We start from the raw sequence: 72,089 nt of genomic DNA on the forward strand, positions 1-72,089 counted from the left end.
ATGGCTGTCTTTTGCACATGTCCGAAACAGTGATACGATTCAAAATTTTAAGAACAGGTCTCATTTGTGTGGAACTCGCTAATAACAGATTTTCTCACTTCAGAAAATGTGTAGCCTACTTTTCACAACTTAAGCTACATTAACATTACACTCTTCACATAAACCTAACGCATATTATATATCCTTCGAAATGACAAATATAACGCTAGTCGGTCAGCTGCGGTGCACTTTAACCATTTGCTGCAGCTAAGATCTAAAACAAAACTAAAAAAGAGAACAGAAACAGGTTCGCGCAAACGCACCGGATCCCACCACTGTAAGATGGGATTTACATATTTATGCATGTACTTGATAGTTGAAAAATACTTTTTTAGTTTCCAGTTTTCCCCCTAGACTCCCTGTTAGCTTTTAAACGAAAATCAACTTAACTGTTTTTAAACTTTGGTTTGGCGAAAACGGAAGAATTTTCCAAAGGCCGTGTTTTTGTGATATAAAATAAAGTAAACTTTCATTAGAACATAGTCAGATGCTATTTTTAGTGTTTTTGATATTCAAGATGTATTCCTTGTATTCTATGTAAAAAAAATCCTGAAGAAATTAATACTCATTCCAAGTAACTTTTTCACGACTAAAATTAATAAAAAAAAGGTTTTATTTCCTAATTCACAACTATAGTCCAAGCCAATTTCATGAATAGAGGCCCCCATATGTAGTCAGCCATCATTCACCCATTGTACTGTCATTTGCAAAGACGTTTACAATTCAAATATGTCGCGATAGTGTGTCGAAATAACAAATTTCAAACATCGTTATTTGGATGCAGTTGCAGGGTCGTTTCGCCTGGAAACAGAGATATTCACCAAGCAACGAAAACGTCAAGGCTTTCATTTACAGAAAAAACGTCTGTCACCTTCTTTAAACCAATTAATGCTATTTTCCACAGTTTTGGGGCGTAACCAATTAGAAAATAATAATTTAGCCAGGAACAAAATATGTGTTACACACAGTAATTACCACCCACGAGATTTGAACCTGCCCACGCAGGGTAATTACTAATCACGCTTAAACACGATGCGACACACGGGCCAAGTCTAAGTTGGTGGTCAGTCAGGTGATGCGTCGTTGGCCGAGTATATTCCTAGTTGTGAACTAAGTGTTGCTGATCGAGAAAGAGTGAGGTGGCGGTTTATGATTGTTTCATTCGCCCATAGAATGCCATTAGTGATATTATTTCATAGACGAGGCTGCTATGGTGTTTGGAAGTGGTTAAGGCAATGGCTTATTTGTTGCCCAGTGTGGTGGACACCTCGTGTGTCTCTTGCTGATTGGCATCGTTGGTAGCAGTCAGTGGACATATCTGCAGTAGAGATAAGATCGGTCCCAAAAATTAAAATTGCAACCCGACCCCGTGGGTATTAAACCCGACCCAGACTAATTAACTGGATTTGCAGGCATGACCCGGGCCATTAAACCCGACTAAAAATATAAACCAGATAATTCAAATATACTTTTGTCTTGAGTTTTAGTTTAATTGCAGTAATAAAAAATAAGTGTAGAAATAGCTGTGATAGACTACCCTAAAATTCTTTACCGGTACTTTTAAAAACAGATTGTTGTATGCGATAAATTATAATGATGGTTTGAAACAAATACCCCATTTTACTCGAAACCCATTTTAAAATAAAATAAGCCCCGAAAATTTTGCAATGGTAAAGTATAGGAAGAATATATTCGGGGGTCCAAGGTCGGCGAAAAGTCCATTACAGCTTCTTCCGTTTTATTCAATTATTTCTTTTATATCAAGTATTCCTTGGTTTAGTATCCACACATAGTTTTAGTATATATTTTTTATAAACATATATTTATTCTTAAAAAAGAGAATCAGCGATAGAGAAGCCCGACCTGAACGCTATGATTTACATTTCAGGTCCGACCAGAAACTCCGGGTCGTGCTTCAGATCTTAGCTCTAATCTGCAGATTCTTTCACGATAAGGGAAAAACTAATCGTTTTGAAATATCACCTATGTTAGCGATCCCCAGTAGCTAGTATCCTAAATTCAAGAATGAAAATTTGAAACTCTGTACTTGGGGATGGGCAATATATAATACCGAATCCGGAGGATTCAAACCCAAAAATATTCAAATCCAACAGGATTCGGTTTCCGCCTGTCCGGCGCCATGCGTCGATTTTCGCATTTCGGGTGGAAATCTCTCTCGTTTAAATAGACTTGCGTCTGCTCGGAAAGAACCCGTAAAATCGGTAAACTTCAAACACTGTAATCTCAATCGGCGTATTCTGGACAGGAAGTCGGCGAAGTACATCTCATGGCGAAGACTCGTTATTGCACCATTTTTGCATTTTCGCCCTGCGGCAATTTTGTATTTCGGGTTTCTAATTTATCAATTAAAGACGAGCGTTCTTTCTCGCGTGGAAATTTCTCTCGTTTAAATAAAATTGCCTAATCGCAAAGAACCCGTAAAATGGGTAAACATCAAACACTGTAATCTCAATCGGCGTATTCTGGACAAGAAGTCGTGAAGTACACCTTACGCCGGAGCCTCGTTATTGCACCATTTTTTGCGTTTTTCTGTTTTGCTATCTAGCTAGGGTTTAATAATAATAATTATTTGTGCCGACTTACTGGCGATATTCCGACAATCTGATTGCAACAATCTTCAATTAAGCATCATTTTACATTAATGTAAATGATTTTCCGCGACCGGCGAGTTTTCCCCAGAAAATGATGCATGTAAACCAAAAGCCAGGCGTGAAATGTTATGACATTACTTGCGATTAATTTAAATCAAATATTATTTAGGAATAATTTCACTACTTTTATTACACCAGTTTCCGAAATACAAAGTTATATCGCAAAACACGACGATCTGTCGCATTTAAATTTCACTCTCAAAAGATTACATATCTTTCGGTTCGTTTCTATCGTCCGTTTCTATTTGATGGAGTGTCTGTAGTAATTTTATTCGCCGATAAATTTAAAAAAAGATGCAACATCTGGCGAAAATAGTTACGTATTGAGTTTGAGTAGGGCCAAGTCTGGGTAGATAATGATATGTAACGATAATAATAGAAAATGAATTTGTCTTTAGATGATATTAACTAATAACTAACTACGAAATTGCTTTACCGGAACCTTGTTTTGCACGTCTTGATCGCACAGAATAAAAAGTTGATTTTAATTGATAGTGGTTAAATTTAATATTTCACACTGGTCGCATAGGATGCAGTGGCCACACGCTGGTCCTGCATCTAATTAATTCTCAGCGGTTGTGTTTTAGTACACTCGGCACTCTAACATTAATAATGATTTAATGCCCTTTCATATCTATTTTTGTATTTAACCTTACTATTAAAGTGTTTGAATCGTGTCTCAATTTAGCATATCAGTATTTAGAGATTACATACATTTGGAACAATTGAAAGCAAAAATATTGTAATATTCTTAGATGTTATTGTCCTGGGAGATGCCTGTTTAGTATCAAATCAAATGTTAAGGACATTTCCAAATAAATAATACATTTATAGAAATACATTTATAATTTTTTGACATCTAAATCGAGCCATCAAGAAAATTCTCACTATTTGGTATGAAAATAGAATAGGATTCGATTTATCTATTCTAGAATAGTAAATTATTCTACATTGCCCATCCCTATCTGTACTCTACAAACATTTAAATACCCAAATATATACCAATACCCAAAATAAGAGACCAACATTTGCAAGAGAAAAACAACAAACAAATTGAAAAACCTCCAAATTAAATTTGTTGTAAAGTACCAACTTCTTATACAACTATGTTGCAATTGAGTGAAGAAACAAAGCAAAATAGAAGTATAATATTTTTCAATGAATACTTCTTTAGGTACTTCGATTAATGGAGTATATATATATATATGGTTTATGACAACAATTTCAATCAGGATTCAGCTTTATTACTTTAAATAAGTTTCCTGAATCATTACAATCATCTGATATAGGTTCGCTCCTGCATATTACAGACATCCGCCGTCCTTTTGGTATATTAGTTCCACGAAACAAAGATTCCTCATTTTTCAATATTTCATGAGTGTATTCAAATCGGATGCTAGAAAGAGATTCATTTCATTAATGCAATCATTGTACTTATTCAATAATTTTGAAGAAAACAAAAGATTGAATAATTTGAATCTTTTTAATTGTCATATATAAAAAACAACATTCTAGATAAAATTTCTGCAAATAAAGCATCATCAATATCCAAACTTTTGATAAAGATTAGCAGTATATTAAAATACTATGAATAACATACCAACCTGTCACGCATTATGTATAAAGATCTCCTGTTCAATAGGACAGTTATTTGTTTTGATTTATCTTTTTCATTAATCAGTCTCATCACGGATGGTGTTAACAGACTCAAACCAGCTATGACTCGTCCACAAAACTAATAGCAAAAGAAATGTGTCTGAATAGTAAATTGTTTTGGTGTTCCCAGAGTCATTTAAAACTGTGGTCATCTGTGGACAGATTGTCTATGATGGATCTTACATGATGTGACATGGACATTTAAACGAAACTGTGACATTTCAAATTAAGTTCGGGGTGTTATAAATATAGAAATAGTTTTGAGTAGAAAATACAGATTATGAATCCTGTCAAATAATATGAAAATAAAGTATTATGATACATTTGTTGCTTTATATACTGATGAGCACACGCTACAGATTTTTTTAACTTAATGAATTTGAAAAAAAATTGAAATTAGTAAAAGTCATAACCCATTAGACAATTGTTTTTCATTATTATTAATTAGTAGCAACATACGTACATACTATATATATGTGGCCTTCACAGGATTCAAGGACTCAAAAAAATGTCACATAAAACAATAGTTTCAAGTTCTTGGTAATAGAAATATGTTTCACACCTTCACTGAGTCCACATGAGGTTTGATGTATCCATCTTCTGCCAGGTCAAGAACATGTACAAGAGCACGTTGACTGTCTTTCTCAGCAAATGCGGCATTTCTCAACCTATTCAATATATTGGAACTTGTTTCTGACCAATTAGATACTTCTGTTTCACGATATCCCTGAATTGCCTGGATAAAAAGTATGATAAAGACTCGGAAGAATTTTTAGCGGCAACAACGCTTCAACATGAGACCTTTAGGCATCAGATCAGTCATATTTGTGGTGCATGAGTCAGTCCTATTATACAGAATGGTACAGTGTGAAAATCATATTGAATTGTGAAAAAGACTTAGATAATTTAAGTTTTTTTTGGCCTGCGTAAATAGAAGTCAATGAATTTAATCAAAACACTAACCTCAAATCACAAGCATTCATACAAACATAACAAAGTAATATGCTAGTGGAAGGTTAACCATTTTCCCCCAGAACTTCATAAAAGAATATTATACATTTTCATATATTTAGATCTCTAACTCCTACGACCTACTGTATTTAGTCTGACAGTTTAAATTTACAAGTAGTCTGTTACAGTAACTTACATCATCCCAGTGATCAAACTGGTATTTCAGCCTTTTCCACTTTGGCTCAATGTCCTTCATTAAACACTGCTCTTCATCTTCTGTGATAAAGTTGTTAATTAAAACCATTTCTTTTTGTGCCAATGACATCAACTCTGGCATGGAGCAGTTATAACTATGTATTGATTGTGATACTGAGCAAGCATGTGTGCCATTAAAGGTGTGCTTGCTTAAATATCGGGGTGCCACAAGAAATGAGCGTTGTACTCTAGCAAAACAGAGCATGTGGGATGGGTGGTCGTGAACAGTACCGATACGTATTAACAGTTATGACAGTACAATGTGCAGATGTCTGGATGTAGTGTAGGCCTAGTCCTGTAGTCGCACTTTATCACTGCATCCCTTGATTTATTGATGACTAATCACATATTTTTCTAGCTGGTTCTAAAACAGTAGGTTTTTACATTCTGCAAGAACATATGATTCTGAAATTACCACGGTAGCTTAGAAAAATTTTATTAGTTCCGTGGCGCAGCCAGCTCGTTTTGAAATTTTCGAAATACCTGAATAAGTCGCTTATAGCCCCTTATGTACAGACATCTGGACATAGAGCAGAGACAATGCATAACTTTTTTTTTTTTTTCCTATTTCCCTGACTATGTTAACACTTGACCTAAATATAAATGTGACCCATAAAGCTATACAAATCCACACTTAATCAAATATAATCAAACCATTATAGATTTTTGAAGGATTTCATCTATAGTTTCATCAAGAAATAAATTTTCTTGATCACAGCTCGGCTTTAATTTAATGATGCCTATGAGTTTGCATTTGAGAATAGCCCTCATGTTGCACTGCATCTGATAAACTTCATCATATTTAACACTATTTCTGAATTCCCAAATCGTTGACTTTGCACAATTTATAATTAATAGTTCAACTTCACTTTGAATATTATTGAAAAATATTTTATCATAGTTATTTTTATCCCAAAAATCGGAAACCCATTCACAATAACAAAATAAATGCATGCATGTTTCTTCATATTCATTGCAAAATACACACAACCCATTTTCATTGTTAAACCAATATTTCAATTTGTCCCCTGTTGGTAGGCCATTATGCGAAATTTTCCAAGTTAATATTTTGTAGTTGTTAGGAATTTCATCTTGCCAAATCTTTGACCAATCAATTGGCGTATTCAGATTAAATTTTTGTTTAATGTAATTATCATGTGGTGTAGCAATTTCTTTTATTTTTGAATAATGTACTTATTGTTTTGGTAGTTAGGTTTTCCGAATCAATATACCTGTGTATTCCAGGTCTGTTTTCTGTTATATTATGATTATTTGCTAAAATTTCTTTCCAACTTGAAGGCAAATTGTTCCAAACTTGCTGAATTTCAAAAGAACATCTATTTAAATAACAAAGCTTTCTCTGGTCATTTCTGATTATATCAACCGAGTATATTTTATTTGTTAAAGTTTGTAGGGTATTATCTAAAATATCTGCGACAGAGATGGCTTTCGATTGAATCCATTTAGATGAAAAAGTAAAATTTTGATCCTGAATTAATGGATTATACCATAATATTTCCTCTTTTACTTCACTGACATTCAATGGATGACAATGCATAACAAGTTAACAACCTCTAGGCTGCATAGACTATGCATGGCCAAAGAGTGCGTTTCTCTCATTCATGCGGGATAAATTGAAGGCCCTCTCGTTTTGACGATAGAATTCCAACCACTGAACTGGAAATGGAACAATCTTCTCTCTCGTTTTGCGTTGTCTCGGCGCGGGATCCTCTGATCGCCGCCATTTTGACCATGGGCAACTAGGACGCTGGTTTGTCACAAAGAATGTATACCGGAAATCTATTTTGCTACACCGGAAACGCATTGCTGTTCAATATAATGAGAGGCAAAACCAAGCAACGATCTTGTTGATGCCCCGAAGTTGGTGGAATGTCCGCGGAAACGATGGACGACAGAGACTGCAGGAACGTATGAAATAGTTGGAGACTGTGGAGACAGTTTTGAATATCGAACTGTTCAAGAGTTTGTGGATCAATGGAGTTGTTTAAAAAGTCCTTCATATTTATAGTAAGAAAATCTGAAGTTAGATTGAAATGCAAGGAGCATAATTCTTCTGAGATTTCTTCCTCTATTTGCCGAGGGGGCGATATTTGCGGCGCTGGTTTTTGCTTTGCAGCTAGGTGATTCTTGTATAAAGCAGCTGGTGGTTCCACTTCATCATCTTTTGAAAAAATGCGGTTTTCTGACGAGGAAAAAGTTTGGGCCGGTTTGGTAAACCAAAACTGATTTGGTCTACCGACGCCTGCTTTCTTTTTGTAAATAAGGAACACTGTTTTGCCCACGATCATTTAAACGGGCCGAACTACCCTCTATCAAAAGGTTGGAGCAAGTGAGACGTGTGTGCAGAGTGGCATGAAAGTATAATATTCTGCTCCTTTGCCAATTTACTGGTTTTAAAGTCCGTATGTGACGTATGTTCACCACAGAGTAAAACGACATTGGTGCGTTCGTTTTTTGGGGGAAGGCTGGGTATGAACACCAGTTCAAATCAGTCATGAAAAGCGTCTTTAGTCATCCAGCCGGAAGCAAGAGCAAAGTTATGACTTCCGACTGGAAGATCCAGGGCGTATGCGGGGTTCACACTTTTGCTGGGGAATATCACTTACAGTGGTAGAATGAGTTCATCGACTCGAATACATGATAGGGCTGTTATTTGAGATTTGCTAGTTCCGGTGATGTGGTAGCTGCATTTTTCATAGGCACTCATTTCAATTTTTCCTGATATTGTATGCAGAGAAAAACCCGATTCATCACAATTGTATATTGCTGATGATACTGTAATATTATTCTCCCTAATCATATTTTCATCCTCGGTAAACCAATTTTGCACTTTTTACTCTGAACATGCAATTAGGCCGCGAGCCGAGGCCCTGAAAAACGCCTAGAAAGTGAGTTTCGTAGCGCACATCTGGTAACTATATTTATTCTTCAGTTTTGTATCAAAATGAACATACTGAACGCATTACAGCTTGTTCCCACTAACGGAAGTTGCACATTTTCTGTAAATCAGCCTTCAAAAATCGTGATGCAAAAGTTGGATATCAAGGGGATTCCCCGAAAATCAATGATCATAGGCTTAAAACGACAGAGCATGGAACGTCGCTTTCATTTCATATATGCCATCGAACGCATCAATTTTTTATGCGATAAGATCACAAATTATCTCCTTAAGCACAAAAACACAAGTTAATCGGTTAAAACCCTGGTGCTAAATTCGATATAAGGTGGTTCCCAGAAAATCAATAACCATAGGTTTACAATACAGCAAAAAAACTATGCAATTCAAGAGCCCAGCTGCATTTAACACTAATGTATTTCTGCAGCGTTTTGTCTGACCAAAATCAGCCTCCCTCGCACAAGCAACAAAGAACGGTATAAGATGTTGCATTTATTTTATAAAAGCCATCAAGCGCATTTATTTTTATGCAATGAAGTCACAAAAACACTAATAATGAAAAAAGAGAAATTGACACTGAAAAGTCAAGAAAATTGAATGAATGAATGACACTATCACATATCTGAAAGAATCTAATAAATTATAATTTCAATATCTAATTCATTTTCATCTGTCTCGGTTTCGAAAATCGACTTTTCCTCTATTCACACTGGTTTTGGCAGTCAACACAAAAACAAAATTCTGTACAATTGAGGTTGTTTCCATAAAAGGAGGACACGCTATCACAGCCAGTGAATGCATGTGCTCCTACCATAGCCATTGGAGCCGATGGGTGGATTTGGCTCAGATAACAATGTATGGCACCAACATCAATAACCCGTCTACCTTTGGCAACGCCAGTTTCAAACCAAAGAGAACAACCCAAATTGTCATATTTTGCAATGCACAGTATGAGCACGTCCGTGTCTGGTGACTGGATTACTATAGAGTTGCAAGAGTTAGCGGCAAACTTAGCGTGAAGCATTAGACGGGTGTCAGCCTCTTCATGAGAGCATTCCAATTCATCTACTGTTGCAATTGTTGGAGTATGCGATGTACTAGCAAAGCAAATTTTCAGACAAGATTCCGCATAGCCGATAAACAGTGTGAAGTCAAGACTTTGGACATTCTGACTCCAAGATTTAATAAAAAATTCCATCAGAAGCTCCTTGTTTTTTCCGCAGGATAAGTACTTTTTCCACTGGAGTGGTATCCTCTGGCTCTCTGAATAAATTTCATTTTCTCTTGTTTGGCAAACAGCTTGATGCTTAGCCCTCCGATGTCTTTCTGCGTTCTTAATGCTTATTGAGGGGTATCTATCCATTACAAGATGCACAACCTTTGCACAACTTTCCTGGGCAATTTTCACCAACTTCAAAAGGTATAGTGCGGCAAGATCTCCAAATGTTTTGGGAATATTCCTGTGGTTGATGCTTTGTAGAACAGCCATTGCATCTAGTATCCAAACTGATTCGGTTGGTAATCCTTTAGCAATAGAAGATGGTATACTTTCGCAGAGGTAATGCATCAGTTTTGCTTTGGATGTCCTCATTAGGCCTCCGTCTGTGTATGCCAACGACAAGGGCAAAGGGCCAAGAGAGTATTTGAGCAAATCCTCAATCTTGATACCTCTCTCTCTTCCTATGATTGAAAGACGCGCCATCAGATTTCTTTCAGACTTTAAATCCATCTCCTTTTGACTGCATTTGGTCTTAATTATTTTTCCAACACTTGAAAACGATTTTAATTTCAAATTACTTATAGTATCATGAAAACTTTTCTTGTTTGATAAAAGCCGATCTTTGCAGAACTGAGTGAAGCAGAATCTTCCTCTCTCTTCAGCAGTCATAATATCACTGGCAATTACTTTGGGAACTACGACTCCTGAAACAATATGTATAAGATCCTCAGATTCACGTGAAAAGGGGTTTATAAAACCTTCCATACACTCAATAATGCGACAAATGGCTGATTCTTCTCGTACAGAATGAGGTTTATCAAGATCTTTCCTATCACGCCCTTGCGAGTCTCTCCCAGCATACCCGAAGCATGCCTTTGTTATTTGTGCCCTTTCTGGGTGTGATAATATCCACCTCTGAGAAGCACCTTTGTTGAGGGTGAATCCTACCATTCCACCTTTCGTTTTTGTATCTCTGTTGCACGTTTGCTCTATTGCCATATCGCATGCAACTTGTGAAAATCCATAGCGTGCTTGTCTCTGAACCATAAATTCTCCATTTACAAACATGTTATGAACATCTGGGTGGGTCTCTTGAAGAGACATCATCTCAAGATAATATATTGGTAAGTATCGGGCATATTTGTTGCGGTTAGTGATGAACATCCATGGACACATGGCACGGACAGCAGACAAATGCAATGCCCAGTTCCCTTCTTTTGTGGCACGCAGAAAAAGAAGAAGAATTTCAATCATCTCAAGGTAAGAAGACCAGAACCTGAAAGTTGGGCATTTTGATTTTGACTTGATAAATCCAACATATTTCTGGTACACAGTGTTGTACTCAGGTGAGACAGCAACTTCTGCATACATATGCGAAGGGAAATGTTCTTTCAAGTCAGATATGACTTTTTTCACAAGATTGTAATCAGTTTCTGAAATTTCCTCTAGGAAAGACTGCCATCTAAGACGATGAAGAGCTTCATAAATCAGCTTGTGGCACCTTACGCTTCGATTATATTGATGTCCACTTAGCACCCCAGTGAGAGAACCTTCTGCACAAAGTTCTGCTTCGATGATTATATCACGAAGGCCTGCATCGCCAAACCACTTACCTATGCAAGCTAAGTAAGTCATAGCAGTGTGAAATTCACCAAGTCGAAGAACGGTTCTGTTTTTAAATAGTTCCGTCTGCCACCGTATTGTCTGAGCCTTAGAGTAAATAGCCTGATCGAAAACAATTACTATTGTCTGCAACTTGAGTTTATCTGCAATCTGAACACTTCGTTCCAGGACAGTCAAGACTGTGTCCATTTCTGTAGGGCTTGCATCAATTACAGGCAAATATCCTACAGATGATAAAAGGGGAACATTTTGCACCAGCTTTGTATTAAATCCTGTCCATGTAGGAAAAAAAGATTCTTCGCTGTCCCCTGGAATCCTTGTGAGAATATAGGCCTGGTCAAGCTTTCGGGCATATTCCTGTACCACAAAACTGCATCTAGTTGTCACTACGCTCTCATCAATCTGTTGCGGTGCGGCTTTCTTTTGTCCACGATATGCAACTAGACCAGAAGATGAAGGCTGAAATGAGCGTTTTCTATCACGTGAAAGTCCTGCTGTAGGTTCCAAATACCCAGATACTTGTTCACATTCAGGAATAGTTCTCTGTACTATTATACCATTAGTATTATGAGTGGTGCCCTTTCCAGTAGATGTCTCTTCCCCGAAATCGTTATTATCCCACACAAGCGTCAGGCCGATTTGATTTGATACATGATGGAATAGAGATGGGACCCTTCAGCTCTTGTAAGGTGGCCAGAGCAGTGTCGTATTCTAAAACAAGAGTATTGGACACACAGTGCCCCAGACCGTTGAGGAGGGTAATCAACGAGGCTGATCCAGTCAAATGACGGACTGCCATAGCAAGTGACATGTGCTTGGGCATGTGCATTCTTCCGCCCTTGGATAGGTAAACAATATCCTGGCAGATGGAGTAGATTTTTTTTGACATTCTTTCTCCTACTTCTACAAAAAAAGGATCAGAGATTAACCCAGTAATCCAACTAATAAATTGAACCAGCAACTTTGGTACAGATTTTTTCACTGCATTATCATCGAAGTGCTCTGAAGTGGGAGGCCAGTGTTGAAAAGAAGGGTCATGGTCATTAATAACATTTCTGAGATACATCGCAGAAGCAAATATTTGCTGTGGATTAGTTGCAGGAGGCGCGGATGGTTGCGAACATGTTGGTTGCTCATTCTCAGAATCGTCTTCCATTTCTGCCTCCGAAACAGTGTATGTGACAGTATGATCGGCAGTGTTTTCTTTTACTTCAATGACATCAACAACTGAAATGGTATCCAGTGGCGCAACCAGCGGGGGGGGTTACGGGGGTCGTGTCCCCCCCGTTTGAAATTCGTTTTTTTTTTTATTATTGTTCTACGTTCAAACAACGTCGTTCTACGGTCATAACAATCCGGTGAAAACTACTTTTTTCCAGTGCTTTATCACCTCGACGTAATTTAACACCGCCCGACTTCAATCATACCTTTTTGCTGTTAGTTACGTAATAATCGCTATCCCCGCGTATCCCGTTGTATTCGAAAATGAGATATGTTACCTCACAAAAGTAGAAATCGCGCGCTGTCGATGCGAATTGAAAGCGACAATAGCATATTGCTATCTCTCTCTCTCTTGTGACGAATACTCTTGCGCTTCATCATCTTGACGCAATGTAACGCCGCCCGTCTTCATGTTATAATAATGCAGTAAAAACTCTGAAAATCTGGATACGAAAATTATTTTCGGAAAAATATTGCTTCGATTAACCTAAGATTTTCTACATATGAAAGGCCGAAAACCGGAAACGCTGTACACATCCTACCGCCCCCGTCCACATTCTGATTTAAAAACATTTCACAATTATTTCATTTTTTATCGCAATCGAAAGCAGCCATGTGTGGCACGGCAATAACTAACAGTCGTCGTGAAAGGTTTTCAATAAACTCCGACTTGAAGTGATAAGACTTCGAGGACGTTTTTGGTTGAAAATATTTTACATTCGTTATCGTATATTTCAATTTAGTCAAGATATGTTGTGCGCCTCGGCAATAAACTTAAAAGCAAATCCTACCCTAATTAATTGTTTTCATTCTCAGTTTCGATAGTTATCGAACTTAAGAGGGAATTTTTAAATTTCTTGCAATCTATAAAATAGCTTCTAAATATTATTTGGTTTCTATCGGAGATTTTATCGTTATCCCGACGTCGTTGATAACAATATCGTTCATTTTAAGTTGGAGGTATTGATTTATAAGGAGGTATTATTTTAAATTATAACACGTAATATGAAAAATTTAAATCAACGCCGACTCAAAAAGTAAAACACGTTTTTCCATCTTTATTCTTCATTATTGGCGGACGGAAATTTGGGAATCGGGTTTAACTAATTTGATTATGATGACGATGGTAAACAAAAGTACATAAACATATCATACCGTTCTTAGTTTTTAGTCGTTATTTCTCTGTCCTTTCTTCTTCTATGTGCATATTAGGACCATAAAACGTGTTTTATTTTTGAACTCTGCGCTGATTTGAATATTTCATGTCGGCTGTTATGTATTTTTGTCATCAACGCCGGATGCCGACGAAATCCGCGATAGATATTAAATACTATTTAAGAGCTATTTTATACGCGCTAAATTACAAGAAATTTCCTGTAATGTTCGGTCACTATCGAAACTGAGGATGAAAACAACTAATTAAGACACAATTTGCCGAGGACGCCTAAACCATCTCGACTATGTTAAAATACACGATAAGAAAATATTTTCAATCAAAAACGTCCTCAAGGTCTTAGAAGTTCTTCAAGTCGGCGTTTATCGAAATTCTTTCATGTCAGCTGTAATATATTGCCGAACCACACATGGACGACGACGCTAGGATATGTGCGCCATATTCGGGATTAATATAAACGCGAAATATATTTGAAGTTTGCGATATTTGAATTTGAATTCGATTTGGATATCCCTGCATTAAATTAGTCAGTTTTTAGTTTTTTTTTCAAAAATTAGTTGTAAATCAATTATTTTAATTGTCATTATGTCTTCCGGTTTCAGTTTAGTTTAGAATTTTTCTGGGGTTAGGGTCGGGAAAAGGTCCATTCGCAAGAAGTGCATTTTGTTTTTAGTCTTGACGAATTCACCCAACGAGCAAGGCGCGGCACGAGGGAAACACTGGAATTTAATAAAGCCATGTTTCACTATCCACGAGGCGCAAAGCGAGGGAAACGTTGAAAATAATTAACAGCTTTTCGTTAGCAATTCGCTGGAATGTAATGAACGGCGTTTTGCTACCCACGAGGTGCAAGACATAGCGAAGCGGCGTTAATGAACGAGGGCAAGGTAAGCGAAAGGCTGGGATTTAATCGATTGCGTCTCCCTTTTAACCACGAGCAATTTATCGTGTTTCAGCGGGGCGACACCTAGTGGCGTTGCAACTTACGTCGTGGTTGCACTGTGTAAATTCCGGTCGGACCCCCCCCGTTGAAAACTGCCTGGTTGCGCCACTGATGGTATCCACGAACACCAGATCACTGCACGTCTGCTCTTTGGACCGTATAAATGCAAGTTGTGGAAATTTTTTTTTTAAACGCTCTTTCAAGTTGTAGGTACGATAACCAGGAGAATCAAAAAGCTCAAACTGTTCGATGTATCTCTTGAAGAGGGTGTTTAAGAATGTTAACCGAAATATCTCCTTGTTCACAATTATCCTCGGTACAATAAATTCTTCACAAAACATTTTGAATGCAGTAGCATACCGCGTATCCACAGACCCTGACTGTTCTATCTTTCTTCTCATGAAGCGAGTATAGCCTTGGTAGCAACTTGAATGGTACCGGACTTCGGATGCAACCGGATCAACATCCCGTAGTTGGAGTAGTAAAATCTGAAATTGATACAATCAACATGAGCTAACGAGGAATATAAAAGCTTATCAATGAAACATTATCCTGGTGACTAGGGCTGTTCAAAATTGAATACTTTTTTGATTCGAATCAAACCGAATATTTTTCTCGAATCGAACCGAATATTATTGTGCAATCCTAAATTTGTCTCTATTGCACAATAAAAACTTCCTCTTCGATATTGTGATAACGTATGTGCAGTTACATTCAAATTATTGGTAATATATTGCATAACTATGTTTCCAGAGTTATAAAAGGAGATCACAAGCCTCTTTGAACTGGTAAAAAAAATAGGGGTTCGAATACTATCAAGTTTTAAGAGTTTGAAAATTGCACGAACTCTCACCATTACGGTATTTACTCACTTTTAATGGATTCAGTTTCAATAGGGCATGCAAATCCTGTTATCATTGGTATTACTAACTCAAGATTTTTTGTGTAATTTTCAGCAAAATGATAAACAACTAAAAAACGTCATCTTCAAATCTTTGTTTTCGATAACTTTTCATTTATGGCCATGCATGAAATGAATAATTACATGTTACCGGGCAATAGGAGAGACATCTTTTTACAGCAAAGAAAGCGATAGAAATAGGTTTTTGCTTGCTCCGTGAAAAACGCCGTGCAAAGGTGGTCGTGAGGCGCATTATGTACCATATTTTAGTGATTCGCAAATTGGCCGAAGAACGCTTCGAATAGTATGCAATTCTATTCGATTTCGAATAATTGATTCACTTGGACAGCCCTACTGGTGACTACACCACAATCATAACTGATGGATGTAAAGGTTGATATTTCAAACTCACCTCATCTTTTTTTCGCTTTGCTGCTTCGAGAAGGCATCCTGCTTCCAATGTCTGAGACCGAGTCAGTTTCTCTAATACTCTCTTCCCAGTCACCTTATTGCGTTTAAATCTCGTAATTCCACATATAGTACACTTTACGGAAAAAATATGCGGTCGTTCAATCGTTCTCAAACCCTTTGTTGGTATAGAAGAGCGTAGCATCTTTTTAGGCAGTGCGAGTGTGTCAGGATCAAGCTCCTCGGCTAAAACAAATTATTCATTTTCAATTACCAAATTGTCCGCTACTCACGGTCTGTCATCACATTTTAGTGTAAGTATAAGTTTATTTCGACTCCATAATCAGCATGACTGGCAATAAAATGATTTGTAAAAACGAATAAATAAAAACTGGTCTTGAAATCAGGGGAGCAAACAAAACCTCAGACAAGATTTAGCGGTACCGGTAGCTAAACTGATGCAATTGTTATGATTCTCATATACCTTTACGCTTTTCCTTGTGACTTTTTCTTCGACCCATTTTATTTTTACATGTATAGCGCTGATAGCAGCAGCGATGGTAGCCTGCATTAGGTGGAATGGGTGGAACATTGCCACTTTCTTCTGAAGTGAAGTATCTAAAATGAGGAAGAAACGCATATTCTGAACAACATGAGTGTTTTTCGACAAATAAAAATACCACTAAACACTGACTAAAACCACTCATACATAATGCATTTTATCTCATGTACGGTACTACAGTCATGTAGTGTTTGCATAAAAGATTATGTGTATACTGAATCTCGTTAAATCACACAGTCCCTGCCCTGCATACATATATATTTTAAAACATTAACTGTCATTGTATAAGTCAATACAGTGATACATGAATTCTCACCTTTCAATCACTTCCAACGCTACATCTTTTTCAACTCCTGCATGACTTATCTTTGCTGCCCAGGTCTTTGTCGACTCTATAAATTTAGACCAACTGACATCAGTAAAATTGGTCACTTTCCCCTCGTTCTTACAAACATGCATCACACAAACGGCCATTATTTTTCATTCAAATATACTGTAGTCTATATTAAAGGGTCTGCTGAATACTCAAGAATCGTCAATAAATTAATTCTAAACCTTCCATACAAGCATGGAAATATCTTTGTTTGTTTGTGATGCCGTAACTTTATATCTTTCTAGGTCTAGTCCTCCTTCAGTCCTTGAAGTTGCCCTACAAGCCTATTTAACAACTAAAATTGCTATCCATGGTAAGAATCTACGAGTGTATAACACCTTACTTATACTTTTTAACACCGTCTTAGCATAACTCAATTAATAATAACAAAAAAAAAACGATGGAAAGGCAACCGCACCCAACCTAACACAAGACTGAGCGATAAAACTGAGATTCATCCGCACGCGAACAGCTGATTGAAAGTTATGTGTTACGTCACGCAGAAGTCTGCGTTCATTGGCCAATGTTGCCGGAAGAGCAGAGAATATAGGACAGATGATAGCACATATTTCTTGTAGTAAAAGTGTTTTTTCCGTTAAATGTGCAACCTTTGGAAATGGGAACAAGGCATTATTTGTTACTGAATTTCTAAGGAACATTTTAAAATCATTTTCGGTTAGTTACCTTATGTGCGCCACGAAACTGAAAGATAAATGGCCTCGGCTCGCGGCCTAAATGGCTCTGGCTAGTTTCAATTTTGCTGTTTTTTTTTCATTTTATATTATGGTGGCGTAACAAATATCCGTGCCATCAAAAAATATTTTGGTCTATTGTTCTGAAAAGTCCCGACTGCCCTTCCGGATAGGTCCCGCATATCCTTTCACAGCGATAAGAATCTGTAATGGTATGCTTTTAGCTCAAAGATCAGCAGTGGGGTAATTGGGTTTGTACATGGTGCTGAGCATTAGAAATAGGCTAGCAATTGTACCTTTGATAACCATGCGCGGTTTCGCATCCCGTGATAGAAATTTTGTGCGGAAGGATTTCTGAACTTCTTGTCGTTGTAGAGGAGTTCAAGTAACCCCAACACAAAAAGCATGCATCTGAAATCTATAAATGGTTAGCTAGACCAATGAGCATATATACAATGAGTGGAAACTTCCAAATATTTGCTCATGAATCCCATGTGCCCTGCATTTTTACGTCGTCCAGCTAAATGGTTCGTTGCATATGAAGAAAGCACATCGTTCGCTGCAAAAATCCCTTGTTTCAGCTGGGTCGAGTGCAAAATTGGCCGTATTGAAGCTTTTAATTTTTCGATTCGTGTTCGGTTTTGGGTTTCGAAGTATGGTACGTTGAAAGCATACTAACTATAAGCATATGCATATTGGGAATACATATCTATTAGGCAGAAAACGTAGCTACAGAGCAGAATATGATCAATTTTCTTTCGAACACTAGGGCTCATTTTTGGGGGATGTATAGAATAACGAGATTTTTTCAATATACAAAATATGAATACCAAATAATAATATGATATCAATTTAATAGCACGTTTTTATTTAAAATAGCTGATACATATAGATTATTATCCATTTAAAAAGTAGATTTCTTTCTATCGACTAGGACTAGTGGTTTTCGAACTTCATTGTATTGTGACGCCTTCCAGAAATATGCTCAAGTTGCGACTTCCCGTGAAACATACCGTACGTATTGATACATTTCAATATAATACCTTTTTTGCAATGAGTTTTATATAAACGAACAAACAAAACCTAACAACAGTCAGTGAAATCACATTTATTGGACCATGGTAGAAAAGCCTGCTTTATATAAATACGAAATCGCAAATGAAATGGGGTGCACAACGCTTTTTAAACCAAGGAAAAACAATCGTTATCTACAGAAAACCGAATTTTCATAATCAAACTTATTTATTATAACACCATCACAAATTGTGCGACGCCCTAGTACAGGGGTTCTCAACCTGGGGTTCGCGAACCCCTAGGGGTTCACGAGCAGATTATCAGGAGTACTTGGATGAGAGTTGAGTTTTCATGTGTTGCTATTTTTCAATGTACTTTACTATCAGAAGAAAATGCGTTCCGATTGAAAATTAGCGTGGATTTTCCCTGATCTTGCGTTGTGTGACTGAACAATGTGAAATCCACAGCTTTGCAGCCAAACTGGGCAAATCTCAATTGACAATGTGCTGTTTGCTCCTCGAATTGAGAAACCTATTCGCAATAAACAGGGACAGCCTTCACACTGATGTTCTGTATAAATGAAATGAATACTTTTGTTTAATATCATTTAAAACAGTGGTCCCCAACCTTTTTGGCGGACCGGTAAAATTGAATAAAATGTACACGCGGACCGGCAAAAAATTGAAATGAGTGGAATAGTAAAATAATAACAAATATTTCTTAGATCAAACTTTGTCCAGAAGAGGACCTATTCTCCCCGTTCTTATTTAAAAAAAATATACCAAAATGCGCTCATATTAATCCTTCCGCAGTTAATCAGTGCATCAAACAAAATGAATTTACAAAAAAAATGTCAAAGTCTTCTGTAACTTGGCACCAGGTTCACAATCTTGCTGTGAATCCCCTGGAAAAGATCTCTGCGGGCCATGCTTTTGTTGCGCGTCTTGTGACCACATGCAAGGTCGCAACAAGATCATATTATACTATATGTCAAAGCGAAGCCATGGAATATTATATTGTTCATGACTGTTTTTTGGTTTGAACAAAGAAATATTCAAACCTTCAATTGGATGTTCATATTAGGCAGGAAAAGCATGCAGAACAGAAAAAATACACATTTGGCTTTCTGAATCTTGTGGTTGGGATCTACTGCTTTAAATCACAGTTTAAAAATTATCAGTTAATATAACTTTAATATTATTTGGTGTCTGATTACTGGCGGTTCGTGTTGATTATTTCATCACTCGGGGGGTACTTAACAGAAAAAAGGTTGAGAACCCCTGCCCCAGTAGAATTGAAAGTTCCACGGGATTAGGTGAACAAATTGCGCTATCGACGAAGTCTTTTTTCAAGACGGTTGAATTAAAATCATTTTTCAAATTCAGGCTTGGACTTATTTTGGGGGAAACACGGTAGAATCATCGCGCTTGCATAACAATGCATATTATGATCGTTTGACCCGATTTGCGTGCTTGCATAACAATAATGCCGGCTACGCTAAGCTAGCGGTTCCGGAAAGCGATTTGCTCAGTGCGCCTCGAAACATATTACATATTATATTTATTCCAAATGTTTTATTGTTTCTCAATAAAGCAAATGATGTGTATATGAATCAAATTCATTTTACCGTTTTATATTATTTACTTTCTGTTACGTTGTTACGTAACAGGTAAACCCTAATGCTGCAATTTCGTTGGCCGCAGTTTATTCATTTGCTGAACCGAGTTTATCGAACATGAGTTAGGCAGAGTTAGGCCTACATGTTTATAAACGTCAAAAGGCATAAAGTACATATTAACGATGACAAACTTGTGTTTTATTTTGCGGCGACATATTTTTTTAGCGAAGGTGCGCCATTAGTTTTTTCCTTGATGATTTGGTGCCGCTGCAAACCGCTGCTTTATGCTAAGTTTGATCAATAAGAGTAAACAATTCTGGATTAGGACCAGGTCGTCAGTGGGCAGACATCGTAATTTATTATTAGGCCTGCATAAACAAACATTGCGCCACGGCTGAACTTGCTATGCAGCAAGAAGCATTCGCACCCATTACATTGAATAATCTGAGTACAGACAGATGTTTTTGTTATTGAGTACCCTATTAAAAGTTGAGAATTAGCTGTGTCAATAAAATATCAAAAATGCATATTTTGAACTGATTGGCATTGTTAGCATGAACAAGGGCCGCGAAAAATTTTGATATATTTAAAGGGGCCGCGAGCTCCAAAGTTGGGGAAGCCCTGATTTAGAGTACATTTTGTTATCAATTGTGATTTTTGCATGTATATTATTTAATTTTAACGATCCTTCATATAGTCATATATATAGATACTGTTGATTTTGGATGCAATTATACTTTTGTAATCAATAGTGAGATATAGAATTTGAACAAGGGTCGCAGCCAGGATTTTTCCAACGGTGTGGGGGCATACGGTGAAATTGAAACAGTGCGCCAAAAGTTCAATTCACGACGGCGTGAGGCGTGTAATAAATTAAAAATAATGCGTCGTTCACAGCGAAATTCCACAGTCACGTGTAGCTCGCCTTTGTTTTCTTGACGATGTTTAGTGAATATATACAAAAACATGCTCGCGTGTAGCGCCTATCGAATCATGAAATGTGGAAATTTTTACTTGGAATTTAATGCTAACAAAGTTGATTTTTTATTGTCATTTATTGATTATTTACATGCGCCGTGATTAGTGGTGGGCAAACCGTATTTTTTTATATAAAATTATTCGAATATCTTAACGAACATCGGCGAAGATGTTAAAGACAACTATTAAGGAATGTATTCACAACAAAAATTAATTTTATTCTGATTTTTATCTTCTGTGTTGGATTTGTATCACAGTTACGGTCCCAATTTTGAGCAAACAATATTATCATTACCGACCCCGGGGTGCGATATTTGTGAAGCTGATAGTTGACATTTTTATGTTTTAATTTAAATCGGTTCCGTGTTACTTTCATATTAAATAATAATTAAAACTCCGCAAATTGGTAATCTCTAGAATACTCAGTGTTGAGTATTCACATAACTCAGCTTTGGTTTAAAACACTGATACTTAACACGTGAATAAATCAGCAATAATGGAACTTCTACGTGGTCAAAATATTATTTCTCCGCAATATCTCGGAAAAATTTGTATAGAATACATTATTCACATGCCTTGCTTATCTAATTCAACGTTTCTAATTTACAAAAACGATGTTGACGCGATTTACGCAAAATTAGAAATTGAAAAATATGATGGCGCAAAAATGACACAAAATAAAAAATTCTCACATTCATCGTTTCTGTCTGTTGGCGATAGCCGTCGGTAAATTTTACGTAACTCGTTGTAAATTTATGTTAATAAATTCTATTTTGCTTTTCAATGCGCCCTACTTTGTATTAAAATAAAAGAAATCGGGAAGAGAATGTCCTGAAATTAGCTCATAACCCTTCTTTCATTTCGAACGGCCATAACGGCGGTTACATACGCGTTACTGAATAACAATCAACAATCACGCATTCTTATTTGTCATTATCAGCGCCAACTAAAAAAACGAGAATATCGGTCAGAGACCGAAGACTTATCGATCGAAAGTTAGGGGATCCCCAAAACAGAAACTGCGGTTTCGATTCGAAAAATTCTGCAAACCCGAACTGGATTGTTTTGATTAGTTTTCAGCCAATATCAAAAATGTAGGAAACAATAGCCAACTACCCATGTCGTCGTCGAAATACTAATCGAGGAAATACTTTTATGAAGAATTCTGCAAATCCGAACTGGATTGTTTCGATTAGTTTCCAGCCAATAGCCTATTTACCAATGCTATATTTTGAATCAAATACAACGGCGCTAACCCGGGTTGCGACGGCTATTCAAACACAGCCTAGCGATATTTTGGTAAGGAATTCTGCAACCCCGATCCTGCGCATCGCGACGACTTCAAAGTTACCTTCGCTCTGACTCACTAGCGTGAAAACTTGCGCATCGGACACGCACACACACATTCAGCGCGTCTCAGAAATCTCTCGCTTTGTAAAAATTCAGATCTCTTCATCACTAATTAATTAATAACTCGCTAATTATACATATAATCGCATCGCATAATTCATCCAAAATCAATAGGCTTCTGGACCGAGATATGATGAATGCACATGCAAAATTTGGAGCAGATTCAACCACGCCTTCGTGAGATATCGCGTCTAACAGAGATACAGACAAACATACAGACAGACAAATACCTATCAACATACTTACCGATTAAAATCGATAAGTAATAACATATCGTCACGCTAATAACCGAATTGCGTAAGTCATTTTTGGCGGTTTTGAGTTTTTCATAAAATAGGTATTTATGTAATGCTGCGCACCTGTCTGTTAAGTCAGATTTTATATTAAGAATTCCGAAACCCATGAAAATAGAGATTTTGTATGATACGCAAATTTGTTCAATTGTTTCGTCATAATGAATTATCATTGTTAACGCAGGACTATTATGACGTCACAAAAGCAAAATAACCTCGGCGAAGGATTTTCGAGTTTTTGCATCTCAGATTCTAGCTTAGCGCTCATAAATTTCAGTTTAAACTACAGTATCATAGGAAGGTGTGCACTTGTGATATTCACTGCCCGAGTCCAATTCACCTTGGTTGGCTTTTATATAAGGGTACATTGCTGTTTTATTCTTTATATTTAACTTTAGTCTTATTTCGATGGATGTGCAGAGCGTGTTTTTTTGAAATTTATATTTTTAAACATAAAAAATAATGTAATTGAAATAGATTAGCTGTTTTGGGGATCAGACATTGTATATACTAAGAATTACAATCATTTTTGTATTGTTTTGTTTTCAGGACTGGTACATATAGTCAAGTTGCAAAATTGCGTATGTCCCCTAGTCATAGACACATTTCTGCCTAAGTCACAGTGCGCCATTATGACGTCACTCGACTGCGTCATACAAATTAACTTGAATCCGTCTACGATCGAAAAATTGAACTATGGCAAATTATTGATTCTCAATGGCATAGCAATATCATTAGGAAGTTTTTTACGTTTTTCTCAAAACTGCTAAAAATGACTTACGCAATTCGGTTATTAGCGTGACGATATTGTAAAGATAAAAAAGTATGGCGGTGTTAATTGCGCTGCGGTGATAATACGCAGAATAATATCGTTTTGACGAAACCATAACGTGCGACAGTAAAACGACGGTGCTGCTTTTTTGTGGAAGAAGTTTTTTTCGCATGAAATTTTTTTCTCAAACCAAGGGGGGGGGGGGGACTATCTCACGGAATTTAATGAGATCAGCGAATCCGGTCAGCATTACTAAAAAACATGTAACAGAACCGGCCGAAAACTATGACTTTTGTGATGAAACCAGCTGAAGAAAAATTTGAATCCCACCATGTCACTTTTGGGACCCGGAAATGATAAGTCGATTTGCCAGACTCGTTTTATTGAAAGTATTCAAAACGGTTGACTAAAATACAAATGAAATAATTAGCACCAAATAAATCAAAGACAAATGATACAGAATATAAAACTAATACTTACACAAAACAACTCCATATAACAGCATAGTCCCAAAACGACAGATATACAACCAAGGTAAAACAGTAACTATAAATGCAATACCATACGAGCTGTAGACATGCAAATATCATAATGTTATATCGAACGATTCGAAATACAGTATAAAAGAAGACTATTGAATGAATTCAAACTTCAACGTTATAAAGGCGATGTAATCTTAAACTGCCATAACAAGAAATGAAATCCTAAACTGCTACCACCAGAAATGCAATCTTAAACATCTTGCTGAGCTTAGGGGACGATAATAAAATAAATACGTAACACGATAACACGTGAAAGAGAAAAATGCGACACGTCGAATACGAGAAAACAACACAGTAATGATGACGACGACGAGATAGCGATAATCATCACGATGACGATGTACAACTGAAGGAATCCTAACTAAACTAAACTTTAGGACCACACGGACTGCCGACAAAGCCACCCCATGACTATCCGCAGGAAGTCATTCTTCTAGGAGGCAGATTTTCGATGCGGGTCGAATATGTATGCCATTTATAGTTTTAACCGCGACAGTTCGGACTCGTCCGTCAGAACCAGGGTAAATTTGAATAACACGACCAAGTTGCCAACGTCCTCTCGGTGCAACGGGGTCAGAAACGAGCACCAGATTTCCTTCTTGTAAGTTTCGTTGTTCCTTCCGCCACTTACATCGTGTCATCAAATTCGGTAGGTAATCTTTTCGCCATCTTCTCCAAAACTGATTACAAATAGCTTCGGTTTGCCTCCATCGTTTTCTGTAGCATAATTTCATCACGTCTGAATCCAGTGGAAACACTTCGGCCGAACGCCCTTTCAACAAACAATTTGGTGTAATGGCACTAAAGTCGGTTGGTTCGTCGCTCACTGTTGTAATGGGTCCACTATTCATGATGTCGATAACCCTCGCAAACGCGGTCTTCAAGACTTCGTCGGTTACACGCACATTCCCCAGAACTGCTTTCAAAGCACGCTTTGCGGACTTTACTAATCTTTCCCAAACGCCACCAAAATGGGGAGCGTAAGGTGGAGTGAAATGCCATTCAATATTGTGTTTTAAGCACAGTTCTGCCACGCGAGATTCATCTATCGAGTTAAGGACGGTTTTCAGCTCTCGGGAACCACCAACTATATTTGATCCGTTGTCCGACCATATTTGGGATACAGGTCCTCGTATCGCAATGAAAGACAAAAGTACACATATGAAGGAATCAGTATTCATAGTCCATGCCATCTCAATGTGTACAGCTTTCATTGAAAGACAACAAAACAAACACCCCCATCGTTTTTCTAAAACCCTGCCTCTCTTTGTTTGGATCGGGCCGAAGAAATCCGGGCCGAAGAAATCCAGCCCGACATTTTCGAACGGTCTTGCTTCAGTAACCACGAACTTTGGGCAGATTCGACATCAGTGGGGTTCTGCAACTTGCTCGGCGTCTTTTACATTCCCAACAATTATCAATTATTCGTTTGACAAGTTTTCTCCCTTTTATATGCCAGTAGCGCTGTCTTAAAGCGCTAAGCGTGGCCTCTGGACCGGCATGTGCGAGTCGAATATGAGCAGCTTTCATTATCAACCATGAAATTCGACATGGGCAGTTCGAATCACATTTCAAACTTGAATACGGCAGTATAATAGGATGTTTCGAACGCAGTGGGATATTGGCATTTTCAAGACGGCCCCCGACGCGGATCACTTGTCCATCGAAAAATGGCGTCAGAATAAGTAACGTTGATTTTGATGATAAATCTTCTCGGTTAGTTATGCATTTGCGCTCCACGCGGAAATGCTTGTTTTGAGCAGAAACTATCCAATACCGGCCCGCGAGTTCCAACTGTTTAGGAGTCACAAGTTGAGCTGGCAGCGGGCTATACGTCGGACATTTCACAGAAAGATTTTAAAATACCGAGCTGCCAACAAAACCACGGCAGTTCGTTTGCATAAGGAAAACCACGAATCAAAACGTTCGACATCGACGACCTTTTCGATTTCCGAATCAAGTACTCCATCGCTGTTATCCGTAGTTATAAAACAATCTGCTAGTATGCATGTTTGATATTTAATCTCTTGGTCGTGGTCGTCAACTGCACGTAACGCTATCTGGCTTGGCCAATCACTTTCGGGCATGAGCAAAAACTCTGGTCCATGTAGCCATCGATCAGAATTTTCTAGAAATTTGGAAACCGTCATTCCCCTAGTGCAGTAATCAGCGGGATTCTGTGCGGAGTCGACGTACTTCCATTGGTGTGGCCGAGTGTGATCGAGTATTTCGCGAACGCGATTGGCTACAAATGTTTTAAATCTTCGAGTTTTATTTTTTAAATATCTCAATACACAAGTCGAGTCGGACCACATATGTACGTCGCCTAGTGGAAGGGATAGTTCTTTTCGGAGAAAATTTAACAATCGCACGGCCAAGAGAGCACCTTGCAATTCTAAACGAGGCACGGTCATACCTTTCATAGGTGCGACTCTTGCTTTAGCCGCGATAAGACTACACTGAAAATTCTCCCGGGAATGCTTCGATATTATGTATGCTACCGCGCCATATGCCACTTCTGATGCATCACAGAATATATGAATTTCATACGAGGAACTTTCACATTTAACACCTTTAAATTGACGTGGAATCGAAAAACTCTTTAAACATTTCAGCGAATTTATCCAATTTTCCCAACACTTCAATCTCTTATTATCAAATACTTCGTCCCAAGCTAAGTTGTCACGCCAACATTCCCGCAGTAATAATTTGGCATACAAAATGATTGGTGCTACAAATCCTAATGGATCGAATATTGAACTGGTTACACTAAGGGCCTTTCTTTTCGTGGTAAATTCAGTAAATTTCTGGTGGTCGAATATAAAGCAATCCTTCTCGATGTCCCAATGCAAGCCCAGAGCTTTTCTAACAGGTAATCTGTCCAGATCTAAGTCAACATTAGTGACGACACGTCCACTGGATATTTCACGTAAAACCGATTTAGAATTCGAAACCCACTTGGTCAAGTTGAATCCTTTATCGTGTAACATCTTAATCATATCTTTAGCTGTCGATACCGCGGAATCAACATTCCATTTCGAAGTAAGTAAATCATCGACATAAAAGTCTCTATCGGTAGTTAATATTACGTCTCTAGGAAACTTGTTTCTACTATCGTACGCAGCTCTCTTCAAACAAAAGTTTGCGACATAAGGTGAATCCACAGCTCCAAAAATACGAACTAAGAATTTATACACATCTGGCCGTTTGGTTGAAAAAAGGTCTTCCGACCAGAGAAAACGTGCAGAATCCGTATCATCTTCCGGCAATCGAATCATATGAAACATGGCTTCTATATCGGCGCTTATAGCGATTGGTCTTTCCCGAAAACGTAAAAGCACCCCGACTAGATTATTGATCAAATCGCGCCCGGACATCAATCGACTGTTCAGACTGACGCCGCAGCAAGTAGATGCCGCGTCAAAAACAATTCTTAGTTTATTTGGCTTGTTGGGATTTTCAACGCCATGATGAGGCAGAAACCAAGTTCGAGGACCGCGAAACGCCTTTTCATTTGAAGTTAGCTTACGCACCCAACCCCTTTCAATATTCTTTGCCATTTCTTTACAATATAAGTTTCGCAAACGTTCGTTTCTATGGAGTCGTTTTCTGAGATTTTCGAACCTGTTAAGCGCTACGTGTTCGTTTTGCGGCATTTCGCAATTTTCATTTCTCCACATAAACCCAACCTCGTAATGACCGTCGATAAATCTAATTTTTCTTTCCATCAAATTATCAGTTTGTCTATCTTCAATCGACTCGCTACGGGTCAAATTGTACGCCGTGCCTACAGCTTCAGTGGACCAAAATCGCTCAACTTGTTCTTGCAGCATGTTATACTGGTCACGCAAATCACAACACAGCATATTTGAAACAGTTTCATCTTCATTAGTCGCGCCTGAAGACCCGATCAAAGTCCAACCGAGAGGAGTTTTAATACCCACTGGTTCATGTTGCTGGCCGACTCTACGTTCAAGCTGGAAATGCGCCAAGGGATTATCGGCTCCGATTAAAATCATGGCTTTGTTCGCTTCAATGTCGGTTAACGGAATATCCTGCAGGTGAGTCATATTGTGATCGTTCTTAAGGATTCTAGCTGGATGTGGTATGCGTGACTCGACCACAAACACGTTGCTTAACATCAGAATTTGACCACTCTCGTCGTGAGCAGATCGCACCGACAATTTCACCACCTCCGTATTTTGCGAAACGCCCTTATTGCATAAGGTGTTAATGGTTAGACACCTAGGACTTCCTTTCAAACCAAGTTTTTGTTTTAATTTGGGATGTATTATTGAGATTTGACTGGCAGAATCTAGAACAGCGATAGCATATTCAGAGGATCCCAATGGGCCTTTTACTACGACTGGCAAAAGCTGAAACTGAACACCATTAACGCCTGAAACATGAGAACTGGCAACGCCGCTCATATGAGGAGGGAGATCAGGCTGATTGTTATCACTCAATCTATTAGGAACGACTCTCAAACCATGGATGGCTGAATGATGCTTACCGGGACAAACACGACACATATTGCGGAACCGGCACGAAATAGCTAAATGTCCAGGTTCGAGACAGTTAAAGCACAGGCGTGAATTTAGTAGAAATCTTCTTTTCGTGTCATTGGCACTAAACCTGAAGCTATCGCAGTTACTTAAAGAATGAAAACCATTGCAATAGAAACATTGCATTCGCGGTTGTTCGAGCGGCTGATTTGAATGACCCGATAAAGGGTATACCACATTCTTCTTAGGAAATGCCTGTCTGCGATCGTCACGATCTATTTTAGTACTGAAAAGATTTGGTGAAAAAGGATTTCCTAATTCCTCGCATCGTTCCCACAACCACTGCTCGAAGTCCAGTAAACTCGGCATTTCGTCGGCACGAATCATATCAGTCACAAACTTATTCCAACTCGAGGTCAGTTCTGCCGGAATTCGCATTGCTGTCTTTCTAACATTTTCAATACTATACAAATCTGCAAGCAATCGCATTTTCTTCAAATTTATCACAATGTCGCGAACTTCAGAATGAAAATCGGATATTTTTCGGATACTGAATTCTGTTACTCGTCTACCATCTACAACCTTCTCGAGAAAGGCCCGAGCAATCGTCACCCGTTGGCCGAATATATGTTTCAATTCACTCAACGCGACAATATAATTACTTCCCACCGTGCCTAAGCCATCGACATGTCGTTTAGCCACCCCCGTCAAAGACGCGACTAAGCGAACCATACGCGAACCGTCGTCGTCAAGAGAACTGTGTACATTATCAAAAAATAGCTCAATAAAGTTTGGCCATTCTAGGGGCGTTCCGCTAAAACTAGGAATCGTAATCGGCGATAAATGGTGCTGGGACAATATTCTAGAATTCAACTGTAATGATAACATAGTTTGTTCCTCTACTGACATATTAAAAGAATTAACAGAAAATTTACCAGACTGGTTAGGTTCCAAGTGGTCAATCCACGCGACGACTGCTTCTTGTGGTATGAGCATTCTGTTTGCAGGAGACGGGCGTTTGTAAGTTCGTGCTGTCGGGAAGTGCAATTCTTTGGTCTTTTCTGAATTTGTTGCCACTTGACTCTTCGTCGGAACAAAAAAGTTCGCTGCACTTCGTCTGCGTGTTGACTCTAACGGATATTCAATATTGACGCCACGGAAGTTATCTTTAGGCATCTTTTTGGTAGCCAATTCAGTCTTTTCTTGTTCAATTTCACGCATAAGTTCGTCAGCTTGGCGACGTGTTAGATCTGCCATTCGTTCTTTTTCGTTTATGTCTCGACGTCTGGTATCAAGGCGACGCTCTAGTGCTGATATTTTATTGCGAATGGTATCTTCTTCTGTGAGAAAGTCTCGTTTAGCCATACGTACAAGAGAATCGGCTCTTTCTACCTCTCGTTCTTGCTCAAGTTGCAATCGCTTCAGTGATTCAACACTGCATTTGCTTGTATTGGATTCGACAGACCCGTGATCAGAAACGATCTCCTCGTCAAGGTAAGAATTAATTCTGCTTTCAATTTGATCGATTTTCGATAACATCATTTGCCTTCCAGTTTCATATTTCTTCAAAACATTTGGATTACGGGTAGTCGGAATGAGTTTATCCATCACTTGGTCATAAACAATTCGTTTAACATGAAGTTTAATTTTAAGATCAGTAACGATAGAATTTTGAGCATTTTCAGTAATCGATTTTGAAATTCTGTCGCACAAACCATTTAGTTCAGTGATTCCCAAAGTGGGCGATATCGCCCCCCAGTGGGCGAAAACGATACAGAGGGGGGCGAAAAAGTCTAGGGGGGCGATTTCGCGAAAGCTGTTTTATGTTCGGCGCACTTAATTCTGTACTCTGTGTGCATTCGCAGGCTTGAATCATGTGGGCGATATTCACACGCGAAAGGATTTCTGGTCTCGTCTTTGCAGTAAGGTAAGGTAGTTTGCGTATCCCAGTGGTCGGCAAAATACTGCCGAAGTAAAATAATCTGGTCCGGGACGATTCACTGAATGGACTTTTCCCCGACCTTTGACCGCGGAAAATTCTTTCCATACTTTACCATTTTAAAATTTTCGGTGCTTATTTTAAGAGTGGTTTCGCGAGCTGTGGCCTGTAAAATGGGGTATTTGATTCAAACTATCATTCTAATACACACCATTTAACAATCTGTTATTTAAAAGTAGCGATAAAGAATTTTAGCCTAGTCTATCACAGCTATTTCTACACTAATTTTTGATTGCTGTATTTAAACTGAAACTCATAGAAAGACAAAGTAATCATTGACTTATTTGATTTATATTTAAATTTTCCGAAAAACAACTAAATACTAACGAATATAATTCAAAAACGCGAAAATGAGGTAGTGCTCACGACCACCCCTGAAAAATCTGTCCGAGTGAGAGTGTCTGAGCGCCTGCGAAAGGGGGCATTGTTACGTTTTTTGCATCTTGCTGATTGGCCAATGTCACGAAGTAAACAAGGAAGTCTATGCCCGGGGAAATATCCAAACGGGGGTTTTGACGATGAAATTTTCTTATTTATATTCTACGCTCGAGGAGTAAATTACATTTTTTTACGTAACAGAATTTATCGTGAGACACGTTTAGAATAAATTATACTATATCCTAACAATTTAGTGAACAGCCACTCGTTTAACGAGCCTACAATTTAATTATATTAGACAAATGGAAACGCGCAGAAAAGTTGATGCTGAGTGCAGGGGTTCAATAGCGCAGTAAATATTCGAATATATTGCAAAGCAATAAGGAAATAAAATTCATATTCTATTCAAGAGATTCATCACTGCTTGATTTTTGTAACAATGTATCTTCTTAAAGAAAATATATATTTATCAAAATTTCACAAATCGTGCAAAAATATTCACTTCGATGTTTGGAAGTACATATTTGTGCAAACCATTATTTTCGAAAATGAACATTACAAAGAACAAGCAAAGAAGTGGGTTTGGTGATGCACATTTAGAAAATGTTTCAATCTTGGCGTCGTAAAGCTATCCAGCGCGATGCAGCAACAAGACAGTGTCACATTAAATGTCGTTGTAATATTTTTTTAATAAGACGACTGAGTTGAGTTCACGATTGTCGCAGTTTTCGCGTGTGTTCCGTTTTTAACTCTCAAAAAATAGATCCGACCCGCAAAAGACTAGCAACCCTGAATTTTGACCTGCGAGCGACATAAAATTTGCCGACCCCTGGGCCGTAGCCGATAGTCAGTCACGGCTTCTTCCACATCCGAGTCCATGAATCCAAAAAAATGGCTGGTTAATTGTGGACTGGAGGCCGTGATAGGATGAGAAATCGGGGATGGGTCGGGGAATCGGGGAAGTACGAAAATCATTATTATAAGTTTGGGAAAATTAACTTTGTTCTTATTATTTTAATGTGAAATGGGGTGAATTTAGGAAGTGAAATGCTATAAGGCAAATGTACACGGCGGTTTTTGAGGATGTAGGACCCTGGATTCTTTCATTTCCGACCTATTATATGGTGAAAAAGGGGGTTTCAGCCGTGCTACTATTGCTATTACAACAATGAAATCACCTTTCCATCAGTAAATGGGGTAATTTTAGATATAATAAAAAACTCGCTGAAGAACACCAAGCTCATCTATCTCATTAAAAAACACTATAAACTATGATTTGTCTTCTTATTTGGTCTGTAATAAATTCGTTTCTGACTTTATATTTTTTTGTAGTGCAGGGGGGCGATGAAGTTGTATAAACTACTTTAGGGGGGCGATGGTCAAAAAAGTTTGGGAACCACTGATTTAGTTCATTTTGTAGTCGGACTCTTTCGTGGCATAATACATTGCGTCCAATAGTTTCAGAGTTTCCGTCGTCTGTTTCCGCGAGAGGAACTGCAGGCGAAGAAGAAGCTTCTCGTCTATTCAAATCTTGTGTAATTGATTCATCTGCTTCGTTCATCGTCGTCGCAAGGAGATTTGTTCAACTTTGTCACTTTTGGGACCCGGAAATGATAAGTCGATTTGCCAGACTCGTTTTATTGAAAGTATTCAAAACGGTTGACTAAAATACAAATGAAATAATTAGCACCAAATAAATCAAAGACAAATGATACAGAATATAAAACTAATACTTACACAAAACAACTCCATATAACAGCATAGTCCCAAAACGACAGATATACAACCAAGGTAAAACAGTAACTATAAATGCAATACCATACGAGCTGTAGACATGCAAATATCATAATGTTATATCGAACGATTCGAAATACAGTATAAAAGAAGACTATTGAATGAATTCAAACTTCAACGTTATAAAGGCGATGTAATCTTAAACTGCCATAACAAGAAATGAAATCCTAAACTGCTACCACCAGAAATGCAATCTTAAACATCTTGCTGAGCTTAGGGGACGATACTAAAATAAATACGTAACACGATAACACGTGAAAGAGAAAAATGCGACACGTCGAATACGAGAAAACAACACAGTAATGATGACGACGACGAGATAGCGATAATCATCACGATGACGATGTACAACTGAAGGAATCCTAACTAAACTAAACTTTAGGACCACACGGACTGCCGACACACCACTCGTTACGACCCATGTAAAGGGGGACGTGGGGCTTTGTATTCATTGATATAGAATGGGGTTAACATATTTACGCATGTGGAGAGGAAAGCCGATTCCCTGCTATTCTTCTAATTTTTGTCTTCGTTTTTATTGTCAAGATATCCCAGACTGCCAGAGTGATTTGAAATCGGAGAGCCCTGGGGCTTCGTATGGAGCGCCTCATAAACTATGATTGCGAGAAGCTGTGGTTCTCCATATATTTTAGGACTTCTTATCCCTTTCCTTTCCCATGGATAAATATGTACCTAAATCCCATGCTATAATCAGAAATAACCGCACTTGACTTCATATTCTGTGCTATAGCTAATAAATATGCATTCCCAATAAGCATATGCTTATAGTTAGTATGCTTTCAACGTACCATACTTCGAAATCCAAAACCGAACACGAATCGAAAAATTAAAAGCCTCATTTTGCAACCGGCGCGGCCGAAGCAAGGGATTTTTGCAGCGAGCGACATGCTTTCTCCATATGCAACGAACCATTTAGCTGGACGACGTAAAAATGCAGGTCACAATGGATTAATGAGCAAATATTTGGAAGTTTCCACTCATTGTATATATATATGCTCATTGGCTAGACGTAGATTGGTAACCGGTTGAGAAGTCGTGGTTCATCGTATCAGAATTGTTTTTCTTCCGAGGGATAGATATAAATTTCAATCCTATAATTCAATCTACCCCATTACACATGTACTCTAAGCATATAAATTTCATGTAAACAAATTTGAAGGTATTCATAAAACAAAACTTAGGTTTTGTTAGACCAAGTCCTCTTAGCGCCATCTGTTTCACCCAGTCAGTTGGATCTTTTCTCCTCTTCGTCAGTCAACATTCTTTTTGGACCCCGTTTGGGCACTCAATGGTCTTTTCCCAAATAAATTAAAAAAAAATTAACCTTAAATTGTGATTGAGAATATTGGTCAGATGTTATGAAGTCTATGTTTACCTGATAATCGACCTGAATGGTAGAATGTGGTATTCCTTATTGTCTAGCGGCATTTTCGACCACTAGTGGCGTTTTGACCCAGGAATATCTCATTTTTTGATGAAATTTGTCGAGAAGCGAGCTGTGGGTAGGCGAGTAGGTATGTCGATATCGATTATAGTTAGCAAATAAATTAAAATAACATTAATTGAAGTGAATATTGAGAAGAAGATCGGCATCAGACCAATTTAGAAAATATTTCCAACAGGAAAAATACATACCTAAACTCACGGTACGCTACAAATATTTTATTCTTGCGCCACCGATAAGATTTCTTGTGACGACATATAAGTCATTGTTACTGCTTATAAAATTTGCAAGATATGCTTAATTTTTTTTTTTAACTTTGTAGGTGAATCAATGATCTGCGAGTATAGGTGATCATGAAGCACATTGTTTAATTTCTCTTGCAGTGTCGGCTTCTGCTTACAATCAAATGTATATTTCTTTTTGCCATCGACCTGCAAGTTATTTAGATAATCGTGAGCAATGTTGCATTGGTAGAGGCATAAGGATTGAATAAAACCAATCTTGCACATGACATAAGCTAGCAAGATTACGATACAGATGATTTAATATTGTAATACCATTTGTAGAAATCAGCAAGTTGGTATAAATGTCACTTAATTAACAGAACCTACAGACAAGTATACTTTCCGTCTGTAAAAATTTTAAGTTTGGAACAATGAACTTCTCTAGAGTGATCTTCATTTCAGAATGCCAGATTATGCAGTAATGCTAGGCGATGTCACTTACTTATGAAATGTCCGTGGATATATTCATTTTTGCACACTTTTATCATCGTAATCTCCTTTGCTATCACTTCGCCAGCCCTCCCCTTTATATCGTTCTTTACATCCATATGCGTGACACTGATTACAAACATACACGAAAGACAGCGAGCATTATGAAAGGAAGCTTGGAAGCATAAATGCCAAAATGGCGGCGATCAACTGATCCCGCTCTGAGACAACGCAGAACGAGAGAGAAGATCGTTCCATTATATATATATTCCCAGTTCAGCGCTTATAGCACGTGTAAATTTCGATAGCTTATTTTGTTAAAATCGACGATTTTTGGACAGGAATTGGATCTATGGCGTGGCGTGCTCGTCCCCGCCTCTCTGATTATTCTGTATTGTTTCCGCAGGTTCGAATCCCGTGGGGGATAATTATGTGCGAGAGAGGACTCTTCGCCGCCGTAGGATGGTTGACGTAACCACTGGTCGGTTACGACTTCCTCCATCACCAAGTCCATGCATCTGAAACATATAACTGACTAACTAATCCCATACTCGACATGTATTGGACGAGAGAGCCATGTACCGGACGAGAGGCCATGGTTCGATGTATGATCAGGTCGTCTCATTCGTCTTTCTTCTCCCGTGGGATAAATATGCATAAGATATCCTTTTGTTAATTTTTATTGTTGTTGATGGTGTTAATATTGTTTTTTTGTTTCTTGTTTTTGTTGTGAAAAAGGTTTCTCTTATCAACCACAGAACCAATTCCTCTGATATTTTCAGCGGTTTAAAACTATTGTTGTCGCTAGAAACCCTATAAGGCTATTTCTTTCATATATTAAAAAAAAGAACTATGGGCTCTATCGGCTTCGTTTTTCACTTGAAGTTGTGTGTGATGAGGTCATAAAATTTAAAACTGTTTTTCTCCTATTAAATATCTGGGAAGATTGTATTTGTCGCTAAAAGGCTATTACTTTTATTCATTTCAAAATTTTTTGTGAGCTTCATGAGATTCGTCTTTTTGTTCGATGGCGAAATCAAATTAAAAACTACGCACCTTGTGGCGGTTCCGCATTCTTTGCTTTCTAGTGGTTTAGTGACGTCGTGAAGACTGCGGTACAGTGGTCTACTGTGACTGTACTACTTTGTGTCCATTATTTAAAAATTGCTTTCTTGTTTTGATGGGGTAGTCTATGGAATGAGAGAAAATTTATTCGTTCGTCAAACCAGTAGCCTAATGTAACAGATTTGATACTAGGCTATCTCGTTTTGGTCCTTCCCACCCTTATATTTGAGCATTGGTAATTTGGGCCGGTATTGTGTCAGTAAATATATTTCTGTAAATGCTCCCTATCTAACAATTGCCGCGTGGAAAGTTACAAAGCAACTGGTACATGACTGATATAACCGTATTCCACGTTATCTTTTGCCACGAATTGTACCGAAAAGCAGATCTCTTGTTAGGCAGTCTGTTCTGGGCACATGTCCCAAAATTGTTAATTTTCTGTCATTGGTATTGTCCAGCAGTCTTCAGCATGATCCTAGCTCACACGAAAAAGTATCCACTAGCACCACAATTCGCCAGCAGCAATGTTCCTTCTGTCGATTTTCTTCAAGACCCAACATTCTGCTTCATAGATTGCTACGACACATGAATGACTAAAAAGCTCAGGTCTGGAAGCTACAAGAACAGGATTATATTTTCATCTTGAAACTGAAGTATTCTGACCAACGGTCACAAGCATAACAATTACATATATATGAATAAAAAATAATCGGAAATTAAGAAATTTCCATTCGTTTGATGAGACTATTGACCATATTGTATCAGGATATAAAGAGATGGCATCGAAAGAATATGAAGGCTTACACAAAACCGCATCTTCCTCTGATTTATAATGAAATTTTGAAAATACCCATACATCGTGACAAACAAGCCATAAAGGCGAGCTATTGTTTACACCATATATAAAAACCATCCGGCGTGAAAAAAGCGAGCGGCTTCTAACTACCAATCGCTACTTCACCCTAAACATCTGTTTCAGTAGCTACGAAGTTACTAGCTATAGTTACGAAATAAGCAAGGAAGTCAAAGAAATATGCTCGGGGTAGACAATATACACATCAAGTCGTTTCGCGACAAAACAAATTTTGTAACTGTTGGTCAGATTGACGGGTTGCAGTCAGTTAAGGTTAAATTATTTTAAATAAATTTTCTTATTTATTAGAAAGATACCTCATAAAATCGTTACGACACCATTACGGCGTCATTATAAATATATTTATATCTCTAAATATAAACTAGCTGTAGTTGTAAAAAAATGGTACCCATTTGGAAGATAACGCGATTCCACATACACAGTTTTAATCTAAGAGAGTCCGTGCAGATAAGTACTCAATATCAAGTATCGAGTTATACAAACGTCACCCGGATGTTTGCTGAATCAGCCATACATCGTGTAAATTTGAAAATCTAATTTTGATGCCAAATATGTCTTCATTAGAGTAGTGAAATGTGAGCATAACGCTTTTTGTGAAAATTTATGTATAGAATACAGAAAACTATTTTGCAAAAACAAACAAGCTTTACATTTGCATTAATATGGTATTTAATCCAAAGCAACGGTTGTAACAAGGATCGGACAACCACACAACGTGACTTTACAATCGCAAGCACAAACAAATAAAACACTTTAATATTAATTAAACCACACTAGTTTTATGCCTAATTACTTGCGTTGGCACAAAGAAACTATGTTTGCGTTGCAAATCGTTGACGGCAAGATACCCCTGTTATTATATATAATCTTGTCTAATCTCATGAAAAGGTTGAGAACCACTGTACTAGTCACTAAATATTTAAAATTGGTGCCTGCAGAAGGGAAGTCAGAAAGTTCACAGCAAAACATTTAAAAATTAGATTTTTATTCGAAGTTACTTTAATCTAATTGCTCAGTTGGGAATATGTAAGTTTTCACGCAGTATGGAGGGGTTTATTTGCGTGAACTTTCAGCTGTAGGTGTCAGTCTAATACTTTAATTTGACTTTCTGACCTGTTCAGTTGAGTAACAAGTACAGATCAGCCATGATCGCAAAGTATATTTTCGTTGGGTTATCTTGTTATATTAATATACGCTATTGACATGGGAAGTTATGGTGGGCTTAGGTCATTGCTTTCCAAGTTTTTGCACTCGGCATCTTGACAAAACTTGCGGTGGTTTTCAACCGGGTTTTCGTGGCCTCTTAAGTTCCGCCAGTACAGTTCAGTGCTTCAGCAAGTTTCCATTCAAATACGAGATACTATATTAATATATGAATATTGTTTATATATAATCAGATGAATTGTCCATTTTTGTCAAACTTGCTACAATTGATTTAATTTGTCCATTATCAGGTTTACTTCTAGTTACACTTATAGTTTAAACGTATAATATAAAAAAGACTATTTCACAAAGGTTCCTCAAATCTCTGGAATGTTGGATTGAGGTTCCGCTCCATCGAGAAACATTGAACACCACTGGCATAAAGAATTATTTCTCTGATTTAGTTATGCATACTCAGTCAGGTGAGAACGTTTTGATTTTTATTCAAGTTCGAATAATGGGTGTGGTAGCATTTTAGATGCCTCTCAGGACATTGGTTTAATTGTTCTGTGCGGCATAGCAGTACACGCAAACATGCACAGTCTGGCGACTTAAGTACACGGTTGAAATATCGCCAAATATTTAAGTTGTTCTATACTCTATAGTACTACATATTGTATTATGTACTGATGTTGTGTACTTGTATGAAATATTGGAGAGGACATTAGTAAAAAATTAGAAAATCATTCTATAGACAGGGACTTGAACGTCCTGCAACATGACGGAGGGAATTGAAAATTCATTGATCGTTACCATAAAACCGATATTGTCACTACACTAGGAAGTTAGAAATTCGATATACGGTATATAGATCCAGTTTCTATGATTTAACGATGAATTCCATAAATTGTTCGTCATGTAGGAGCCAAATTATTTGTTAAACAGGGGCAGAGTTGCTAAACACCAATTTTGCACCTCAATTCTTGGGCCAATCTCCTTGTCATTACTTATCGATCTTTAGATCGGTAGGTATGTTGATAGGTATTTGTCTGTCTGTTAGATGCACGCGATATCTCACGAAGGCGTGGTTGACTCTGCTCCATTTTGCATGTGCATTCATCATATCTCGGACCACAAGCCTATTGCATTCGGATAAATTACGTCGTATAATTAGAAAGGTATTAATTAATTAGTGATAGAACACACGGTGTCACTATAGAGTCATGGATCGAAACCGCAGTTTCGATCGATAAGTCTTCGGTCTCCGGCCGATATTCTCGTTCTATGAGTTGATGAAAATTGCAAACAATAACTAAATTTTACTACGTATCCATACTATGTTTTCAGAAAAAATAAACGCTCTATGATGAATACCTGGAAAGCAAATCACAATTAAAATTGTATATTTACTGTTGAGACACCCTGTACACTGTATAAATTACCGCTCTCCAACGGAATTTCTATGCTGAATTTTTTCAATTGTTTCAAGTCTTGTTTTTTCAATTGAATCAAGCATATAAAATATATTCTTCTTTCTGATATTAGAATATTTTTGAAATTAGAATGTTGACAAAGCAGGTGAGATCAGATTTGTGCAATCAAAATGTTTTCAAATATATTTATGTTAAAGTTTTCGTTCTTAACAGTCATACCAACTGACTGACGAGTATTCGGTCCTAATAAGCATTGTGACTTTACACAAATGTTGATTATCCAAAACAAAAAACCCTTTATCCAAAACGTTGTCTTGTCGAATTCGAAGTCCAATTTCTTTCTCACGATATTTATGAGCAATTATCTAGACCAGAAATGAGATTCCGTAACGCACCCCAGACTATAGTTGTCAGTAATGGATCATGTATTCCAATTTGCGGTGGGTCCAGTCCGGTGGGTCCAGTCCGACGGGTCCAAATTTGGCACTTTGCAGTGGTCAATTAAGTTTATCGCTGTCTTATCCAATAAGCTTTCAGGGTAATCGAGTTTGGAATGTACGTACGACAAAAATTTTGTTTGTTACTTATCGATTTTAATCGGTAAGTATGTTGATAGGTATTTGTCTGTCTGTATGTATGTCTGTTAGATGCACGCGATATTGAATCTGCTCCAGATTTTGCATGTGCATTCACCTTATCTCGGACCAGAAGCCTAATTATTTTGGGCGAATTATGTCGTATAATTAGCGAGTTATTAATTAATTAGTGAGGGAACACAAGGTGTCACTATGGAGTAAGAGCGCTTTTGTGGGGATCCCCTAACTTTCGATCGATAAGTCTTCGGTCTCTGACCAATATTCTCGTTTATCCTTTAATCTTTGAAACCGCTAAAGAGAAGATTTGCGATTGTTTGTACTTCGCGTCTCCCGTAATTAATTAGATGGCTGATAGAGCTTGTAATCATTCGATGTACGAAAGATTTTTGATTGTTTGTCTAATAAGGATTAGTGCGAGTGAAAAACGCTTTTATCAGAAGTAATTTGGCGTCTCGATACTTTTCATTTGTGTTTGAGTTATGATTTTACATTTTTTGCTTTGTAAAACAGATAAAGACTTTTAGCAAGGGAATAAAAAATCGCGAGTGGGACTTTTGCATTTTATGATGGTAATAATATATTGACTAAATATGAAAATTTTTATACGACCATAACTCGCCAAAAATTTGAATTATTCAACCGTTCATACCTCATGATCGCTGGAAATCACTGGCTTTTTATCGCAGATATTTTTAGCCTATTGGGGTCGGTGCATTAGATCACTCTATTTTTTGATAGTCAATTATGACTGTTGTCTAGCTGTATGGAAATCATCGTTTATATTTCAGCTTTTTGGTGTCTATATAGAACCAAAAGATTACTTTTCGAAATTTAGATATTGGGTATAAAAATTTTTTTGATGTCGCTTCCAGTGCACATGGTCGTATATCTGAGCTTTCGTATATATTTTTGGAGGTAAAGTTTACTGATTTTTAAGAAGTTGTTTATGTTGGCATTTACAGGATGTATGATGGTATGTTTATTATTGTTGCGTAATAGTGCGTCTTTATAATCGGAATGAAGGTATTTTGCCGTTTTAATTTCATCTTAAGAAAGCTTTGGAGGTCTGGGCTTCATACACTTTCGACTCCGGCTCTGAACTATTACAAAAACTGTTGGAACATTTTTATAGGAAAAAAAAACTTTGAAATATGCATGGCGTCTTTAATAATTGTCGAGACAAGTGGCTAATTACTTATCGATTTTAATCGTTTTTTTAAGTATGTTGATAGGTATTTGTCTGTCTGTCTGTCTGTCTGTCTGTTAGATGCGCGCGATATCTCACGAAAGCGGGATTGAATGTGCTCCAGATTTTGCATGTGCATTCATCATATGTCGGACCAGAATCGTATTGATTTTGGATAAATTATGTCGGATAATTAGCGAGCAATTAATTAATTAGCAATTGGACACAAAGTGTCACTATGGAGTAAGAGCGCTGTTTTGGGGGATCCCCTAACTTTCGATCGATAAGTCTTCGGTCTCTGACCGATATTCTCGTTTAATCCTTCTAGAGTATTAGTAGGCAGTTGTTTCTCATCATTAAAAGTTTTTTTCTCATCCAAAATTCTCATTATTGAAGCAGTTTCAACTCCGACGTCAGTAAATTCCAAATTTCGACTTCCACTAGCGCTCAAACCCAGGAAATTTGTAAATAATAATCCGACTCCAGTGAAACCATGCGAAACTCCGGCTTCACGGCGTACCTACTTTGCAATTTAACGAGAATTATTTTATATTTTACAAGTGGAGAATTCAAAATCCTACAATAGTTTTTTGAAGCAACATAAACACAAAATATTAATTCTTAAATAATTATAATTCACATTACAATACAGAAATTCACATTATCCTGATATTCCAGGTTCCCTAATATAACATACATCGGGAATGTCTATGTAAAACAACATTTCCAACTAAATAATATAAGCAGATATCAAAAAATTACTTGATAAGTAATGTATTTGATAGAAATACTCATTTAAAATTTGCAAGTCATTAACATGAAAATAAATTAACACAAGAGAGCAGTGCTCAAATATATCGACACCATGTGCAAAACGCCTTAGCACGTGTAGAGGCAATCTGCCGCAGGGGACAGCCACCACGTTGTCATAAAAAGTGTTCCCGTAATTAAAAATCGAACAGCGCATTTTAAATGAAATATCGAATCTCGCAAAAAATTTAGGGATAAATAAAAGTCATAGCTTGATAGAAACAAAAACAATCTTTAATCACGGAAATTACAAAGTAATTGAAACAGTAGATAACGAAAAAATCTATTTGTTTCTCTACAAGGAAAGGGAATACAAACACTAAGAGGAACAAACAACAACAACATAATAACAAAACGATAGATAGGTCTATTTCGTGTCCAAAAAAGCGTTTTACTGCACAACATTTTTACCTTTACGATTGTCTTATCATTCAAATATTCATTTTCCCATTTTAAACTCCGATTCAAGTAAGATACAATGTTAATTTTTAAATTATAATTAAAGAATATTACGAATGGTAATAATTCTTGCGGAAACCTATATTTTAAGTGAACAAATATTATACCAAAAAAAAGAGGGAACGCTGTATGAGGAACCAAGTTTTGCTTTACAGGAGTAAAAATATGAATTTAAGATTTTTACATTCACATTAAATTAAAATGTCTTCAACATAATACTAAAACCATGATGAGCATCCATATTTTTCGGGGTACAATTTAACGAAATTCTCGTGTTGAATGAACGTTTTCCGCAGTAAAAGAGAAATATTATAAAATTTCATCAGGACATTTTAAAACATAAATTAATGTCACTGGCACTGCAAAATTTTCAGGTTGATCGTTGTTATAATAACTTATTCTACTCTTCTACTCTACTTTTTTCAATTTTCCGCTATAAACCAACACAACGTAACTGATTTCGTTCATCTGTAGTTAGCGCCAATCGCATTGTGTGGAATACTCTTAACTCCAATGTTTAATGATTAGTAAATTTTCACAATAATGTACCGATGCGATGATACACAACCCAAGTAAATACGTCTAACCCAGATTTTACTGACTGCTGATGAATCATTCAATGTATAAACACCATGAAACATAACAAACAAATGGTTCCATTACATTTGAACCCACGTACATTTGAACCCATGACAATTTCACCTGTATGCTATTGCACCTATGGAATTTTTTTTGTTTCACGGATAGTTAAACCCATACTAACCCTAACCCATGGGTTTTAGCACCCGCATATAGATTGAACCCGTGGATATACGCATGGGTTCAAATGTACATGGGTTCAAATGTACGGTCACCCAAACAAATAATTCTATCTCCTTATTGTATCAAACAAAATTGGTAAGTTGTGTTATGATCTATATCGCAAAAATTAAAATTAGTGTTTTTAACATACATACTTTAATCACAGGCTATTTTGCGATCCTATAACAGAGTAACAAAACATCGTTTATGAATTTTGTGAACGTATTATTAAGAGCATTGGCATTACATTGGATTGAGCAATGGAAACTACGGTTGCGAACCAGCAATAATGTAAAATTCAAAACACAGCTTGCAAAAAGAACTTCGCAAAATTATCAAAAACTCTTTACAGTATACTTTACGCAACAACGTTAAACAACTTTCTAAAAATCAGTAATCTTTACCTCCGAAAATACATGCGAAAGCTCAAATATACGACCATAAGCACTGGAAGAAACATCACAAGAAATTCCATACCCCGTATCAAAATTTTAAAAAGTAATGTATTGGTTCTATATGGACACCAAAAAGCTGAAATATAAACGATGATTTTCATACAGATAAACAACAATCATAATTGACTATCAAAAAATAAGAGTAATCTAATACACCGATTCTAATGTCTAATGGCTAAAAATGTCTGAAAAATCAATGATTTCCAGCGATCATGTGGTATGAATGATTAAATAATTTCAATCTCTCATTGCCGACCATTGAATATCCTTCACATTTGGCAAGTTATGGCCGTATAAAAAATTTCATATTTAGTTAATATAATACTATCATAAAATGCAGAAGTCCCACTCGCAATTTTTTTTACTACTTTGCTAAGAGTTTATATCTATTTTACAAAGCAAAAATGTAAATCGTAACTCGAACACAAATGACAACATGTCCATTGATTTGATTGTCGAGTTATGTCCTTCAAAACCCAGATGCGCAGCGGGAATACTGGCAATTTTTCTCCCACGGCGAGTAAATATTTCGTTTGCTTATACCAGACATCAAAAAAATTACAGTTAATCTGACGACAAATTACTTCGGATAAAAAACAATCTAAATCGTTTCGCTCGCTCTAATCCATTTTAGACAAACGATCAAAAATCTTTCGTACGCCGAATGATTACAAGCTCTAAGCAAACAAAATTTTTCTGTTACGTTCATTTCAAACCGCGTTACCCTGAAAGCTTGTCGACCAAGGACTGAACCCATCGGACCCACCGGACTGGACCCACCGCACTCTGGAGCTCATGATCCACTACTGTTTTCCATATGACTTCCTTGAAGGTCCCTCAATTAAATATAGTTAACCAAGATATATTATAGTTATGAGTTTCCAGGCAAACAGATGTCGAATATTCAGTATTTAAAAAAACTATTATAAGAATATTCAAATGTCGCCAATTTCGATCATTATCTGCGGCGTTATTTTTGTATGTTACCGTTTTTTTGTACATTTTTATTTCTCTTTTTTTTTGTGTTAAATAACTTATGTGAATTTTACCCTTTTCTGTCAATTTCTTTCTCACTCGAAAAAGATGTTCTGACAACATATCTACCATTATGCAACTGGAATCTGCAGTCAGCTTGACTAAACAAATCGGACAAAAATGAGTGCAGAATTTTTTTAAGCCACAAAATATTAATGGTTTTTTTATTTGTCTAATATTTATTCTAAGTGAAAATATCTTCATATTTTGGTTTGTTTATTCTCATTGAGGATGTCGGTGTCACCGTCACGATGTCACGTTGAGGATGTCGGTGTTATCACAACTATATCTCTGCACTCTGTATATTTTGAACATGCTTGTGAGCTGTCAGCCCTAAAGATACATAGATCTTATAAATTTGAGTTCTTCCTGTTAGCAACTTTTGCAGTACATTTACGAGTTCAATTTAATTCAAAGTGGGTATTTCTAAATATTTTTAACTTTCCAATTTTACGTGAGATTGGGACACCGTTGAGTGAGCGATTGTAAATTTTATACTTATTTTCTTGAAACAGCCATACGTCGTGTAAATTTGAAAATATAATTTTGATTTTTATGTTAAAATATCTTTATTTTATTTTTATCACGTAACTATAACGTTTCTTCTTGTGGAGATATATTCACAGAGAACAATCTTTTTTGCGAATACCGACAAGCTTATTTTGCCACAATAGGGTGTTTGCAAACAATGATCCTGAGCAACGGTTGTTAGCGGCTCGGATAACCACATAAAAAAATAAAACCTATTAATATTTAACCACAATAGTTCTGAAATTAATAACGCCGGTACAAAAACGTTATGCTTGCGTTACAAATTGTCAGCGACAAGTAACAGTAACAGTTCAGAGTAACAGTTCCTCTGTTATTTTATCAGAACTTCTTGCCTAAACCAGTGTATTTCAAAGTTAGCATCATTTCATCGCGTCTTAAGATTTTGTTGTCTTTAAATAACTATTTGTCAACATCGAGCTACGTTTATTCCACAGTATACGATTGGCAAAAGCTATAACCGTCACTTCAAGATGGCAAATTTCACACATAAACTGATCTTACTAAAATTCAATTGCTTCTTTTATTCATACTCATAGATTATACTCTATATCAGGGCTTCCCAAACTTTTGAGCTCACGGCCCCTTTTAATATATTAAAATTTTTTGCAGCCCTTGTTCGCGTTAATAATGCTAAACAGTTTGAAATAGGTACTTTTGATAGTTTAATGACGCAGCTAATTCTCAACTCTTAGTAGGCCTACTCAATAACAAAAACAAGCACATATTTATTATTTACTCAGGTTAATGGTCAGAACATTAAAAGCCAGTTAATCAGTCAGTATCCAGTCAAGGAGCAGATGAAGAAGATAGGACACAGGACACAACAGTTAGGAGTAGGAAATATATTACAATGTAATTACATAAAATGACAATAAATATTTCTTCAAAACTGATATTGCCACAACACAGCAATGCGGGATTAAATCTGATTGAATTTTTTTGTTTAGTCGGTCTCAAGTTTTCAAAAGATATGTCATGGAATGTATTCATTGATTCAATTATCCTTCTCGTAATTATGTTTTTTCCTGATGCATACGTTCCCTGTGTAAACACGACGTTTCTAAACCTTATGACCGAATTCCAAATATAAGTTATGAATATGAAATAGTTTCTACCGATTGCTTCAATTGTCAAATTGTGTACGTGATATAAAAGTCTTTGTTTGCCCGAACATTTATACAGGGTGTCTTAAAAGTAAGTATACAGTTTTAAGTTTGCTTTTCAGGTACTCATCATAGGGCGTTCATTTCTTCAGAAAACATAGTATAGATAAGTAGTAAAATTTAGGTATTGTTTGCATTTTTCATCAACCCACAGAATGAAAAGGAGATTAACCCAAGAAATTAGGTGCACAATTGCTGTCTGGCAAGAAGAAGTAGGGCAAACCTAGCGCATTTAAACAGAGAATTTGAAATGAATTCGGCTCTGAACATTTATATATTCGCTCTATAATGAGTAAAGCAAATCACAATTAAAAGTGTATAGGGCCACCTTACTTTTGGGACACTCTGTACACTGTAAAATTACCGCTCTCCAACGGAATTTCTATGATGAAATTTTTTTCTCAAGGATATCCGCTTTGAAGAGTTCATTTCCGTCCTCAACGGCCATACCAACTGACTGAAGAGTATTCGGCCCTAATAAGCATTGTGACATTATACAAATGTTGATTATCCATAACACAAATCACTTTCTCCCAAACGTTGTCTTGTCGAATTCGTAGTCCAATTTCTCTCTCACGATATTTATGAGCAATTATCTAGACCAGAAATAAGATACCGTAACGCACCCCAGACTATAGTTGTCCATATAAGATCCTTAAAGGTACCTTAGCAAAATATAATTACCCAAAGTATATTTTAGTTATGATTTTCCTGGCAAACAGATGTCGAATATTCAGTATTCAAAAAAGATGAAATAGGAACCAAAGATTAAAAGTAGTATAGATGCATCACTAAGTTTTTGGACACGAAATGAACATAGGAGTTGTTTTGTTATTATGTTGTTGGATATTAAAATGATAGTAAATTTTAATAATGTTAGTTAGACTGCAGATTCTAATTTATCATCCTGTGGTGCGGATTTTTTTGCAGCTTTTATCGAGACAGTCACCACATCTCCTATTATCACTTTTTATTTATACCTTTTTATTAAGTTGAGGTCTTGAAGCGCTTCTCTGAATATATACGTCATAATATTAAAACTCAGAAGGTTACACGGAAAGATATAGAAAGGTTTGCCCTAAAACCAGCGATGGGTCTCTAAGAACTCAGGAATTAAATTTTTCACATTGATCGTTATTTTGTGGATGGTCTCAAGTTTTCAAAATATTTGAAACCCAATTCCTTCGTCTTGCCATAAAAACCAATTATAGAAATGACTTTTGGGTCTATTTTCATTCACGCTATATATGATTATTTTCTAGGGTTCAAACTGGAATTCCGTAGCTAAAAGGTTGTCGTTTTTGTTTCATTTTTTGTTTGCTGTTAACTACATTTTTGAATTTATTTTCCATTCAAAAGTAACATATTGATAACATATCTGTCATTGGGCAGTTGTGTCTTATTTATAACTTTATTTTTTGTTTTAGATTCCAATCTAATTTTAGTAATTTAGAAAGCTGAAGCATGAAAAGATTCTTCACATGGAAATGTTTACTATTTGGATTGCTAGTCGTCCATGTCGCTTTTTTCCTTAAAGTAAGTTGTAAATATTTTTATTGCTCTTGAATATGCTTGTTTTCAATATTTTTTTTGAGTTCATTATGAAAACTAGAGTATGTGTACTATAAGTGTTATGTGATTAAAATTGTGTGATATTTTCCAATCTAGCTGTGACGATTTCTTTTGCAGAAATAGTACTGAATCTTTAAAATGAAATCATTCATTCAAAAATATATTTGACGTATTTTATCAATTACCTCCAGTTTGGGGAAAAACTTATATTCAGTTATAGTTGACAAAGTGACAATTTGTCGAAAGACAAAAAAAATAATATGTTTATTTAATATGTGTTTTGTTATGTAGATGAAACATTACCTACACCGGAAATCCGAACATAAACAAGCTTTCAGTGAAGTTGAACTTCGACAAAATTATAGGAAATCAAATCTGCACAATGGGTGTCTTCGATTAGGCTTGAACAAGCCCATGGTGACGCAAACTGATGATATACGCCAAATGCTGCAGCAAGTCAAGTTATTATATTCCGATAAATACAAGGTAAACTCATATGTTTGGACAATATACTCTATGCTTCTGTGCTCTATGCTTTATAATGCACTTCTCGATATCGTAGTTGTTTTGGCCTAAGTGGTTAATCTAAATATATATATATTTTGCGAAACTTAATAATTTTATTGTATTATGAGATCACTCATCAAAGTTTTTGAATAACCCTATTTTTATAGTATATATCAAAAAAGCGTAATCACAAAGATGGATTGTATACTCAGGTCACTATATATGAAAAAATCCACCGCAATAATTGTTTTAGTATACTAAGGTCAGCATAAGTAGATTGCTGAGGAAATTGTTAAATGCTGAAAATGTTGCTAATGTACGGAACATCGTCCAACGGCGAAGTCGTGCAATATTTAGTAATCACAAATCATTAACCGTATACAAATATTTAAATTCAAGCATCAGTTCGTGACAGACCCTTCTTCGCGAATTACGTATATATTGCGAGCATAGTTCATGCTCATGAACTATGGCATTTTTTTACTTTACTTTGGTAAATTTTGTTTCAACTGTATTGTATTTTGTTGTAATTTTTCTCCAACCTCCGACCCCGAATGTATTGAAAGTATGGTTTTCTTCCACATTTTTTTTTTTATAAATACCTATATATAACTTGTTTTATTTCAGTTTTTGGTGTGTGAGATTCCTAAATGTGGATGTTCAAGCATAAAGAAATTACTTCTAATCACGGAAGGTATAGTTAATGAGACAAATCCACAGGCAGTGAAATCATGGCTTGCTCATGAACTTGGCGACAAACATCTGGACTTGAAAAACATCAAAAATGTCACTGAGATTCAGAAGCGACTCGATACGTATCAGAAACTCATCATTGTAAGAGATCCACTGTACAGATTATTATCAGCATATATAAATAAATTAGAGCATGAGTAACCTTGGAATCGGGGATTTGCTAAAATATCAAAATATATTCACCAACAATTTGTAAAAAACGAAACAGGAAAGTTGGCTTCTTTTGGGGAGTTTCTTTCCTACCTAACAGAAGAAAACGAGTATGATAGACACTGGGAACTTTATCACAAATTGTGTTTACCTTGTTCAATATCATACGATTACATTGCTCACATTGAAACCATTGATGACGACATGGTTGATTTCATGGATAAACTTGCAATTACAAATATAACGTTCCCCCGAAATTACGAAAAGTCAAAACAGACCAACACAGACACATTTGAACGATACATTGGTGAAGTACCAGAAAACCTAGTAAAAGGTATACGCAAAAAGTATAAGACTGACTTCGATCTCTTTGGCTTCAAATAGGAAGGATATAAAATTTCAGATGTAAACAATGAATAATTTGTGCCAAATGTATACGTTAAATTCAATTAACACCTAGCTACTATTTCTCATTATTTGCCAATATCTCAATTATATACTTTACTGATTGGGCATGTTACAGATAATAGACGTGGTTACTGGCGGTGTCTCAAAACTTAATACGAAACTATAAATAAAAATAAAACAGTTTATTTTACAACACCCAGGCTAGCGTTTATACAATAAGCAACACAATGTAACACTCGGGGTCATTATGAAGTTATTTGATAAATGCGAACCTCACATTTATGCCTCAATGTTGTACGGTACTAATACCGTAAACGTGATGCAACTGTCTAGTTCCCAGAAATGTTTTATTAGAAGACACAATTTTGATATTGTTACCACTAGACAGTGGTGGGATTCAGCCGGTTTTATAGAATCGTCTCACGAAATTTTTTATAAAAAATATGACTTTTGTGAAGAAACCGGCTGACGAAAAATTTGAATCCCACCACTGTCACTAGAGAATGCAAGTTTCACTGCAAATTAATGTATTTCTATTGTTATGTATCGCTACTGATCTATATTATTTGTTTCTTTATTTATTTTTTGCTCATCCCAAAGGTGTTGTAGACCCGATGACGGAGCAATCCGTTCTTCACAACTTCTGTCATTTTCATTTTACTCAAGAACTTTAATGTTGAAACTTATTGATTCAAGTGAAAATTGAAATAACTCTGACTCTGATATGCAGGTGCGGATAATGCAGGGGGAAGCACAGAATTTATTTTAGCCGACCATTCGTTATTTTCATTGGTATTTTCAACGAAATCTATATCCATAATAGCAACGTGCTATATGACGTTATTCTTTTTCAACTCATGACTGGCTGAAGATGGAAATGTAACAGATTCAAATGTGAACGCTAAATACTGTACTTTTATTATCCCTGTAACGCGAGCGTTCTCACACCTAATTCACCGCAGTATCAGTTACCAGCAGGGTTGCCATACCGTGCTTATTTCTAAGAAATGACCAGATGTTTTGCGTACAAAGCTTGCGTGGAAACGAGGGACGAACTTTTTCTGTCAACGGTTTGGGGTATTTCCAGGCAAACTGTGACACACACAATAGTTGCTGCTAGTTTTTAGGAATACTGTTTTTAGGGACAAACTGCAATTTAGAGTAAGAGGTAAGAGTAACCATGAGTTCTGTTTTGAACATGAAAAGAAATTTTCTATCAACTACTGCTATTGCGACATCGAGAAAGGTGGAAAACAGTAATCGGTGCCCACAATACTACCATAAAAACACAAGAAGCATTGCGGGAAACCAAAGTATGAGAACTTTAGATTAGAGGTCGGCCACCTGCGGGTCATATCCGGCACACGGAGTAAAATAATCCGGCCCACAGTGCTTCACTTAAACCTACGGATCGTTATTATGTTATTCTTGTTCTTTATCAATAATTCGTTTTCCAATCTTTATGAAAAAGATCGCTTTTGTTTTCAATTACTTAACCAAAATGAAATTTAATGCGACATTAGGTGACACACTAGATAAAATCAAAATTTTCTAAATGTCTATCACTAATGGAACTTTCCCCGAGCATCGACTTCCTTGTTTACTTCGTGACATTGGCCAATCAGCAAGATGCAAAAAGTGACGTAACAATGCCCCCTTTTCGCATCCGCTCAGACACTTTTCTCACTCAGACAGATTTTCAAGCGTGGTTGTAAACATTACCTTGTTTTCGCGTTTTTGAACTCTATTCGTTAGTTTTCAGTTGAGTTTCGGAAACTAAAATAAAAATCAGATAATTCAATGATCACTCTGTCTTCCTAGGAGTTTTAATTTAATTGCAGTAATAAAAATTAGTGTAGAAATAGCTGTGATAGACTAGGCTAAAGTTCCTTACCGGTACTTTTAAAAAACAGATTGTTGTATGCGATGAATCATAATGATGGTTTGAAACACATACCCCATTTTACAGGCGCCAAATCGCAAAAGCACTCTTAAAATAGCCCTGAAAACTTGGCAATGGTAAAGTATAGGAAGAATTTTCCGGGGGTCAAAGGTCGAGGAAAGGTCCATTAAAGTCCGAAATTTGAATTTCTAATCTGTATAAATAATGTGCTTCAGTAAAATTAGAAAATCATTCTATAGACCAGTGGTTCTTAAACTTTTTGAGCCGCGCCCCCCTTTGAAAAATTTTACACACTTCGCGCCCCCCCCCTCTTTTTGCTTTGAAAAAATGCTTTCGTGATGGACAAGTTGTTATATATTAGGATGGCGCTATAACTGAGTGTTGGTCTCATAGCGTCATTGCTCAGATTGTTTAGGCATAAAACGCTTCGGAGTACATCTTCGCCATTCACTGTCGTATGTATAAAGCCAAATAGTGGTTGGTCATCATACATTCTCGTTTTTCCGCTCAGTTTTCAATACTTGGCAAAGTCAATCTAATTATTAAGTAAAACTAAACAAGCAATAAACCTATGCTTTAATGTATTTTCTGCTTAAACGTTTACATAAGACACGTAAAATTGCAATTAATTGTTGTCGCTAAGGCGTTTGCGATTGCATTTTGTATAAATCTCCATTGTTTACGTCAGCGTGGCGTGTTATTTAAGCCCAAAAAATCTTGATTTCGGTGTTTATTCTTCCTAAATCCGAAATTTCCCTCAACATATTCTTGAGCCGCGAAGACGATTATAATTAATTTTTTTGTTCTCGAATGGAACCATAACACCTCTGAGGGAAACGAGTTAGTTTTATTATAATCATCAGCGACGAGATGCTAAAGATAGAATAAAGAAGTGAATCCGTAACCTAAAATTTCTTTATTGTAAAAGTGGCATTATAAAATACTAAAAATAAAACGGAAAACGACATGAGTTTTGTTTCGGGGTGGACCGCGACCTTGTAAATAAATTCCTTGTGCGTGCGGCACACCAGTAGTGTTCTAAAACTACAGACTTGATATAAATTTTACTCCGTGGGATCGCAGGAATATCTGTAACTGTGATATCTTGAAATTAATTGAGTGGCGGCATTGCGATAGAGCGGAGTAAGAGTTGCAGGGACAGCTCATATTGGTGAAATTGGCAAGAATACAAATCAAAACAAAATGTAATCGACATTTTTATGGTTGCGGATTACCGTGTTATTTTTGGAGTACTGGTGCTTTTATTTTATCGCCGCAACCGCGAGTTACCTTGAACACAAATGACTTAAAATAGAGAGACATCTTGAATTATTATAGTTATTACGAGAAAGAAAAATTTATTATAACACGAAAAAGCCGGTATTTTTAACGAACGCGGAGACCGTTTCAGGAACCGTTACATGTAAATTTCCGATTACATCTTGTGACCTCTCACGCCCTCCCCTGTGAGCATCTCGCGCCCCCCAGTTTAAGAACCACTGCTATAGACAGTGTCTTGAACGTCCTGCAACATGACAAAAGGAATTGGAAATTCATTGATCGTTACCGTAAAACTGATATTGTCACTATACTATCAAGTTAGAAATTCGATATCATATCTTTGTTCGGTCGGTCCGACGTTCTCAAATATATGTCATCTCAAACACAAAACACGTTAAACTAACTTTTGATTATTGAGGGATCGCAAATGAATGTAGTTGGCTACGAAGTAGATTTGGGTTGTTTTGCAAGATTGTTATTGTTCAGGTTGTCAATTATCTTATTTGTATACTTAACTACTCTCATAGATTTAAAATTACCAGTATTTAAAGAAGGCTATTCTTTTATATGTAAATCGTTGGATACCCAAGTACGTAGGCCTAAACATAAATTTTCCAAATTTCGATTTAACATCATTCATAAGCTAATCCGAGTATTGTATGAATGAATACAAAGAAAATTGACACCCATTACTGACATTTTCCTGTAGAATACAATGAAAAACTAATTTGAAATTATTAAAATACCGTTAATCGCGAATATATATTATATATATACGGCGTTTCTTTTGTATATTATTTTTATTCAGATTAAAAAGATGTCGTTTTTATTTTGTTTTTGTTAATTATTTTTAGCATTCCATAACTTAGTTGAACGTTACCCTCTACTGTAATTTTTGTTTCTGTTCGGTACATATTGACAACAGATCCATCATTGGGAAGTTCATTTTGCAGTTGCAATCCAGTAGCCTATTTTACATCTATATATCGTACCTATGATGTGCAGGTGCATAACGTCTAGTTACCCCTTAAATCAACATCATTTTATCATGTCTTTAAATTCTGTGGTCCCCAACCCCATCCTTAGTGTCAAGCAATCTAATATTGGTTTACATACTTGAAACTTTCGTTATCGAAACAATGGCTAACCTGTTAGAAAATTGTGAATGTCGATCATCCAGACATCCAGCAGCAGTATTAATATTTCGTGCTCATTGCACGGAAGTTACAGACAGGAAAGTTACAGCAAAAACATTTAAAAATTTGATTTTTATACGAAGGTGCATTTATTAAATTTGGCAATCAGAAATATGAATTTTATGCGTATTATGGATGGGTATATCTGCAGGGTATATTATAAATTTGTCACCAATTTAGACGAGTAACAGGTGACCAATTTGAAAAATGTTTGTTTGTAGATGTAGGGAAATCTCTCTGTAAATCCGTACTCGGCAGCTTCACAGAGAAGATAGTACCTAGATCTCTTACTATGTACTGCTGCAGTATTTCTCGAAAAAAAATTTTACCTGTAAGAAAAGTCGCAAAAAAACATCAATAACTGATTAATGGTCAGAACATTAATAAGCCAGTGAGTCAGACAATTCATGTGGTACACGGGAAAGAATAGTTTTAGAGAAATATGTATCCAGTCAAGGAGCAGATGAAGAAGATAGGACACAGGACACAACAGTTAAGAGTAGGAAATATATTACAATGTAATTACATAAAATGACAATAAATATTGCTTCAAAACTGATATTGCCACCACACAGCAATGCGGAATTAAATCTGATTGAATTTTTTTGTTTATTCGGTCTCAAGTTCTCAAAAGATATGTCATGGAATGTATTCATTGATTCAATTATCCTTCTCGTAAATATGTTTTTTTCTGATGCATACTTTCCCTGTGCAAATCGATGATTCGTCTCTGTATGTATAATGACTGGTTCTCCCACGACGTTTCTGAACCTTATGACCGAATTCCAAATATAAGTTATAAATATGAAATAGTTTCTACTGATTGCTTTAATTGTCAAATTGTGTACGTGATATAAAAGTCTTTGTTTGCCCAAGCCCCGAACATTTATACAGGGTGTCTTAAAAGTAAGTATACAGTTTTAAGTTTGCTTTTCAGGTACTCATCATAGGGCGTTTATTTCTTCAGAAAACATAGTATAGATAAGTAGTAAAATTTTGGTATTGTTTGCATTTTCCATCAACCCACAGAATGACAAGGAGGTCAACCCAAGAAATTAGGTGCACAATTTCTGTCTGGCAAGAAGAAGTGGGGCAAACCTAGCGCATTTAAACAGAGAATTTGGAATGAATTCGGCTCTGAAAATTTATATAAACGCTCTATGATGAGTAAAGCAAATCACAATTAAAAGTGTATTGGGCCAACTTACTTTTGGGACACCCTGTACACTGTAAAATTACCGCTCTCCAACGGAATCTCTATGATGAAAATATTTTCTCAACGATATCCGCTTTAAGAAATTCACTTTCCGCAGCTGCGTCCCTGACAGTGTCGTTGAATTGTTTCAAGTCTTGCACCAATAGCTGGCGCTTCTATCTACACGAGAGGAACGTTATGTACACACCAGTCTCATAAGTTTGTGGATATAAAATATATTCCCCTTTCTAATATTAAAATATTTTCAAAATTAGAATATTGACAGACAAGGAAGTTACAATCATATTTGTGCAATCAAAGTTCATTCAAATATATATATATATATACATTTATGTTAACATTTCCGTCCTCAACGGCCATACCAACTGACTGAAGAGTATTCGGCCCTAACAAGCATTGTGACTTTATACAAATGTTGAGTATTCATAACACAAAACACTTTATCCTGAACTTTGTCTTGTCGAATTCGAAGTCCAATTTCTCTCAGGATATTTATGAGCAATTATCTAGACCAGAAATGAGATTCCGTAATGCACCTCAGACTACAGTTGTCCATATAAGATCCTTGAAGGTACCTTAGCAAAATATATTTACCCAAAGTATATTTTAATTATGATTTTCCAGGCAAACAGATGTCGAATATTCAGTATTCAGGAAAGATGAAATAGGAACCGAAGATTGAAAGTAGGATAAATGCATCACAGAGTTTTTGGACACGAAATGAACATAGGAATTGTTTTGTAATTATGTTGTTATGTTGTTATATTAAAATGATAGTAAATTTTAATAATGTTAGTTAGACTGCGGGTTCTAATTTTTCAGAAATCAAGTGGTGCAAATGTTTTGCAGCTCCTAGCGAGACAGTCACCACATCTCCTATTATCACTTTTTATTTATACCTTTTTATTAAGTTGAGGTCTTGAAGCGCTTCTCTGAATATATAATATATTATAATAATAATATTATAACTCAAATGGTTTCACGGAAATATATAGAAAGGCTTGCCCTAAAACCAGCGATGGGTCTCTAAGAACTCAAGAATTAAATTTTTCACATTGATCAATATTTTGTGGATGGTCTCAAGTTTTCGAAAGATTTGAAACCCAATTCCTTCGTCTTGCAATAAAAACCAATTATAGAAATGACTTTTGGGTCTATTTTCATTCATGCTATATATGATTATTTTCTAGGGTTCAAACTGGAATTCCGTAGCTAAAAGGTTGTCGATTTTGTTTCATTTTTTGTTTGCTGTTAACTACTTTTTTGAATTTATTCTCCATTCAAAAGTAACATTTTGATAACGTATCTGTCATTGGGCAGCTGTGTCTTATTTATAACTTTATTTTTTGTTTTAGATTCCAATCTAATTTTAGTAATTTAGAAAGCTGAAGCATGAAAAGATTCTTCACATGGAAATGTTTACTATTTGGATTGCTAGTCGTCCATGTCGCTTTTTTCCTTAAAGTAAGTTGTAAATATTTTTATTGCTCTTGAATATGCTTGTTTTCAATATTTTTTTTTGCGTTCATTATGAAAACTAGAGTATGTGCACTATAAGTGTGCTGTGATTAAAATTGTGTGATATTTTCCAATCTAGCTGTGACGACTTCTTTGGCAGAAATAGTACTGAATCTTTAAAATGAAATCATTCATTCAAAAATATATTTGAGGTATTTTATCAATTACCTCCAGTTTAGGGAAAAAATTATATTTAGTTATAGCTGACAAAGTGACAATTGACGAAAGACAAAAAAATAATATGTTTATTTTTTATGTGTTTTGTTATGTAGATGAAACATTACCTACACCGGAAATCCGAACATAAACAAGCTCTCAGTGAAGTTGAACTTCGACAAAATTATAGGAAATCAAATCTGCACAATGGGTGTCTTCGATTAGGCTTGCACAAGCCCATGGTGACGCAATCTGATGATATACGCCAAATGCTGCAGCAAGTCAAGTTATTATATTCCGATAAATACAAGGTAAACCCATATGTTTGGACAATATACTCTATGCTTCTGTGCTCTATGCTTTATAATGCACTTCTCGATATCGTAGTTGATTTGGCCTAAGTGGTTAATCTGAATATATATATATATATATATATATTGCAAAACTTAATAATTTTATTGTATTATGAAATCACTCATCAAAGTTTTTGAATAACCCTATTTTTATAGTATCAAAAAAGCGTAATCACAAAGGTGGATTGAATACGCAGGTCACTATATATGTAAAAATCCACCGCAATAATTGTTTTAGTATACTAAGGTCAGCATAAGTAGATTGCTGAGGAAATTGTTAAACGCTGAAAATGTTGCTAATGTACGGAACATCGTCCAACGGCGAAGTCGTGCAATATTTAGTAATCACAAATCATTAACCGTATACAAATATTTAAATTCAAGCATCAGTTCGTGACAGGCCCTTCTTCGCGAATTACGTATATATTGCGTGCATAGTTCATGCTCATGAACTATGGCGTTTTTTTACTTTACTTTGGTAAATTTTGTTTCAACTGTATTGTATTTTGTTGTAACTTTTCTCCAACCTCCGACTCCGAATGTATTAAAAGTATGGTTTTCTTCCACATTTTTTTTACAAATACCTATATATATATCTTGTTTTATTTCAGTTTTTGGTGTGTGAGATTCCTAAATGTGGATGTTCAAGCATAAAGAAATTACTTCTAATCACGGAAGGTATAGTTAATGAGACAAATCCACAGGCAGTGAAATCATGGCTTGCTCATGAACTTGGCGACAAACATCTGGACTTGAAAAACATCAAAAATGTCACTGAGATTCAGAAGCGACTCGATACGTATCAGAAACTCATCATTGTAAGAGATCCACTGTACAGATTATTATCAGCATATATAAATAAATTAGAGCATGAGTATCCTTGGAATCGGGGATTTGCTAAAATATCAAAAAATATTCACCAACAATTTGTAAAAAACGAAACAGGAAAGTTGGCTTCCTTTGGAGAGTTTTTTTCCTATCTAACAGAAGAAAACAAGTATGATAGACACTGGGAACTTTATCACAAACTGTGTTTACCTTGCTCAATATCATACGATTACATTGCTCACATTGAAACCATTGATGACGACATGGTTGATTTCATGGATAAACTTGCAATTACAAATATAACGTTCCCCCGAAATTACGAAAAGTCAAAACAGACCAACACAGACACATTTGAACGATACATTGGTGAAGTACCAGAAAACCTAGTAAAAGGTATACGCAAAAAGTATAAGACTGACTTCGATCTCTTTGGCTTCAAATAGGAAGGATATAAAATTTCAGATGTAAACAATGAATAATTTGTGCCAAATGTATACGTTCAATTCAATTAAAACCTAGCTACTATTTCTCATTATTTGCCAATATCTCAATTATATACTTTACTGATTGGGCATGTTACAGATAATAGACGTGGTTACTGGCGGTGTCTCAAAACTTAATACGAAACTATAAATAAAAATAAAAACAGTTTTTTACAACACCCAGGCTAGCGTTTATACAATGGGCAACACAATGTAACAATCGGGGTCATTATGACGTTATTTGATAAATGCGAACCTCACATTTATGCCTCAATGTTGTACGGTACCAATACCGTAAACTTGATGCAACTGTCTAGTTCTCAGAAATGTTTTATTAGAAGACACAATTTTGATATTGTTACAACTAGACAGTGGTGGGATTCAGCCGGTTCGCACCGGTTCTATAGAACCGTCTCACGGAATTTTATGAGATCAGCGAACCGGTTAGCATTACTGGTTACTTTCAATGTTCTGTTTGCAACAGAACCGGCTGAAAAATATGACTTTTGTGAAGGAACCGGCTGACAATAAATTTGAATCCCACCACTGCCACTAGAGAATGCCAGTTCCACTGAAAATTAATGTATTTCTATTGTTATGTATTGCTACTGATCTCCATTATTTGTTTCTTTATTTAGTTTTTGCTCATCCCAAATGTGTTGTAGACCCGATGACGGAGCAATCCGTTCTTCACAACTCCTGTCATTTTCATTTTACTCAAGAACTTTTATGTTGAAACTTATTGATTCAAGTGAAAATTAAAATAACTCTGACTCTGATATGCAGGTGCGGATAATACAGGGGGAAGGAAGAAATTTATTTTAGCCGACCATTCGTTATTTTCATTGGCATTTTCAACGAGATTTATACCATAATAGCAACGTGCTATATGACGTTATTCTTTTTCAACTCATGACTGGCTGAAGATGGAAATGTAACAGATTCAAATGTGAACGCTAAATACTGTACTTTTATTATCCCTGTAACGCGAGCGTTCTCACACCTAATTCACCGCAGTATCAGTTACCAGCAGGGTTGCCATACCGTGCTTATTTCTAAGAAATGACCAGATGTTTTGCGTACAAAGCTTGCGTGGAAACGAGGGACGAACTTTTTCTGTCAACGGTGAGGTTTGGGGTATTTCCAGGCAAACTGTGACACACACAATAGTTGCTGCTAGTTTTAAGGAATACTGTTTTTAGGGACAAACTGCAATTTAGAGTAAGCGATAAGAGTAACCATGAGTTCTGTTTCGAACATGAAAAGAAATTTTCTATCAACTACTGCTATTGCGACATCGAGAAAGGTGGAAAACAGTAATCGGTGCCCACAATACTACCATAAAAACACAAGAAGCATTGCGGGAAACCAAAGTATGAGGACTTTAGGTTAGAGGTCGGCCACCTGCGGGTCATATCCGGCACACGGAGTAAAATAATCCGGCCCACAATGCTTCACTTAAACCTACGGATCTTTATTATGTTATTCTTGTTCTTTATCAATAATTCGTTTTCCAATCTTTATGAAAAAGATCGCTTTTGTTTTCAGTTACTTAACCAAAATGAAATTTTCCTTGCGAAGAACTAGGATGGACCTTTATCGGGCGACTTATCGGGACGGCGGGACAAAACGCTAAAAAGCGGGACTGTCCCGCCTAAAGCGGGACGTATGGTAAGCCTAGGCTTAGGTCATTGCTTTCCAAGTTTTTGCACTTGGCATCTTGACAAAACTTGCGGTGGTTTTCAACCGGGTTTTCGTGGCCCCTTAGGTTCCGCACAGTCTGGCGACGTACACGGTTGAAGTATCGCCAAATGTTTAAGTTGTTCTAGTACTACATATTGTATTGTGTACTGATGTTGTGTACCTGTATGAAATATTGGAGAGGACATTAGTAAAATTAGAAAATCATTCTATAGACCAGGGATGGCGAACCACTGACCCGCGGGTCACAAAGTGACCCACGTCGTTTTATTCGTGACCCACCAAGGCACGAATGAAATTAAAAAAAATGCTAACATATCAGTGCTAAAAAATTGATAAAACCGGCCTTAAATTATTAACTATATAAAACTATAAACTAAACTATTATAATGTACAGTCAGTTGGGCAGTCAAGGCTGCGATCGCTCATATTCGAATTTATATTTTCGGGCCGGTATGATAATTTTCAAAACCCCTAATCTTTGACGCATGTCTGTACCGCTGTGTACCGTTATTCAGCCATTGGCTCTGACATCGTTTATGATATAACAATGCAATTGATCTGTTTATTTTTCGCAACCCTTGTCTCTTTCGGAAGTGCACCTGCATGCTTTTTTAGGGGTTATACGAGAACTAGATGCTACTTTGCATTTCACTAGTTTCTCATCTACAATGCCGCTGAGAAAACAAAATCTTCCAGACTTGAAATAAAAACCCAGAATCCGAAATACCAATGGGGCAGTGTAAAAGTGCTTTAATGTGGTTGGAAGCAGATCGAAAAATATAACACTATCAGAGTGGAATTCCCTCTAAACTATTTGGTACCGTAAATTAATTTTCCTCATCATCCTAAACGTTTTTGGTAATTAATATGCGTGTTTTCGTACTCTAATTTCATGAAATCGGTGCCATAAAAAGTCCATAATAGAAATGCTGCATTATCCCAAAACTACACCAACACCAACAGAAGCTTACAATATTTGATTCAGAAGTTTCTTATAGATACAAACATTGATTAAATATCTGTGACCCACTCTCTTCTGTTCCGCGATAAAAATATAATTTTTGACCCATTCATCGGAAAAGGTTCGCCATCCCTGCTATAGACAGTGTCTTGAACGTCCTGCAACATGACGAAAGGAATTGGAAATTCATTGATCGTTACCGTAAAACTGATATTGTCACTATACTATCAAGTTAGAAATTCGATATCATATCTTTGTTCGGTCGGTCCGACGTTCTCAAATATATGTCATCTCAAACACAAAACACGTTAAACTAACTTTTGATTATTGAGGGATCGCAAATGAATGTAGTTGGCTACGAAGTAGATTTGGGTTGTTTTGCAAGATTGGTATTGTTCAGGTTGTCAATTATCTTATTTGTATACTTAACTACTCTCATAGATTTAAAATTACCAGTATTTAAAGAAGGCTATTGTTTTATATGTAAATCGTTGGATACCCGAGTACGTAGGCCTAAACATAAATTTTCCAAATTTCGATTTAACATCATTCATAAGCTAAATTTGAGTTGGCCATTGTTGTAAACTGCTTGTCTGAGGAAGTCTGACTCTGGTCGTACGAAACGTTACAGAAATACATTTGTGTTAGTGTGCAGCTGGACTCTTTAATTGAATAGAATAGTCATGTTTATTCCAGCTACAGTATCCTTGCAGTATACGCATACGGATCCACTAGCATAAAGGCATAGAGTGAAGATAGGAAGTTAGTCTCGCGCAACCCAAGGCCAATGTTGTAAACTGCTTGTCTGAGGAAGTCTGACTCTGGTCGGACGAAACGTTACAGAAATACATTTGTGTTAGTGTGCAGCTGGACTCTTTAATTGAATAGAATATTCATAAGCTAATCCGAGTATTGTATGAATAAATACAAAGAAAATTGACACCCATGACCCATTACTGACATTTTCCTGTAGAATACAATGAAAAACTAATTTGAAATTATTAAAATACCGTTAATCGCGAATATATATTATATACGTCGTTTCTTTTGTATATTATTTTTATTCAGATTAAAAAGATGTCGTTTTTATTTTGTTTTTGTTAATTATTTTTAGCATTCCATAACTTCGTTGAACGTTACCCTCTACTGTAATTTTTGTTTCTGTTCGGTACATGTTGACAACAGATCCACCATTGGGAAGTTCATTTTGCAGTTGCAATCCAGTAGTCTATTTTACATCTATATATCGTACCTATGATGTGCAGGTGCATAACGTCTAGTTACCCCTAAAATCAACATCATTTTATCATGTCTTTAAATTCTGTGGTCCCAAACCCCATCCTTAGTGTCAAGCAATCTAATATTGGTTTACATACTTTACTACATACTCGTTATCGAAACAATGGCTAACCTGGTAGAAAATTGTGAATGTCGATCATCCAGACATCCAGAAGCAGTATTAATATTTCGTGCTCATTGCACGGAAGTTACAGACAGGAAAGTTACAGCAAAAATATTTAAAAATTTGATTTTTATACGAAGGTGCATTTATTAAATTTGGCAATCAGAAATATGAATTTTATGCGTATTATGGATGGGTATATCTACAGGGTATATTATAAATTTGTCACCAATTTAGACGAGTAACAGGTGACCAATTTGAAAAATGTTTGTTTGTAGATGTAGGGAAATCTCTCTGTAAATCCGTACTCGGCAGCTTCACAGAGAAGATAGTACCTAGATCTCTCACTATGTACTGCTGCAGTATTTCTCGAAAAAAATTTTTACCTGTAAGAAAAGTCGCAAAAAAACATCAATAACTGATTAATGGTCAGAACATTAAAAGCCAGTGAATCAGACAATTCATGTGGTACACGGGAAAGAGTAGTTTTAGAGAAATATGTATCCAGTCAAGGAGCAGATGAAGAAGATAGGACACAGGACACAACAGTTAAGAGTGGGAAATATATTACAATGTAATTACATAAAATGACAATAAATATTGCTTCAAAACTGATATTGCCACCACACAGCAATGCGGGATTAAATCTGATTGAATTTTTTTGTTTAGTCGGTCTCAAGTTCTCAAAAGATATGTCATGGAATGTATTCATTGATTCAATTATCCTTCTCGTAAATATGTTTTTTTTTCTGATGCATACTTTCCCTGTGCAAATCGATGATTCGCGTCTGTATGTATAATAACTGGTTCTCCCACGACGTTTCTGAACCTTATGACCCAATTCCAAATATAAGTTATAAATATGAAATAGTTTCTACCGATTGCTTCAATTGTCAAATTGTGTACGTGATATAAAAGTCTTTGTTTGCCCAAGCCCCGAACACTTATACAGGGTGTCTTAAAAGTAAGTATACAGTTTTAAGTTTGCTTTTCAGGTACTCATCATAGGGCGTTCATTTCTTCAGAAAACATAGTATAGATAAGTAGTAAAATTTAGGTATTGTTTGCATTTTTCATCAACCCACAGAATGACAAGGAGATCAACCCAAGAAATTAGGTGCACAATTTCTGTCTGGCAAGAAGAAGTAAGGCAAACCTAGCGCATTTAAACAGAGAATTTGGAATGAATTCGGCTCTGAAAATTTATATATGCTCTCTATGATGAGTAAAGCAAATCACAATTAAAAGTGTATAGGGCCAACTTACTTTTGGGACACCCTGTACACTGTAAAATTACCGCTCTCCAACGGAATCTCTATGATGAAAATATTTTCTCAACGATATCCGCTTTGAGAAATTCACTTTCCGCAGCTGCGTCCCTGACAGTGTCGTTGAATTGTTTCAAGTCTTGCACCAATAGCTGGCGCTTCTATCTACACGAGAGGAACGTTATGTACACACCAGTCTCATAAGTTTGTGGATATAAAATATATTCCCCTTTCTGATATTAAAATATTTTTAAAATTATAATATTGACAGACAAGGAAGTTACAATCATATTTGTGCAATCAAAGTTCATTCAAATATATATATATACATTTATGTTAACATTCCCGTCCCCAACGGCCACACCAACTGACTGAAGAGTATTCGGCCCTAACAAGCATTGTGACTTTATACGAATGTTGAGTATTCATAACACAAAACACTTTATCCTGAACTTTGTCTTGTCGAATTCGAAGTCCAATTTCTCTCTCAGGATATTTATGAGCAATTATTTAGACCAGAAATGAGATTCCGTAACGCACCCCAGACTATAGTTGTCCATATAAGATCCTTGAAGGTACCTTAGCAAAATATATTTACCCAAAGTATATTTTAGTTATGATTTTCCAGGCAAACAGATGTCGAAGATTCAGTATTCAGGAAAGATGAAATAGGAACCAAAGATTGAAAGTAGGATAAATGCATCACAGAGTTTTTGGACACGAAATGAACATAGGAATTGTTTTGTAATTATGTTGTTGTTATATTAAAATGATAGTAAATTTTAATAATGTTAGTTAGACTGCGGGTTCTAATTTTTCAGAAATCAAGTGGTGCAAATGTTTTGCAGCTCCTAGCGAGACAGTCACCACATCTCCTATTATCACTTTTTATTTATACCTTTTTATTAAGTTGAGGTCTTGAAGCGCTTCTCTGAATATATAATATATTATAATAATAATATTATAACTCAAATGGTTTCACGGAAAGATATAGAAAGGCTTGCCCTAAAACCAGCGATGGGTCTCTAAGAACTCAAGAATTAAATTTTTCACATTGATCATTATTTTGTGGATGGTCTCAAGTTTTCGAAAGATTTGAAACCCAATTCCTTCGTCTTGCCATAAAAACCAATTATAGAATGACTTTTGGGTCTATTTTCATTCATGCTATATATGATTATTTTCTAGGGTTCAAACTGGAATTCCGTAGCTAAAAGGTTGCCGATTTTGTTTCATTTTTTGTTTGCTGTTTACTATTTTTTTGAATTTATTTTCCATTCAAAAGTAACATTTTGATAACGTACTTGTCATTGGGCAGCTGTGTCTTATTTATAACTTTATTTTTTGTTTTAGATTCCAATCTAATTTTAGTAATTTAGAAAGCTGAAGCATGAAAAGATTCTTCACATGGAAATGTTTACTATTTGGATTGCTAGTCGTCCATGTCGCTTTTTTCCTTAAAGTAAGTTGTAAATATTTTTATTGCTCTTGAATATGCTTGTTTTCAATATTTTTTTTTGCGTTCATTATGAAAACTAGAGTATGTGCACTATAAGTGTGTTGTGATTAAAATTGTGTGATATTTTCCAATCTAGCTGTGACGACTTCTTTGGCAGAAATAGTACTGAATCTTTAAAATGAAATCATTCATTCAAAAATATATTTGACGTATTTTATCAATTACCTCCAGTTTAAGGAAAATATTATATTTAGTTATAGCTGACAAAGTGACAATTGACGAAAGACAAAAAAATAATATGTTTATTTTTTATGTGTTTTGTTATGTAGATGAAACATTACCTACACCGGAAATCCGAACATAAACAAGCTCTCAGTGAAGTTGAACTTCGACAAAATTATAGGAAATCAAATCTGCACAATGGGTGTCTTCGATTAGGCTTGCACAAGCCCATGGTGACGCAAACTGATGATATACGCCAAATGCTGCAGCAAGTCAAGTTATTATATTCCGATAAATACAAGGTAAACCCATATGTTTGGACAATATACTCTATGCTTCTGTGCTCTATGCTTTATAATGCACTTCTCGATATCGTAGTTGATTTGGCCTAAGTGGTTAATCTGAATATATATATATATATATATTGCAAAACTTAATAATTTTATTGTATTATGAAATCACTCATCAAAGTTTTTGAATAACCCTATTTTTATAGTATCAAAAAAGCGTAATCACAAAAGTGGATTGAATACGCAGGTCACTATATATGTAAAAATCCACCGCAATAATTGTTTTAGTATACTAAGGTCAGCATAAGTAGATTGCTGAGGAAATTGTTAAACGCTGAAAATGTTGCTAATGTACGGAACATCGTCCAACGGCGAAGTCGTGCAATATTTAGTAATCACAAATCATTAACCGTATACAAATATTTAAATTCAAGCATCAGTTCGTGACAGACCCTTCTTCGCGAATTACGTATATATTGCGTGCATAGTTCATGCTCATGAACTATGGCGTTTTTTTACTTTACTTTGGTAAATTTTGTTTCAACTGTATTGTATTTTGTTGTAACTTTTCTCCAACCTCCGACTCCGAATGTATTAAAAGTATGGTTTTCTTCCACATTTTTTTTACAAATACCTATATATATATCTTGTTTTATTTCAGTTTTTTGTGTGTGAGATTCCTAAATGTGGATGTTCAAGCATAAACAAATTACTTCTAATCACGGAAGGTATAGTTAATGAGACAAATCCACAGGCAGTGAAATCATGGCTTGCTCATGAACTTGGCGACAAACATCTGGACTTGAAAAACATCAAAAATGTCACTGAGATTCAGAAGCGACTCGATACGTATCAGAAACTCATCATTGTAAGAGATCCACTGTACAGATTATTATCAGCATATATAAATAAATTAGAGCATGAGTATCCTTGGAATCGGGGATTTGCTAAAATATCAAAAAATATTCACCAACAATTTGTAAAAAACGAAACAGGAAAGTTGGCTTCCTTTGGAGAGTTTCTTTCCTACCTAACAGAAAAAAACGAGTATGATAGACACTGGGAACTTTATCACAAACTGTGTTTACCTTGCTCAATATCATACGATTACATTGCTCACATTGAAACCATTGATGACGACATGGTTGATTTCATGGATAAACTTGCAATTACAAATATAACGTTCCCCCGAAATTACGAAAAGTCAAAACAGACCAACACAGACACATTTGAACGATACATTGATGAAGTACCAGAAAACCTAGTAAAAGGTATACGCAAAAAGTATAAGACTGACTTCGATCTCTTTGGCTTCAAATAGGAAAGATATAAAATTTCAGATGTAAACAATGAATAATTTGTGCCAAATGTATACGTTAAATTCAACTAACACCTAGCTACTATTTCTCATTATTTGCCAATATCTCAATTATATACTTTACTGATTGGGCATGTTACAGATAATAGACGTGGTTACTGGCGGTGTCTCAAAACTTAATACGAAACTATAAATAAAAATAAAAACAGTTTTTTACAACACCCAGGCTAGCGTTTATACAATAAGCAACACAATGTAACAATCGGGGTCATTATGACGTTTTTTGATAAATGCGAACCTCACATTTATGCCTCAATGTTGTACGGTACCAATACCGTAAACTTGATGCAACTGTCTAGTTCCCAGAAATGTTTTATTAGAAGACACAATTTTGATATTGTTACAACTAGACAGTGGTGGGATTCAGCCGGTTCGCACCGGTTCTATAGAACCGTCTCACGGAATTTTATGAGATCAGCGAACCGGTTAGCATTACTGGTTACTTTCAATGTTCTGTTTGCAACAGAACCGGCTGAAAAATATGACTTTTGTGAAGGAACCGGCTGACAAAAAATTTGAATCCCACCACTGCCACTAGAGAATGCCAGTTCCACTGAAAATTAATGTATTTCTATTGTTATGTATTGCTACTGATCTCCATTATTTGTTTCTTTATTTAGTTTTTGCTTATCCCAAATGTGTTGTAGACCCGATGACGGAGCAATCCGTTCTTCACAACTCCTGTCATTTTCATTTTACTCAAGAACTTTTATGTTGAAACTTATTGATTCAAGTGAAAATTAAAATAACTCTGACTCTGATAAGCAGGTGCGGATAATACAGGGGGAAGCACAGAATTTATTTCAGCCGACTATTCGTTATTTTCATTGGTATTTTCAACGAAATTTATACCATAGTAGCAACGTGCTATATGACGTTATTCTTTTTCAACTCATGACTGGCTGAAGATGGAAATGTAACAGATTCAAATGTGAACGCTAAATACTGTACTTTTATTATCCCTGTAACGCGAGCGTTCTCACACCTAATTCACCGCAGTATCAGTTACCAGCAGGGTTGCCATACCGTGCTTATTTCTAAGAAATGACCAGATGTTTTGCGTACAAAGCTTGCGTGGAAACGAGGGACGAACTTTTTCTGTCAACGGTGAGGTTTGGGGTATTTCCAGGCAAACTGTGACACACACAATAGTTGCTGCTAGTTTTTAGGAATACTGTTTTTAGGGACAAACTGCAATTTAGAGTAAGCGGTAAGAGTAACCATGAGTTCTGTTTCGAACATGAAAAGAAATTTTCTATCAACTACTGCTATTGCGACATCGAGAAAGGTGGAAAACAGTAATCGGTGCCCACAATACTACCATAAAAACACAAGAAGCATTGCGGGAAACCAAAGTATGAGGACTTTAGATTAGAGGTCGGCCACCTGCGGGTCATATCCGGCACACGGAGTAAAATAATCCGGCCCACAGTGCTTCACTTAAACTTGCGGTGGTTTTCAACCGGGTTTTCGTGGCCCCTTAGGTTCCGCCAGTACAGTTCGATGCTTTGTTTCCATTCAAATACGAGATTCATTTCTCTGATTTAGTTAAGCATACTCGGCCAGGTGAGAACGTTTTTATTTTTATTCAAGTTCAAATAATGGGTGTGGTAGCAAGCAAATATGCACAGTCTGGCGACGTACACGGTTGAAGTATCGCCAAATGTTTAGGTTTCATTCTATAGACCAGTGGTTCTTAAACTTTTTGAGCCGCGCCCCCCTTTGAAAAATTTTACACACTTCGCGCCCCCCCCCTCTTTTTGCTTTGAAAAAATGCTTTCGTGATGGACAAGTTGTTATATATTAGGATGGCGCTATAACTGAGTGTTGGTCTCATAGCGTCATTGCTCAGATTGTTGAGGCATAAAACGCTTCGGAGTACATCTTCGCCATTCACTGTCGTATGTATAAAGCCAAATAGTGGTTGGTCATCATACATTCTCGTTTTTCCGCTCAGTTTTCAATACTTGGCAAAGTCAATCTAATTATTAAGTAAAACTAAACAAGCAATAAACCTATGCTTTAATGTATTTTCTGCTTAAACGTTTACATAAGACACGTAAAATTGCAATTAATTGTTGTCGCTAAGGCGTTTGCGATTGCATTTTGTATAAATCTCCATTGTTTACGTCAGCGTGGCGTGTTATTTAAGCCCTAAAAATCTTGATTTCGGTGTTTATTCTTCCTAAATCCGAAATTTCCCTCAACATATTCTTGAGCCGCGAAGACGATTATAATTAATTTTTTTGTTCTCGAATGGAACCATAACACCTCTGAGGGAAACGAGTTAGTTTTATTATAATCATCAGCGACGAGATGCTAAAGATAGAATAAAGAAGTGAATCCGTAACTTAAAATTTCTTTATTGTAAAAGTGGCATTATAAAATACTAAAAATAAAACGGAAAACGACATGAGTTTTGTTTCGGGGTGGACCGCGACTTTGTAAATAAATTCCTTGTGCGTGCGGCACACCAGTAGTGTTCTAAAACTACAGACTTGATATAAATTTTACTCCGTGGGATCGCAGGAATATCTGTAACTGTGATATCTTGAAATTAATTGAGTGGCGGCATTGCGATAGAGCGGAGTAAGAGTTGCAGGGACAGCTCATATTGGTGAAATTGGCAAGAATACAAATCAAAACCAAATGTAATCGACATTTTTATGGTTGCGGATTACCGTATTATTTTTGGAGTACTGGTGCTTTTATTTTATCGCCGCAACCGCGAGTTACCTTGAACACAAATGACTTAAAATAGAGAGACATCTTGAATTATTATAGTTATTACGAGAAAGAAAAATTTATTATAACACGAAAAAGCCGGTATTTTTAACGAACGCGGAGACCGTTTCAGGAACCGTTACATGTAAATTTCCGATTACATCTTGTGACCTCTCACGCCCTCCCCTGTGAGCATCTCGCGCGCCCCAGTTTAAGAACCACTGCTATAGACAGTGTCTTGAACGTCCTGCAACATGACAAAAGGAATTGGAAATTCATTGATCGTTACCGTAAAACTGATATTGTCACTATACTATCAAGTTAGAAATTCGATATCATATCTTTGTTCGGTCGGTCCGACGTTCTCAAATATATGTCATCTCAAACACAAAACACGTTAAACTAACTTTTGATTATTGAGGGATCGCAAATGAATGTAGTTGGCTACGAAGTAGATTTGGGTTGTTTTGCAAGATTGTTATTGTTCAGGTTGTCAATTATCTTATTTGTATACTTAACTACTCTCATAGATTTAAAATTACCAGTATTTAAAGAAGGCTATTCTTTTATATATATGTAAATCGTTGGATACCCAAGTACGTAGGCCTAAACATAAATTTTCCAAATTTCGATTTATCATCATTCATAGGCTAATCCGAGTATTGTATGAATAAATACAAAGAAAATTGACACCTATTACTGACATTTTCCTGTAGAATACAATGAAAAACTAATTTGAAATTATTAAAATACCGTTAATCGCGAATATATATTATATACGGCGTTTCTTTTGTATATTTTTTTTATTCAGATTAAAAAGATGTCGTTTTTATTTTGTTTTTGTTAATTATTTTTAGCATTCCATAACTTAGTTGAACGTTACCCTCTACTGTAATTTTTGTTTCTGTTCGGTACATATTGACAACAGATCCATCATTGGGAAGTTCATTTTGCAGTTGCAATCCAGTAGCCTATTTTACATCTATATATCGTACCTATGATGTGCAGGTGCATAACGTCTAGTTACCCCTTAAATCAACATCATTTTATCATGTCTTTAAATTCTGTGGTCCCCAACCCCATCCTTAGTGTCAAGCAATCTAATATTGGTTTACATACTTGAAACTTTCGTTATCGAAACAATGGCTAACCTGTTAGAAAATTGTGAATGTCGATCATCCAGACATCCAGCAGCAGTATTAATATTTCGTGCTCATTGCACGGAAGTTACAGACGAGAAAGTTACAGCAAAAACATTTAAAAATTTTCATTTTTATACGAAGGTGCATTTATTAAATTTGGCAATCAGAAATATGAATTTTATGCGTATTATGGATGGGTATATCTGCAGGGTATATTATAAATTTGTCACCAATTTAGACGAGTAACAGGTGACCAATTTGAAAAATGTTTGTTTGTAGATGTAGGGAAATCTCTCTGTAAATCCGTACTCGGCAGCTTCACAGAGAAGATAGTACCTAGATCTCTTACTATGTACTGCTGCAGTATTTCTCGAAAAAAAATTTTACCTGTAAGAAAAGTCGCAAAAAAACATGAATAACTGATTAATGGTCAGAACATTAATAAGCCAGTGAGTCAGACAATTCATGTGGTACACGGGAAAGAATAGTTTTAGAGAAATATGTATCCAGTCAAGGAGCAGATGAAGAAGATAGGACACAGGACACACCAGTTAAGA

General features: G+C 36.2%; 7 protein-coding genes across 8 annotated transcripts; 3 read left to right on the forward strand and 4 right to left on the reverse strand.

Moving 5' to 3' along the window:
* Window positions 1–1,508: 1,508 nt before the first annotated feature.
* On the reverse strand, window positions 1,509–6,043 carry LOC120330125 (alpha-ketoglutarate-dependent dioxygenase alkB homolog 7, mitochondrial-like). The gene is made up of 4 exons (XM_078117933.1): window positions 5,515–6,043; window positions 4,930–5,103; window positions 4,316–4,446; window positions 1,509–4,107 (listed from the first exon to the last, which is right to left on the reverse strand). Exons 1-4 carry the CDS (start codon window positions 5,776–5,778, stop codon window positions 3,936–3,938), a joined length of 741 nt encoding a protein of 246 aa, XP_077974059.1. The 5' UTR covers window positions 5,779–6,043; the 3' UTR covers window positions 1,509–3,935.
* A 5,195-nt stretch (window positions 6,044–11,238) lies between these two features.
* On the reverse strand, window positions 11,239–17,281 carry LOC144429837 (uncharacterized). Its single transcript, XM_078118056.1, has 6 exons — window positions 16,858–17,281; window positions 16,464–16,597; window positions 15,984–16,225; window positions 14,685–15,158; window positions 13,096–13,111; window positions 11,239–12,541 (listed from the first exon to the last, which is right to left on the reverse strand). The coding sequence occupies exons 1-6, from the start codon at window positions 17,013–17,015 to the stop codon at window positions 11,946–11,948; spliced, it is 1,620 nt and encodes a 539-aa protein (XP_077974182.1). The 5' UTR covers window positions 17,016–17,281; the 3' UTR covers window positions 11,239–11,945.
* Window positions 17,282–24,658: 7,377 nt separating this feature from the next.
* LOC144429535 (uncharacterized) lies at window positions 24,659–25,426 on the reverse strand. Its single transcript, XM_078117610.1, has one exon. The coding sequence runs from the start codon at window positions 25,424–25,426 to the stop codon at window positions 24,659–24,661; it is 768 nt and encodes a 255-aa protein (XP_077973736.1).
* Window positions 25,427–26,077: 651 nt separating this feature from the next.
* On the reverse strand, window positions 26,078–30,346 carry LOC144429536 (uncharacterized). Its single transcript, XM_078117611.1, has one exon. The coding sequence runs from the start codon at window positions 30,344–30,346 to the stop codon at window positions 26,078–26,080; it is 4,269 nt and encodes a 1,422-aa protein (XP_077973737.1).
* An 8,140-nt stretch (window positions 30,347–38,486) lies between these two features.
* On the forward strand, window positions 38,487–49,902 carry LOC144429756 (carbohydrate sulfotransferase 9-like). 2 transcript variants are annotated; one of them, XM_078117951.1, is made up of 4 exons: window positions 38,487–38,651; window positions 48,087–48,195; window positions 48,523–48,717; window positions 49,366–49,902. In XM_078117951.1, exons 2-4 carry the CDS (start codon window positions 48,124–48,126, stop codon window positions 49,630–49,632), a joined length of 534 nt encoding a protein of 177 aa, XP_077974077.1. In that variant the 5' UTR covers window positions 38,487–38,651; window positions 48,087–48,123; the 3' UTR covers window positions 49,633–49,902. The 2 variants fall into 2 exon arrangements, with proteins under 2 accessions (XP_077974077.1, XP_077974078.1); XM_078117952.1 differs by lacking the exon at window positions 38,487–38,651 and adding an exon at window positions 46,248–46,329.
* Window positions 49,903–56,995: 7,093 nt separating this feature from the next.
* Window positions 56,996–59,719, forward strand: LOC120330174 (carbohydrate sulfotransferase 14-like). Its single transcript, XM_039397033.2, has 3 exons — window positions 56,996–57,109; window positions 57,436–57,630; window positions 58,284–59,719. Exons 1-3 carry the CDS (start codon window positions 57,038–57,040, stop codon window positions 58,941–58,943), a joined length of 927 nt encoding a protein of 308 aa, XP_039252967.2. The 5' UTR covers window positions 56,996–57,037; the 3' UTR covers window positions 58,944–59,719.
* Window positions 59,720–65,665: 5,946 nt separating this feature from the next.
* LOC120330052 (carbohydrate sulfotransferase 14-like) lies at window positions 65,666–68,420 on the forward strand. Its single transcript, XM_039396870.2, has 3 exons — window positions 65,666–65,779; window positions 66,106–66,300; window positions 66,950–68,420. The coding sequence occupies exons 1-3, from the start codon at window positions 65,708–65,710 to the stop codon at window positions 67,607–67,609; spliced, it is 927 nt and encodes a 308-aa protein (XP_039252804.2). The 5' UTR covers window positions 65,666–65,707; the 3' UTR covers window positions 67,610–68,420.
* Window positions 68,421–72,089: the final 3,669 nt, after the last annotated feature.

The sequence above is a fragment of the Styela clava genome, chromosome 11 (assembly GCF_964204865.1).
Source record: "Styela clava chromosome 11, kaStyClav1.hap1.2, whole genome shotgun sequence".
NCBI classification, from domain to species: domain Eukaryota; kingdom Metazoa; phylum Chordata; class Ascidiacea; order Stolidobranchia; family Styelidae; genus Styela; species Styela clava.

Bases quoted from the DNA above. Each gene is read 5' to 3' on its own strand.
- LOC120330125 (XM_078117933.1), bottom strand. From the start codon at position 5,778: ATGCTCTGTTTTGCTAGAGTACAACGCTCATTTCTTGTGGCACCCCGA. The intron at 5,104-5,514 runs GTAAGTTACTGT...CTTTTTATCCAG, and splicing joins AGTTTGATCACTGGGATGAT to GCAATTCAGGGATATCGTGA. The intron at 4,108-4,315 runs GTTGGTATGTTA...ATCTCTTTCTAG, and splicing joins TTATACATAATGCGTGACAG to CATCCGATTTGAATACACTC.
- LOC144429837 (XM_078118056.1), bottom strand. From the start codon at position 17,015: ATGGCCGTTTGTGTGATGCATGTTTGTAAGAACGAGGGGAAAGTGACC. The intron at 16,598-16,857 runs GTGAGAATTCAT...TCCTCATTTTAG, and splicing joins GCGTTGGAAGTGATTGAAAG to ATACTTCACTTCAGAAGAAA. The intron at 16,226-16,463 runs GTATATGAGAAT...AATTTGTTTTAG, and splicing joins TCACAAGGAAAAGCGTAAAG to CCGAGGAGCTTGATCCTGAC.
- LOC144429535 (XM_078117610.1), bottom strand. From the start codon at position 25,426: ATGGCATGGACTATGAATACTGATTCCTTCATATGTGTACTTTTGTCT.
- LOC144429536 (XM_078117611.1), bottom strand. From the start codon at position 30,346: ATGGATAAACTCATTCCGACTACCCGTAATCCAAATGTTTTGAAGAAA.
- LOC144429756 (XM_078117951.1), top strand. From the start codon at position 48,124: ATGAAAAGATTCTTCACATGGAAATGTTTACTATTTGGATTGCTAGTC. The intron at 48,196-48,522 runs GTAAGTTGTAAA...TTTGTTATGTAG, and splicing joins ATGTCGCTTTTTTCCTTAAA to ATGAAACATTACCTACACCG. The intron at 48,718-49,365 runs GTAAACTCATAT...GTTTTATTTCAG, and splicing joins TATATTCCGATAAATACAAG to TTTTTGGTGTGTGAGATTCC.
- LOC120330174 (XM_039397033.2), top strand. From the start codon at position 57,038: ATGAAAAGATTCTTCACATGGAAATGTTTACTATTTGGATTGCTAGTC. The intron at 57,110-57,435 runs GTAAGTTGTAAA...TTTGTTATGTAG, and splicing joins ATGTCGCTTTTTTCCTTAAA to ATGAAACATTACCTACACCG. The intron at 57,631-58,283 runs GTAAACCCATAT...GTTTTATTTCAG, and splicing joins TATATTCCGATAAATACAAG to TTTTTGGTGTGTGAGATTCC.
- LOC120330052 (XM_039396870.2), top strand. From the start codon at position 65,708: ATGAAAAGATTCTTCACATGGAAATGTTTACTATTTGGATTGCTAGTC. The intron at 65,780-66,105 runs GTAAGTTGTAAA...TTTGTTATGTAG, and splicing joins ATGTCGCTTTTTTCCTTAAA to ATGAAACATTACCTACACCG. The intron at 66,301-66,949 runs GTAAACCCATAT...GTTTTATTTCAG, and splicing joins TATATTCCGATAAATACAAG to TTTTTTGTGTGTGAGATTCC.